General features: G+C 37.5%; 1 protein-coding gene across 1 annotated transcript; it reads left to right on the top strand.

Annotated features, from left to right (window-relative positions):
- Positions 1-11634: 11634 nt before the first annotated feature.
- Positions 11635-67991, top strand: LOC139743483 (actin nucleation-promoting factor WAS-like). Its single transcript, XM_071653967.1, has 13 exons — positions 11635-11773; positions 33480-33611; positions 34861-34947; positions 40778-40877; positions 47892-47973; positions 51790-51794; positions 56561-56599; positions 61528-61618; positions 62721-62763; positions 63287-63443; positions 64325-64899; positions 65301-65403; positions 66444-67991. The coding sequence occupies exons 1-13, from the start codon at positions 11672-11674 to the stop codon at positions 66503-66505; spliced, it is 1578 nt and encodes a 525-aa protein (XP_071510068.1). The 5' UTR covers positions 11635-11671; the 3' UTR covers positions 66506-67991.
- Positions 67992-72089: the final 4098 nt, after the last annotated feature.

Raw genomic sequence — 72089 nt, 5'->3', positions numbered from 1 at the left:
GGGTTTCCTGCACGGCGGCGTTTACTCCTGTGACGGGGACAGCAGCGGCCCGCTGGAGTGCGAGAAGGACGCACTGGAAGATGGTTGGTGTGACAAGCTGGAGCTATGGATGCGCCTAGCCCAATGCTCCCGCCGTCGATGCGCCGAGGTGACGCAGTTCCTCCCATGGATCAACGAGAAAAGGCAGGGCCGGCGGATCGGGGGGGGGGGGGGGGGGGGTTACACCATACAAAGGAATACATAAGGCAGGGCTCGACACTAACGGTGGCCCGGTGGCCCGGGGCCACCAAAATTGAAAGTCGGGCCACCAAATTTTAAAAAAGGGCAAATTTGGTGGCCCGCCTCGGGCCACAACAATTTTTTGAAAAGTACGTCAATTAATTCGTAACTTTTTGCGCCGGAAATTAGCAGTTATATTTGTTTAAAGGATGGATGAAAAGGACTGAATGAGTGCCTGAGAGTGAGTGTTGCGAGTTTGTTGAGGTTTATTTATGAGTATAGATGTATGTCCAACTTCCAATTCTTACTATGACAAAAAAAAAAAAGTTAGTGTCGAGCCCTGCATAAGGTGTCACCTCTTTGCCCCCCCCCCCCCCCCACTTTTTTCCCCAGAAGTACTTAAGTGGCATTAGAATGAAGACCTTTTTTTTTTTTTTTTTTTTTTTTTTGCTTGTCAGCTGAAGAAATTAACCCGGAAGTGGAATGAGAAAGATGAGCGTTAGCTCATGAAACCCGGAAGTGCCCCCCCCCCCACTTTTGGAAACGTGGCGCCGGCGGTGAAAGGAGCACAAGAAACCTGCACGTGATCACAATATTGTGTGACTGATTTCGTCTTGCCACCACCAATGACCAAGCACAGTAGCCTGTTTTGTTTGTGTGTGTGTGTGTGTATGTGTGTGTGTGTTTATGTTTCTGTTCTTTCCGTTTTTGCTTGCTTTGAGAGGGTCAGTGCACTTTGACATCATCCTTTGATGCTACAATGATAGAACCCAAATCCTGATTGAAATTACAAACAGCCCCAGTCGAATCACTTTAAGATGTACTGTGTCTCTACAGGTATTTGGCATGGTAATAATAGAACTAGGTGTTTCAAAAAACTTTTCCCACTTTTGATTCTTAATAATTAAAAAACTATATATCAGATAGCATTGTCATTGATATGGGTGATAGCTGAATAGTGTACAATTTGGTTGAAGGTAGTTTGAATATGAAAGCATAAATCAGTTTCATGAAATCCATGATTAATTTTACAGTTAGGTTCCAGATTTTGCTCTATTTTCAACCCTCTGTACAAAATTTCACTTTGCACAGGGGTCTATGGGTGTGTATGGGAGTGTGTGGTTAACACCCTGACAATGGTCCTGAACAATAGCCAGGGTTTGAATGCTTCATTACTTATTCATGAGAAATTCCACTATCACAACTAGTCTTTATTCAGTCTCTGGCAGTATCTGTTTAAAGTCAAACGCCTGCCGATACTGTCGTTGAGTCGTGACAGTGCTGTCCTTACTTCTGAAAAACGAAATTACAATGAATACCTTCTGTTCTGTCGTAAACATGGTGACAGGAAACAAAGAGTATACACTTGTGTACATGGAGCGTTAAATTAATCTACTGTGAAACAAATCGACCCAATGATAAATGCTGCTGAACTCTTTACCAAAAAATGATCTCTTTTTATCGAAAAAACGAAAAATTTGTCAGACTATTTAATCAGTAGACAGTTGTATTAAAATGAGGAACTTTAGATAATTTATTCTTATTTATATCCCAAATTTAGTGATATGTGAAGCAAAATTTGAAAACGATTGCCAGCTGGAACGAAATGTGGTGTTTGCAAGCACTTTACCGTGCATGAATTCAGACTAGCAGTGCCCAGGGCAATTCACATGAATTATTCATGTGCCAGGGAGCGCGAGACTGACGCCTAGTCAACAGGTGGTTCAGGCATGTCCATTGTTCAGGGCCATCGTCAGCACACACTCACATACACATCATTGGTTCCTGTGCAAAGTTCAATTTTTGTAAAGAGGATTAAAATTTGACCAAAATCTGAAACCTTACTTCAAAATCATTCTTAGATTTAATGAAATTGATTTATGCTTTCACGTGCAAATTACCGTCAACCAAATTGTACACTATCCAGCTATTACTCATATCAACGACAGTTTTGTAGGATGAATAGTTTTTGAACTATTAATGATCAAAAGTGGAAAATGTTTTTTGAAACACCTAGTATTGTCATAACGAGGAGCTTTTTGTAGCTCAGTGGTTAGAACCACAGACCATCCATCTTACGGTCCCTGGTTCGTGCTCCTTGGCTGCAATGATTTTTACCCCCCTGGACAGGCACTTCAGCCTTATTTCATAATTATTATAGTCCTTTTGGAAGAGATGTCAAGCTGTTGGTCCCGCAGCTGCTATAGCTAACAAGCATCTATTGCTTCCTTTGTGTCCACTTAGCGAGAAATTATGATTATTAGTCGTGGTACTGTATTTTGTCACTGCATATGTGACAACCTGACCAGATTATGCATGCTTCTATCACATTTTCCCTGTTTTCTGTTACTTACAAGGGGATACTCGTAGTTATTGTCTCTTAAGGATTTGTTTAAAAAAACCCTCTCATTTACTTGTGGAGCTCTGTTACAGATGTGTGTTGTGGCTTTTGTAGAGCTTGTGCACAGTCAAAAGGACCATTTACCTCAACTTTTACTAGTAAACTTTAATCAGCAAATGACTGTTTCTACCATTTCTCCCTGCCCCCGCACCCTACCCTATAAATGGGGATAAGAAAGGAATTTCTAAGGGCTCACAGAGCACAAGTTTTGAGTACTGTATAGATGAACTAATTTTCATAACTAAATGACTGTGCTCATTGTGAAGGCTTGTAATTATGTATGGCTTTTTATCATGCTGAAGACTCAAAAAGAGATCTGTTAATTTAAAAGTAGATTTTACATCATGTCTACGTTTTGCTGTGTGACCAAAAATGTTCAAGATATATCACTTTCGATGCAAATGTATAGGTCAGTTGTATCACAAAACATCCTACCATAATAAAATTTTTGCAATAAAACCTTAAATATAAGGAGATATCACTAGTTTTCTCATTAAACTATAACTGTAGACGGTTTAGTCTGGAAACATTTTTATTATAACTATTGTTCACATTTTGTGTATTCAACAATAATGAGCATCGATTATACTGGTTCAAATTTTACATTGCTTGTTTCTATCCCTAACTCACATTTTTTGTGAACTATTTTGAAGCACTAATGCTGGGTTTTTGTTTCATCTGCAAATGGTAAATCATACCTTTAAGTTAATGGATTCACAGTCACTTGAAGAGAAAGGAAAAGTTGATGATGACGATAATGATGACGATATGTGTGCGGAAGCATCACACACACTTTCCCCTTTCTGCGAAATGGCTTTCAGAAAACATTTTCTGCTTCTATAGCATAACGTCGACAAAATCATGATCCCGGAGACTGATCATAATCCCCCACCCCTCCCAGAAAAAAAAGAAGTAAATAATTTAATGGAAAATAAGTTCCCGCAGAGCCTCTCGACAAAAAGAACTGCATGTTCCCCGGGTCTTCCACTTGAAACTTTGTTCCGCGTTTCCTCGTTGATGACGCGCTTTCCATCGACCAACAAATAAATTCAACAAAGAAAACAAATAAACATGCATTTCATCACACACTGCTGACTAATGGAATTTACTACTGTAAGAGGATCTGGAAAATATGTCGTAGATTCACTCACATATTGTTTGCATTGATGATAAATAGACAAGTTATACCAACAAACAACGAAGCAACCGCCTCAGTGTCATCGTGTCATCACAACATTGATGACCAGTGCATGAATGATTTAAGAGGTGCATCCGTGTCTTAGCACCGTTTAGCTTTTCTACTTTCTCCTTTTGTTCGATATCAGATTATCAGTTTTAAATGTTCATCGTAATCGTAATAATGATCTCATTTACAAGGTATAAAATAATTTGCCATTCATCATACTGGTATGTTAAATTTCAAATCGTAATTATTTTGGTACTGTTTAAATGGTTAAAATTGACCAACAACACAACAATCAGTTTCACAACTCTTACACATGTAGAAAATCATCATACTTTTTTTTAAAACTTGTAAATACGAAATACCAAGGGTTTGGCTCAAGAATAGCTGCATTACAACAAACTATTTATTACTGATTCAGCACGACATGCCAGTTATTGCATGGCATGCAGTGATGGCATGAGTATGTACAAATAAGCCTCGATAGCGGGCGCTTGGCGTTTTGCCAAGCGAAGGGAAGTTCAAGTATTTTTACCGCCATCATGAATAATTCCAGGAATTTTCTGCACTACAGTAAACTCGATGAAGATCCGTGAGGCAGAATCGTAAATGACGAAGAAAATATCCATAAAGTTTGCCGAAAGTAAGCCACAATCATTTCCTAGACCAAGAACTGCTGTGAATATCATTTATTTCAAGTCATCAAAATATGTGAGTTGGTCCACAACGAACATTGCTAGCACCGCAATTGCGTCAAGGAGGAAGGCGGAGTGTAATTTTGAGTATTTGATCATTTGTCATTTTATGAGAAAATAAACCCTGAGTTCCCGGTTTCTTCGAATCATGCTTCTTAGCAAAGTTCATTGGAAGAGAAGTGTGGTGTCGTTGTGATTGATTGCTGTGAAACTAATCCGTCAGGTTCGAGAATTCTTTTCACAAAACATACTCGTCTTTCTAGTTCAAGTTTGTTTGTCAGTGTTGACATTTTGATGTGCATGAGAAGGAAATTTACAAAGAGAGAGGTAAATGTTTAAAACCTCACTTGTAGAATGCAGAGAACGCTTACTCGGTATACCCATGCACGGTTTCTTTTTGGCTATTGTGTAAATTGAAGAAGGCATCTATACTTTCGCAAATCATAGAGGATATATCAACTTGCCTATTTTAATTACGTGTACAGGAGATCGTTTTAAGCTTTCCTCCCGGAATAAGAATGCAGGTCAATATCTGTAGTCACGAAGAACTTGAAAATATCACACACACACTATCGTTTTATTGTATTCAAATCTTCAATACGTCTGTAGTTTCATCATGTACAAGTATAATCTTCTAACAAGATTTTGTTGTGTATTTTTTCCCTGGTAATGCGTGTAAATGGAAATTTTGATGTTATGAAATGTCTTTTGAGAAATGAATAAATGCAATTTGAAAAAAAAAAGCGAAATGATTTAGTTTTGTTTCAGGCAAGCAGTTTATGGTTGTGAGGATTCTTTGAAACGTTTATCACAGTCTGCTGACAGTGATAAAAGCCGTATGTTCTATTGTCTTGAAAACAAAAAGAAATGACTGTATTTCATTTGTAACATGTATTCGATGCAGAAAATTCTCAATAAATTCATTTGAGTTTGAATTTGAATTCATTTGAATTTGTTATTCTTCTCCTCGGCGAATGTGTGTGTGTGTGGGGGGGGGGATCGACTTGAAAACGAAGGAAATCACAGTCTCCCAGTGACAAAGAAATAAATAAACACAGAACAATACAATAACAAGAACAAACAAAGCAAAAATAAAAGAGAAAATAAAAAACACACACACATTCCATTGCACCCAACAGCACATACCATAAAAACAAATATCAATACTAGTGGGTAATTCAAAAAGAAAAAATGGTGTATGAGAGAATCACACACTGCATACCCTCTTGGTGATTATTCCAAGCTAACACCAAACCATAACACGTGATGGGGTGGGGACGGGGATATTTTCTGACTTATGCTTAACAGTACAAATAAAAATCAGAGTAGATCATATTTCCATAATATGTGACATTGTATTTCGACATCGTATCTCGATTATGGTAAACCACTTTTCCGTAAACCGCTCGGCTCACTCAACTGCTGCTCAACAACGACGTACTTCGCAGAGCCTTCTCCGGTACTTCGTTTAGCAGTACCCCATCTACGACAAGTCTCTACAACGAACTACTGTACAGAAATATTCGGGTCGACTGAGAGACCCCCCAAAAAGAAAAAAAGAACAATAGTAATAATGAATAGATAAATAGATAAATAAAAAAAAACACAAAATAAACATTAAGAATGTTTAGTTTGGCAAAATTTACATTGCGAAGTATTGGATCCGTTGATTTCATGCAAAGATATATTGAAATGGCATGTGATTGATGATTATGATTACTATAAGTGTTAATTTAGCTCGGAAACTATTTAAGATAAACTCAGCTCTCCTTAGTTTTCCACATTGTTTACTTTCCTACATGTCTCTGATTAATTCCCTTCCATATAACTTCATTTCTTTCCTCTTCTATGTTCTTACCTTATAGCCTTACAGTACCCCCTCTACTCTCCACTCACCTCCACACCTCACAATCCTTTATGTTTTGTTTTTATTCATATTCAAATTCACCTCATGATTACTTTACCTTTACTTTCCATTGGTTCCTTCTTGTGACTTAAGGTCAAATTCTTTTCCTTAAGGTGTCTTGATTGTTTTTTAGTATCTTGTGATGATCACCCTTATGTGGAAGAACCCAATGGGTAGAATAAAAAAAATCAGTCTACCACAGGAACTGACCAAGAACAGAAATGATTCTTCGGTCTCTGCTTGCCCCTACAGGTAACCTGGATGTTATAGGTTCGGAGAAAACGTTGCCTGGTTTTATAAGTGGAGTTAATGAACCTGAACTTTTGACCACCAAGATGAGCTTTATCGTTGTAATTCTATGTCTTTCAATTGTTTTCGACTGTGATATTCTTATTATACTATGAGTATCTGCCAGATGCTCATAGTAGTTCAAGTATCAAAATCAGACTAGACTCAACGGCGAACTAATCAAAACATTATTTGTGAGTCTGTTTAATGGTTTTTAATGATTGTTTTCTGTACCATAAAGCGTTTAAGGATCATGCGAAGAGACAATCTTTGTTCAGCTGGCCCTTATAATAATATGTGCAGCGAGGAAATTTAAGTTCGCGAACCATGATGGTTTTCATGCTACTGTTAAGGAAATTATGTTTACACGCATATCATACTCCGTTTGAGACCAACCTGGACAGTATTACATAGGATTCCACGACATTTGCCCTTGCGACAATTGCTCCCATGGAATAGGGGCCTATCTGCACGCTAAGCCAAACATAAATTCTACCCACAAACATAACCCTAACCTCATCCTTGTCCTCACACTAAACTAAACTTAAAACCCTATCACAACTCTAACCCTAAAAACGCTAAGTCCTGGGAGAAAATAAAACCGGAGCAATAAATTGTTGCAGGAGCACCATAAAAGTACATAACTGTACTCAGACATACGGTAACCAGTCTTGGTAATAATCAAGGGCGCCCTCTGCTGTCTCATTATGACCACAGTGCGCCCACTTTTCCTGAACCAGCAGGTTGACGAAGTTTGGTCTTGTGTGAATCGAACGGATACAAACGTTAATCTTCGCATATCCAATGCCAAGGGTTTGGCTAAAGAGGTCCCATGCCATATTTTTTACGGTTGAAATATATGCACGCCATAAGCCAAAATTAAATTCTACCCACAAACATGCTCTAATACTGCATTGAACTTGAATAAAGTCATGATTTAAAAAAAATAGCCCTTCTCCCAATCCTCACATCAAACTAGACCTATCCCGATTAATATCACAACCCTAACCCTCAGTCCTTGGAGAAAATAAGACCGGAGCAATACTAGTATTGCCGCAGGAACTATTGCTATACAGAGGCCTTCACCACGGGGCTCATCACGACAGTGTCAGATTGGCCAGAGTATGTCTCGATAGCGGGCGCTTGGCGTTTTCTCAAGCGAAGGGAAGTTCAAGTATTTTTAACGCTGTTGTGAACAATGCCAGGAATTTTCTGCGCAAGCAGTAAACTCGATGGAGATCCGTGAGGCAGGATAGTAAATGACGTACAAAACATCAATAAACTTTGTCGTAACTACACACGACAATCAATCCGCAAACCAGAACTTTTGTGAGTTTGAGTTTTATTTCAAGTCGTCAAAGTCTGTGAGTTGGTTCACAAAATGAGCGTTGCATGCATCACAATGTGCGTCAGGAGGTTAGTGTGTATAAAGGCCTGATATTCGGGGTATCATTTGTCATTTTATGAGAAAATAAACCCCTAGAGTTCCCATAAAATTTCTTTGAATCATGCTTCTTAGCAAAGATCTTGAGATGAGAATATGGTATATTAATAATCTTCCTATACAACATAAAAAATGCGAGATTTCTGTTTGGCTATAAGTAATGTCTTTTATAATAGTATCAGGTTGAAGCGTTTACTTTCGTTTATCACATACAGCAGAGAACATCATCAACTTCAATTTTGTATGCAAAAACTAAGTAAGACAGAGCAGAGTGTGGTGATGCAACGATGGATGAACATGCCGTTGCAATGTCGACCCATATTTTCTGAATTTTGTATAGTGCTGATATTACTTTTACAGTATTATTTCTTTATACTACGAAATGTAATGATAAGAATAAAAATACACCTGTAATGACGATAATGATTTATAGCATACCGTATACATTTAAAGACATTCTCATGAACATTTATGTTTGGGGGCAAATCCTCACCCCTTGAAATCTGACCTCTTATTAAGCTCGTAGCCTAGGTGTCTGACCTTATAATGGCTTCATGTCATTCTATTTCATATACTGTAGTAGGTTTCCTGCAAATTAAAATCGTAACATACATCTACACATCAGGTCCTATAGGAACAAAAATTCTAAAAACCCGTATAGAGAACGAAATGTTTGACCAAGGTAGAAGAGTACAATAAAATTGCACTAGAGTACTCCAAAATTATATCTGAAAATTTTAAATGATAATGTGTGGGATGACCTACAGAAAATTAATTTCTTGTGGGAGTATATAGGTCCTCAGAAAAGAAGTCGGTACACACTCAAACACGTACACACATACACCACCTATATGCGTGCATGAAAAGCAAACAACAGAGAGAAATGAAAGGGAGATTTGATTTGATTTGATTTGATTTGATTTGATTTATTGGTTTCTGTATCATCATTGCACATGCACATTCATGTACAAGCATAAATATAAGTTGTTCACAGAATATTTTTCCTTCATTGCCTTTGCACAGCAATGTACAGCAAAATGTACGACAAACATACAACAATGAATAATGCAGCGGGGCTACAGCATAAGCGTGGCTTATAATGATTTGCGTGCAGCCCCCGTACATACATAACATTATAATATACATCGGAAGGAGAATAGGAGGGAGGGATGACTTTTACATAGAGATAGGATAGTTGAGAAAGGAGAGAGGAGAAAGAAAAGAGAACAAGTTAGACTTCAACTCAAGACGGCTATCAACTCTCCTTGGAAATATTTTTTTCCGTGATTATCATGATTATTGAAAAATTTGTTCGCATTTAAATCGCGTGTTGTTCGTGATAACTGGCCGTATATAAGTTTAGCAATGGTATACAGGGCCTACGACATATTCACATCTTTTAACAGGAACATTCCTTTCAGTTCTGCTGATATCAAGCAGACCTGCTTTTCTAAGGAAGTCCTGTATACACGTACACAAACTTTCAGTTTAAAACAAATTATACAAAACAAACAATCAAACAAACAGAAATAAAAAAACCAACAGTATATACAATATTTACAAATCATACTTTTAACTACATAATTGCAAAACTGATAAAACTGGATGAGTTCATGGATGGGTACAAAATGTGTATCAGTATATCTTTTTACACAAGTCAACTCAATACAGAGTGAGATAAACCAAAAACATTATTTTCTAATCGTGCTTGGCAAACTTAGATCATAAGGTATATAATATGCAGTATATTACATGGTCGACAGTGTTTCTTGAAAAGGGGCAATGAACGTATAGCGTCTGGACGGGAAGGGGTAGATTATTTACATTCGCAATTGATACGTCGTGAGAACTATACGTATTATAGTATACGCACAAAACTGCGCAACAATGGTTTCTCCATTGTCGGAAAACATTCGAAGAAAAACTTTTCCGAATGTTCGACTTCGCCATATTTTCGACACTCGCGTCCTTCGCAAATTGTTCGCGTGCTCAGCAAAATCATCCCTTTATATTTCACGTGGACTATAATATGCAAGGGATTTCCGTTTCTTACAGACGAACATGGTTTGCCCTTTATATAAGTTTACAACATGCACTCTTCGTTCGTGAAGACCCGTTCTGGATTCCTTTGACCTGGCCCTGTACACTAATAGTACATAGCGTTACAGTTCGTTTTGCCGAAGGTTCACTTATTCTAATCCAAAGATGAAATTAGATTCAATTAGTTTCGGAGGCTCGTTGATCCGAAAATGAAATGAGGCCCCCCACTTTTTTTGCACCATACAAAGGAATACATAAGGTGTCACCACTTTGGGCCCCACTTTTTTTTTAAACCTCTAAAGTGCCTAAGTTGCACTAGAAAGAAACAGAAACCTTGAAGTGTGAGCGAGGTAAGACCTTTGTTTTTGCGCTGAAGACCCTTTTTCAGCTGGTGAAACCCGGAAGTAGCACCAGAAGTCTGAAGTGCCCCCCCCCCCCCCCCCCACTTTTGAAAACGTGGCGCCGGCCATGACTATAGTTACTGTGATATAAAGGAATCCATAGCAATGTATATAAACACGACAGGAATGACCAAATCTCCCAAGAGTAGGTTTACAGTCTCACACACTGTCACATTAATCATTTTTGCTAACTTTGTTTGTCTATTTTCCACATCAGGGGCATTGCATTGTTTTATTCAATCATAGCTTTTATCATCGAAGCGCTGATCTATTGTTTGAAACGGACAAGTTCACTCGAATTATGTGTGGATTGGGTGAATGCAGAAATATATTAGTGGAACACATGTATCGAAAGTTTGAGGAAAATCGGACAATCAGTTCAAAAGTAATAATTTTTTACAGTTTCTATGCAGCCATTGCTGGATGAGCATTTAGTTTGTGATGTCAACGATATTGAGAAAATATAAAAAGAATTCCACAGAATATATATATATATTTAATGACAAGTGCATATTCCCTCAATTTGTTACCGAGATATATGTAAAAGGTATGATATTGTTCCCTCTGTTTTCTAGAAGATTTAAGTCAAGCTCTCATTTTGTTGAAAATATGAAAACACAACTGAATGTTGAATTTTGTTTATATTTTATCTTTTATGTATTGTTGTCCATGCATGACATCATCGCAAACTGTAGTAGTCTTCTCATTCAGCGGTGACTGCATATCAATTAATTTGTGCTATGCATGAGAACAGGAGAAAAGAAAGAAAAAACAGAACAGAAGAAACTAGCAAGCCTCAGCGGTATATAATTATAGCCTCTCGACGTGTATTGATGGGATAAAACCTTAGAGATATAAACACGATGGTCCAACATTTCGCGGTGCATGTGCATACAGTAATGAAGAGCGTAATGATAATCTGCTACGTTGAATACAGTAGATACGTGTACAATTCTAGCACTGTTACGTCAAATTGGCAATGCTATCTACCCCGAATCCCAAAATGCAAACACGTATTGTACGTACACACGACACACACAAACCACACTCGACTCATATTCTATTTCTCGCATTGACGGTTTATCTCGACAACCATGGCGAGTACGAAAAGACCCCCTCCGAAAAATGTTGCATCAAAACTTCTTTCACCCAAAGAAAACGACACGGTGTTTTCTATGGTTGGACACAGGAGTATTGTAAGTATTGCTCTTAGTAGTAAAATGATGCATTTCTGGTTGTATAAATGCCCATGTTTTATGTGATGATGCGCGGGTACTTGTGTCCCGATCGTGATTGTAGCTTCCGGGTTGTGTATGGGACTGTGATGTGAAGACAATGTTTTACCCATATACCACAACACACGCCTAGCCGTAGTAGGCATTGCATCGGCTGTGGTACAACCTCGATCGAAATATATACATTGGCCATCATAACCGCATCAGACCGAAGCTTTTACTATTTTAGTATTAGCAGTCATGACCCTGGTGAAATGTGTGTGGCTGCTACTCCTGAGTTCTGACCTAGGCCCCTACAATGCTACATAATTTTACAAATAACTTCGAAATGCAGGAACGGGTCATCAAATGAAATGGTCTAATTTGTGATTGTATTTATTGTAGTAGGCAAGCAGACATTCTCTGGAAAGCAGTAATATTCATTAGAAAGAATCATTATAATATATACCCATACATAGCATAGAAACATAGGCCGAAACATAGCATAGTAGAAGTCTAACGTTAGCCTTAAAGGTAGGGGATACCTTTTACAGACCTCCCAAAATGCAGCAAAACATCAAATATGAACCTCGGGGGACTTGTTTAGGCCGCTGCTGAGAAATTTGGAAGTCAACAGTTATCTACAATTTGAATAATGCACAAAACTTAACTACTCAGTAGTTCTGTGTGTCAGCCACACTTAAGCCTGTTTTGTTGCAGTCTTCTGTATTTTTTATCTATGAACACAAATCTAAAAGTATAAGAGCTGATGTAATAACATATAGAGTGTGTGGCAAGAATGTGTATAGAAATGTTTGTAAGTTTTGATGAACTTTCTTCACAAAAATATACATGATGGACACACATGCAGTGCATGGGTCTGCAAAGGTAGCCTAGTAATGTCCTGGAATTTACGGTGAGCCCCGAAAAAAATTCAATTCAAAATCTAACGCAACGGTCAAAAAAGTGTACTAAATGTTACCTTCCACTTTCAATACTTTATGGAAGTTTCTAAAATGATACTCTCTTCAACATACCACTGTATTTATACAACTCTTCATTTAAGGCATGCAAATGGGATTCCCTACCTTTAAAGTTTGTGTGTTTCTTTTGCAACCATGAAAATTAGATTGCTTTCATAAGCTGGTACTAAATAAGCTAAGTCAGTAAGTGGTAACATTAGACTTAGAGTATAATCGTAGAAGTGAAATAAAATTAATTAGCTCCTCAACTTTTCTCAGAGTGATAAAAGTACACACTTCTTTATGTTTATGTCTGATGTTGAAAGGGGAAACAATGCTATACAGCGTCCGCACCAAGGTTCGACCTCCCATGCCAAGGTTCATGCGCAAAAGCACATAGAGTCTAGGTTTTTACTAACTGCGACAGCCGCCACCTGCGTGTGGCGGCTGCGCCGTGCTCCCATGAAAGATCTTCATGTTGAACAAACGGGTGCCTTTGCGGCGCTATATTTCCTTAATTTTTCAACAGAAACTACTAGGAATACTTACATATGTCGATGAAACCTAAATGACTATCATCGGCGACTGTTTGATGCATTTCATTGCTTGTGATGCACAAAATGATGTCTTACAAGCAGCTCACCGATGTTCACAGAATTCACAATCACTTGCACAAGCGCACAGAATACTTGAACTAACATAAGCGAAACTGCGGGGAAGCCGCCAGGACCGCGCCTGGCGGCGCGGTCTCCGGGGCTAGGTTTTTACAAGTATACCATGTAGCTGGTGGTCAGATATTGGACGGCATTGTGGTTGAACATCTCGATCTCCAGTGAATTTGTTCAGACCGAGAAAAAGGTCGAACTGTTATTCTTATCTCAATACAAAAGGGTAGTGTATTTTTGAGTGACAATTGGTTGATTTTTCATTTCTTTTATAAAAAAACTGATGTTATTGTTAATTGGACTGGTCTGCTGTAGATTTCATTCATGATTTTTGGAGACATTCTTAAATCAGGCAAAATTTTGTGAAGTTTGCAAGAGGGATATAGGACCTTTAAAACCCAGGACACATAAATTTAAGTCAGTTATGCTGCATTTCCACCATGTTCCCGGTGGCCATGGCTGGCACGTCTCAGGCCACTGTGGACAAAACGGAATGGACATGAGACAATGCAGGGGCACGGCATGGGCAAATGTGACAGGCTATGATTGCTGTGGATGCTGTGTGTGATTTTTAAACTAAAAAAACTGCCACGGCTGTCCTCTGGGCAAATGAGACACCTTGTAGGCGGTGGTAAAATGGGGTGAACGCCACAAATGTGACAGCACGTAATGGGCTGTAACAAAACTTGGAGGCGGTCCGTACTAGGGCACGACGGAAAATATTGTGCAGTCTAGCCTGACCAGGTGCCGTAAGAATAGCGTTTCAGCGGAGCGAGGACTGGAACGAACAACACTAGAATACAAAGGGGAAAAAACAGAATATCTCATCTATCCACAGTAGTGCTCTACGTTTCGGGCAAATGGGGCTGCCGTGGCATCCAGGAAAATAGTGAAAATGTTGCAGTACTTGTTTAAATATGACAATTGCATCAAGCTGTCAAGGATGAAGAAATTGTAGATGATACAGTAATGTTCAGTATGCAACCGCTGGGATGTGAATCACTAAAAGCATCAGAAACCCGGAAAACTGTAATGAAGGTATCTTTGATGCACATTTAAAGAGAAAAACAAATCTTTAATGATGCTTTCTGGGCCAAATATTAAATGTAAATGAATGGTTTGGAGTGAGAAACTTCAGATTATATGAAGTATAAAAAAGTTACAATGAAGTTTTTGATTGGTCCGTTGTGTTTAAATGTGTTATCCTGTGGGCACTTGGAAGTGCTTGTCGAAATATTAGAGCAAAGTTTTCTGAAAATTGTGTTAATTTGGTAATTTATTTATTTATTTATTTATTTATTTTTTTGCCAGTGCTGTCATAGGCCTTTATACTAAGACAAATGCATATCAATGGAAAGCTAGGAGTCTAGAGGAATAAAAAATGCCCACACTTGGAAATCGATGTTCAATGACCTACAGTGTATTTGTATTCTGTCAGGTGTTGGTAGTAATGGCTCATGTACAATACAACCATGTACATTGTATCTATATACATACACACACATGCAAACACCAAAAATATGTCCGTGCAAAATGCTGATGATATAAAGTGATTCAATGATCTGTAAAACAGTTTGAAATTTGATGTCCACTAGTTTAGAATTCTGCAGTGCAGTACAGTATAGTGATTAGTGGAGTGAATGCGATTTCGGCAAGTCTTCTCAAGATGGTCGTGCTTTGAAGAGAACTTGTTAGTTAAGTTTCTTTTAACAGCGTAAGACATTTAGGAGTTCTACTACTTAATGCTGCTGGACCAAAGTACCACAATATCCCCACACCATGTATACATTGCTGTTGCTCATGGGGCTGTGGAACAGCCTACTTCACAGAGAACAATAGACAAAACTGAACGTGCCAAAGTTATGATACAAGACAACGCTTTTATTTTCTTTCAGTTTGCTAGTTTGCTTTATTATTTGCTTTGTCTGTAGTCACTTTGATTTCAGTAAAGAAGAAAAAAAGTTTCGAGTCTTTTTGCATTGTTTTTGTTAAATAATGTTATACATGGTTTTGTTATTGTAGTTGTCCTTGTGTCATGGAAGAGACCTTGCTATTATGCAAGACTTTACTTGCAATTCCTCCTCTCAGGATTGACCTAGACCCTGCACAAGACCATTATAACAAGACCCAAGACCACAGTGAAGACGCTTTCTTTTAACCCAGGAGATTTCAGAATTTGTATAATCTTGTAGTACTTTAGTCATTTTTTACAATCACCACAAATGATAATTTTCATGTTTGTATCAGAATAAGCAGGAACTAAAAAGTAATATTCAGTGACAATAATAACAGAATTTCAGGAATTATCTACTGTCATCAACAAATTATTTTGTATGGTATTTTACTTTAATGCTGAGTAGGACATTACAAAAGTGTATATGTCACATTTTATAGTTCTTGAGATATTCATGTTTCATTGTACATACATCTGTGGAATTTTTCAGAATGTGTACAACATGTCAAACAAACGAATTATTTTTTTTTTCTGAAAATGAAATGTACACGTACATGTGCATTGTATTTGTATATCTGTGATAACAGATTCATTCCAAAATCATTTTACACCTTTCTCTAACTTGAATCACATTTGATTTTAAGTCATGGACAGATAAATAAAATTGTGACTCATAACCTCCTGTATTGGGTGGTACCTGCCTGATGAATTTGGCTCTCAGTGCATTCATGTGGATCTCTCAGGGATCTTTTTCAATAATGCATTTTGCTCGAGTTTCAATTTGAAAACATCACCCCTTTTCCTCTGACCCAGTTTACCGTTAAAATGGATCATGGCATCATTTCTATGAAGTAGGTTAATTCCTTTTCTGAGAGTTTATTGTTTCAGGGCTAAATTCACTTGCATTAGATGAAGCAAGCTGCAAAAAACAGGTCATCTGAAAGACATTGCAATTAAAAAGAAAAAAAATGCACAATGTCATTCTTATATATTGCAGGTATTTTTGTCCAAGTCAGTGTACATGCATTGCAACAGTTGTCTCTAACATGTTGCCAACTCTAGAGATGTAGCTCAGCCATGAGAGAGGCAAGCAGTGTCTCCTCACAATATGCAGCTGGCCAAAAACAGTTTCTAATTTTAGACATGTGAAGGAAATACCAAATGGACATGTGGATGTGTAATACAATATATGTCTGTCATACTCTTTTATGGACTGCTTAATTTGATCGCTGCCCTCTGATTTGGTTTTGATTAATTAATCTAACTTAAATAGATTGATTTAATTAAACAACAAAGTCTTGAAGTGTGTTATATGATGCATTCTCAAACATTGATATCATATCATTCATGTAGTAATACACACTTTGTTCAGAGAAGACATTATATCATGGACTGTTAAACGAATACGGTTTAATAGTGATATTTCATTTGGTGTCCATGTACAATTGTATGATAATAATCGGATAGAAATGACAGTGGAAGTGGTTCTTTCTGATTCGTTCAATTATCTTAAATATGTGGTAGTAACTATACGAAAGGTGAGTGATGAGAAACACCTACGTGTATCGATACATGTAAGGCCAAGTAAAAAAAGAAACCAGTTTCTCGTCCTCGCGCGCATCGATTTTGGCCGCCGCGTCGATTTTTTTACTATTTACTATTTTCAAAATGGCGCTGAAAATACCAAGAAATTCATAATTCTCGTCCCAGCCCGCTCCCCGCCCGCATCGATTTTCAGTTGCCGCATCGACTTTTTTGTTATTTACTATTTTTTCGGCCGCCGAAAAAAAAAAAATCGACAATTCACCTACCAATCGTGATGTCTTATTTAAGCGTCCTCTACTTAGCTGTAGTACAGCTGTAGCTTCTGTAGTGCGTATGTAATAACGCATGCATTTCACACTGCGAGCTCGGCAAGAAGGAATGACCCACAAAGCAGTTGAACTGTAGTTGGATGGGCGGGCCTGGGCTGTGATGTATAGCGCACTCGGTAGGTCGTGATGTAGACAGGACGTTGAGCACCTTCTGTACATTTCTCTCGTGCTGTTGCCCGCTTCATGTGCTGCTAGATTGATTGCGCAATGTAACCACAAACCCCGTTATAACGAGGTCCGTGAGACCGGCGATACTACCTCGTTATAACCGGTACCTCGTTATAACCATACTCATCAAAAACAAAGAAAAACATAAGCATGACGTCATATACCCATCAATGAAACTTAGACATATCCTTTGCGTTGTTATTACACAATTATTAAGCGTTATTATTGAGAGAATAAAGGGAGATTTGTGAATTAGACGAAGAAATAGAGGCTGAAATGATAAGTTAATTCTTTATTGTAATTCTTGTTTGTGAAGCTTTTTCTAAACACCAGCGCAAATATGGGGGCAAATATATAGAGTAACATACAGGCCTTGTTTACCGTAGGCCTAACTTGCTAGGTATTTTTACGCTGTTGGTGCCCAGCGGGAACTTGAAATGCGATGATTTCATGAATCATTTCGGCTGTAATCGTGTACACATGTACAATGTATGATCGTTGCGCCCAAATGGATTAAAAATGCGTTCTTTATTTTCTTTCGAAAATCTCTTCGCGTTTTGTACGACCGTTCTTGAAAAATATATCTAAATGAAAAAAAAAAATATCTAAAAAAATATCTATATGTGACAGTATTGAATGTGGGAGGTTGTCATCCTGTTTACGCAAATCTGTACCAGATCTATTCAAACTAATAAATGCGTTTGTTTCTTTTTCTGATTTAGGTTAACATGCGTCATTCAACTTTTTTACGCTACTGTCACCTGGCGAGATCGCGATGATTTCAGAGTAGTTGTTTACCGCTAACTTGCGAGGTATTTTACGCTGTTGGTGCCCAGCGGGAATTCGTTAATTTCATGAATCATTTGGCTGTAATTTTATACAATGCATGATGGTTGCGCTCGAAGGGATTAAAGATGCGTTCTTTATTTTCTTCCGAAAATCTCTTCGCGTTTTGTACATCCGTTCTTGAACTGTTGAGTGCGTTTGTTTCTATTTCCGAGCATCGATTAAGTAGGTTAACATGCGTTATTCATCAATTTTTACGCTACTGTCACCCGGTGAGATCGCGATGATTTCATTAATTATTTCGGCTTTAATCATACACACTCATATTCAAATTATCATTCGTTAAATGATAATGAACAAATCCAGATCTATTCAAACTAATACATGCGTTTGTTTCTTTTTCCGAGCTCCGATTAAGTAGGATAACATGCGTTATTCAACTATTTTTACTCTACTGTCACCTGGCAGGATCGCGATGATTTCACTAATTATTTCTGCTTTGATCATACACACTCATATTTAAATTGTCATTTGTTAAATGATAATGAAAAAAATCCAGATCTATTCAAACTAATAAATGCGTTTGCTTCTTTTTCTGAACACCGATTAAGTATAGGTTAACATGCGTTACTCAACTATTTTAACGCTACTCAATAATTGTCACCCGGCGGGATCAGGGCGATGATTTTATTATTTCGGCTTTAATCATCCAAACTCATATTTGCTCAAAACCAGCAAAAGAACTGGAAGTTGGAACTAAAATCGGAAAGGATATAATGATGAGGTGCACACACATTCCAATTGTCCATTTTTGGTTATGATTTTATTGTCGCTACATGAAAAGTTTTTGAATGCGTTATCTATTTTTTTCTCGTTGCGCTGTGGTCTGACCTCATAGCACGCACGCGTTTCTCGCGAAAAAGAAAATCGAATGATTATGTTTTAATTTAGTAAGAACATCGGAAGGTGTTCCTATGTCTTATCGCGTGATTAAGAAGAAAACATGGAAGGAACGGTTCTCTGCAAAACGGGAAAAGACGTGGATAGCGAGATTTCGGTTTCCAATGTTTCATTTGTCGCGTGTTTGAAAGCGGCAATTTGGTCAAGAAATGGAACCTCGTTATATCCGATCAAATTGCTTATGTTTTTCTTTATCATGATTTACCGAAATTGTCCTCGTTATAACCGGAATCTCGTTATAACTGAACGCGTTACAACCGATTCGTTCTGCCATTACACGCAAAGGAAAACGGGACCGACGCGATCACCTCGTTATAAGCGGTTCCTCGTTATAACCGAACTCATTATAACGGGATTTCACTGTAGTAGAGGAGACCAGCCAGCCAGCATAGCATCGTTCTGGAGCTGGAAAAAAAAAATCGTGGAGTGATGGAGAGAACCGATCTCAAGCGCACGAGTGCACAGCGAACGGCTTTAGTATTCAACTGGTTCGTATTCTGTCTTTCAGTAAAAAGGAAATCAGGTGGTTGTTTCACAGGGTTGACAATTGGCAGTACTGTCTGCGGCATTTTAAGTCCTTGAGCGAATAAGTTTTCATATGAGAAAAGATCTAACTCAGTAAGTTTGTGTTGTGTTGAAAGGCAAAAATAATGCTGTGCATTTCCAGAGATATTATGGTTGGATTCGTAGGTTCAACAAGTGATGCATAAATGTGTATATTTTATGTTAAAAAAACGTGTTTCTTTTCCATACCCTTGATATGACTGAATGAATACAGTCACGGTGTAGTTAAATTGGTATACTTGTCATGCATAAACAGCAATATACGCAGATTTGGTATTAAATTGTGCATCACTCAAATGATAAGTGGTTTATATCACTGCTGCTTCTTGGTAGCACTGTAATGATGGCCATGGAAGAAATGAAGGGAGAATGTGACTTACCTTCACAGGTACATGTTTTACAACATATGTAGTTTTGGTATACAATCATTCATCATCCAAATGATGAGTGATTATCAAATGACTTTTTAGAACATGAAGAAACATCTTTAAATGTTTAATGCTATAATGCCATATCAGTCAGTATCATTTTGACATCCATCTGCAATTATTGAACAAGCCAGTTTCCAGTTGAATGTGCTACAATAATTGTACTGTGAAGAAATGTAGATACATACCAGCTGTGTGGACACAAAAAGTCACAAACACAAATGATAAACGAGACATGAAAACTCGTCACATTGAGGACGAGTTAGGTGATACGCTTGTGGTCATCAGATGACGGTCATCTGTGATCGACAAGAAAAGAATGTGATATAGGCACCTTGAAGTTATATTGAGCGTGCATGCGAAACCGTTTCTGTAACCACTCGGCCGCGGGTCATCCACGGAAATGGTAAGAAAAAAACAACAACAATGTATAGATATAACAGGGGGAAAGTCAATGCCCACTCAACTAACGTGGCCATGTGAACATCTATTGCATTGCTAGACGGAAAAGCGGCCTTGTAACGACTGAGGTCGCTATGCCATTTCTGGCAACTTGGGAAAAATACGTCCCGCAGACATAAAACCTATAATCGGCTGGTTTTGATACCTTGCCTTTGATCACAATTTTCAGTGTAATGACGTCATCAAATTACAAAACAATGACATCGTCTTGAAAGACAATTGTTCAAAGTACAACACCTCAGTCGTCGTCATTACATACTATGATCGGTTTGACAAAGTCAACCTGCAAAATTTTGCTGCAGTCGAAGCAATGTGGTCTCCAACACACACAAAAGAGGGATATGGCGTGTGTGTGTGTCTGTGTGTGTGTGTAGGTGCGTTTATATACGAACGTGATTTCTACATGGACGAATATGTAATACAAAATTGAAGAAAAAAAAAGTAAAATAGCTAAGTATTTTGTTTCGTGATTTTGTGGGGTTCGAACCCGCAACCTCAAGTCTCTGAGACGTCGCCTTTATCCACTCGGCCATACGTCTCGACGAGAAAATATGGGGAACGTAAACTTATGTATGTGAAAGATACATGAGGAATCGTTTTGTCCACATTCCATTTTCATTTTCAGGTTTAAGCTGCAAAATTGTCAAACTGATGAGGAGATTTCAAAGAATAAAATGCATGATTACTGCAGCTTATTGTCTCAGCTACAACATACTAAAGTTTCAGAGGAAATGAAGCAAAATCAGCTGAGATAAAGGTGCTTAAACGTTGTTAAGTCAATGCATGGTTTAAAAAAAAATCACCTCCCATAGACAATACACGTAAACTTGTCCGATTTTGAGTCTTTACCTTTAATAACAATTTGAAGTATGATGGTGTAAGTCTTCTCGAACCAAGAGTGTGGAACGGAAGCTTCTACGTGAAAGATGAATCATGACGATCACTCGTGACCGACACATCTTCAAAGGGATCAGTTATTAGAAGTGGAGGCCCTCGTGCCTAGATTATTGTCTCAGCAATTCCAAAGCAATGATACCCTTACATTTAGGTATACCATAATTTCCCTCTGAAATAATTGGTATTATTCATGTACAATTGCTTGCCTTGTCCATAAACTTTGCTTTACAAACTTTCAGTGAAAGGTGTCATAACATAATTCTGTAACTCCATTAGCAGTGATTGACTACATAAAATAATAAAGATATATCAAATTGAACGCTTAGCGCGTATAACTAAGGGGGATTTTAGCCTGATGCTGTGTTATTCACTGCTCAGATACCAACAACACTCATTACCTACGTCTACGTATAGAGAAACAGCCATGACTAAAATAAGGTTTTCCTTTTCTTTGGCAGATAGACACACAACCCCTTTGAACACACTATAACTGACATGGAGGGACATGGAAAAGTTCATTACTACTACTAAACAGTGATGCTTTCTCCTCATGTGGCACAAGATACCTCTATAGCAACATAAAACCTGTCTACAATTCCGTTATTGGGTCAAACAATAACAACCTGGAATTTCAAAGAGACGAGCGAGACGCCATACACCTGGCCTAGAATTAATTTATTCAGTTGCCATTCCTGCTCCAGTTGAGTTATGTAAATTATTTTCCGACCTGTCTTGTGCAGTGTAACAGGAACAAACGTTGAGAAAAGGAAAGAGAAAACGAAAGGTGGCAAGCGGGGCACTGTATACCAAGGGCACTTTACAACATTACGTATGATAAATGAAGCAAATCCAACCTCCAGCCTCCGACAAAAAAAGGGAACCTGAGTGACTGTGTGTCGTGGGGTAATGACATCGGAATGAAGCTGAACTGCCACAAGAAAAACAAAGAAAGAGAGAGAGAAAAAAAAATAATAGCGTCCTGCGGGTCCCGAACATCTCGTCCTAAGGTAGCGCATAATGACCATGCAGCGCGCTAAGCGACTATAAAGCCACACGGCTGTCCCGAAGATTAGATATGAAATTCATATCTTTATATCATTTACAACATGAAAAAGTTCATTACTACTACTAAACAGTGATGCCTTCTATTCATGTTGCACAAGATACCTCTATAGCAACATAAAACCTGTCTACAACTCCGTTATTGGGTCAAACAATAACAACCTGGAATTTCAAAGAGATGAGCGAGACGCCATACACCTGGACTAGAGTTAATCAATTCAGCTCCCATTCCTGCCAGTTATTTAAACGTACATGTTCCTACCACCTATCCTGTTACAGTGTAACAATAACCAATGAAGAGAAAAGGAAAGAGCAAACGAAAGGTGGTAAGCGGGACACTGTAACAGGGGGCAATTTACAACATTAAGTGTGACAAAATTATTGAAGCAAACCCAATCTCCAAACTCCAATACAAAACAAGGGAAATAGAGCAGCCGTGTTCACGGGTTACGCACACTTGATAAAATAATACGATAAATGATATCGGAGTAAAGCTGAACTGCCGAAAAAAAGAGAAAAAAAGAAAGAACGGATGAAAGTCCTGCGGGAGTCGAACCTCTCGCCTTCCGGTATGGCGTTATGAACAACCAGCGCGCTAACCGATTATGCCACATGGCTGTCCTGAAGATCGAGTGCAAAACTTAAATCTAAATACCATCGTGAGTGTGTTGCCTTGTGATGGCGCTATTCAACTTCCCACAAGTGGCAGCGTGGATTCGATCAATATATAGTTGCAAAGAAAAATTGGGAATCGTTCCGTACAGATTGTATTCTCATTTTCAGATTTAAACTACAAAATTATCAACCTGATGAGGAGATTTGAAAACATAAAATGCATGATTACTAAAGCTTATTGTCTCAGCTACAACATATTTATGTTTCAGAGGAAATGAAACAAAATTAGATGAGGTAAAGGTGCTTAAACGTTGTCAAGTCAATGCATGGTTTGAAAAAAAAATCACCTCCCATAGACATAACACGTAAACTTGTCTGATTTTGAGTCTTTACCTTTAATCACAATTTCTAGTATGATGACGTCATCATATTTCAAAATCATTACATGGACTTGAGAGGCAAATGTTCAAAGTACAACATATCTGAATTTGGGATAATATTGAGCTTAAACAACAGAGATACGAGCAAATGAATGTCAGAAACAGTACCTCAAAAAAATTAATTCCACTTTTTTGATTTCAGATGATGATATGATGACGTCATGAGTTTTCCTGGCAATATTGGTACTTGAAACGTTATTTCCAATTCATATGCTTTTGTAATATGCAATAGCAATATAGGGTCACTGGACGATTTAAAGAGCTATGGCGACATAAACAAAAACATGTTTTTTCACTATATTTGCAGAAAAACGCGCGCGCGGAATTTCAACTTTGACGCCAGTGCATTCCTTTGTTATAGGTCAAAATCGATGGGATATCAATGGATATTGTTACTCAAAGTATCAGAAATCCAAATCAGTCAAAAAAATTGCATTTTCATGTTGGTTACGCCCTCTGCGCGCGAAATTGCGCGGACGGACGCGCACGCGAAAAAATGTTTGAAACGCTTAAAATTGTCTGAAACTTCGAGATTTCCCATTGGGAAGTCGTTTTGAGCCTTTTAAAATTTTGACGCGCGCGTACGCGCGCGTAATGAAGACCTGGATAACTAGCGTTAAAAAGTAAGATAGAGCGTGACCTGAACTTTATGTCCACCGAAAATGATACAGAAATGATATCTAGTTATGAAGTTATGATCGATCATGTGACAAGGTCCGAAAATCACAAAATGGCGCCTAGATGACGTCATAGATATGTTACTGTCATGAAAACCTTATTGTGGCTAGATATTGTTATGAAACATGTTGACTGAAAATGTCATGTCATTCCGTAATGTCATTGTTGAGATATTGACGACACAAAATGTGGCAGAAAGAAAGAAGAATAAAAAACGAGACATGAAAACTCGTCACATTGAGGACGAGTTAGGTGATACGCTTGTGGTCATCAGATGACGGTCATCTGCGATCGACAAAGAAAAGAATGTGATATAGGCACCTTGAAAATATATTGAGCGTGCATGCCAAACCGTTTCTGTAACCACTCGGCCACGGGTCATCCACGGAAATGGTAAGCCAAAAAAAAAATACACACAACAATGTATAGATATAACAGGGGGAAAGTCAATGCCCACTCAACTATTAAACGTGGCCGTGTGAACATCTATTGCATTGCTAGACGGAAAAGCGGCCTTGTAACGACTGAGGTCGCTATGCCATTTCTGGCAACTTGGGAAAAATACGTCCCGCAGACATAAAACCTATAATCGGCTGGTTTTTGATACCTTGCCTTTAATCACGCACGTGTGCAACCTTACGTCTCTGAGACGTCGCCTTTAACCTCTCAGTCATACGTCTCGACGAGAAAATATGAGGAACGTAAACTTATATGTGAAAGATGACTCAGGAATCGTTTCGTCCATCTTCCATTCTCATTTTCAGTTTTATGCTGCAAAATACTCAACCTGGTGAGAAGATAAAAAAAAAATAATAAAATGTATGATTACTGCAGCTTATTGTCTCAGCTACAACATACTTAAGTTTCAGAGGAAATCAAAATCAAGTGAGGTAAAGGTGCTCGAGCGTTATCGAGTCAATGCATGGATAAAAAACAAAAATCCCCTTTCATAGACATAACGTACAATCTTCGCTGATTTCGATATCTCGCCTTTAACCATACCTTCTAGCATGATGACGTCATCAAATTAGAAAATAACGATATGGACTTGAAAGTTGTTCAATGTATAACATATTCATCGTACGTTGTCAGTTTGCTATTGACATGACGATCGATCACATGAACATGAGGCAGCTATTAGTACCTGTATGAAATTATTATAGGCATGGTTATCAAATTCCCCTAAAATTTCCTTATAATTGCTTTATTTTTACACACAGTTAAGCTATCCCTTTAAACTCGTCACAGTTTAATTAGAATCATTAACATCATACATTAGTACCATATTCAGTTCCATAGCTGATCACGTTTGCTAATTAATTAAGATTAATTGTCTAGAATGTGTCATATGGCCAACCTGTATACACACGTACACACACACACAATGCTAAATGTATGTATCAAACCTCTGTAACACAACTTTGAACTAACTGTAGGAATTATCGCTGTACTTATCATCTATACTTTTTATCACTATCTGAAACTCCACAAAAACCACTAATTGACAAATAATCATCAATACAGAAGACTGACTTAAAGGAACAATTCAAATACCTTTTTTACAATGTATAGCTTGTTCCATGTATAAATCAGCACAAAGTAACCACGACTACATTGTGTTACTGAATTGATATGAACAAATTTCATTTTATTACAATATTTTAAATCAGTTTGAAAAGCCCAGCCTGCAAAATTTTGCAGCAGTCGAAGTAATGCAGTCTCCAACGCAAAACAAAGGGATACTATGTGAGTGTGTGCGTATAGTTGTGTTTACATGCGAACGTGATTTCTACATGGACGAAGGTGTAGTACTCCATTGAAGAAAAAACAAATTAAAAAATAATTATTTTCTTTCGTGCTCTTGTGAGGTTCGAACCCGTACGTGTGCAACCTCACGTTTCTGAGACGACGCCTCTAACCACTCGGCCATACGTCTCGACGAGAAAATTAGAGGAACGTAGATTTATGTACGTGAAAGATGAATCAGGAATCGTTTCGTCCACATTCCATTCTCATTTTCAGTTTTAAATTGCAAAATTGTCAACCTCATGAGGAGATTTCAAAGAATAAAATGCATGATTACTGCAGCTTATTGTCACACCTACAACATACTTAAGTTTCAGAGGAAATGAAACAAAATCAGCTGAGATAAAGGTGCTTAAACGTTGTTAAGTCAATGCATGGTTTAAAAAAAACTCACCTCCCATAGACAATACACGTAAACTTGTCCGATTTTGCGTCTTTACCTTTAATCACAATTTAAGGTATGATGACGTCATCAAATATCAAAAGCATGACATGGACTTAAAAGGCAAATGTTCAAAGTACAACATATCTGAATTTGGGATAATATTGAGCTTAAACAACAGAGATACGAGTAAATGAATGACAAAAACAGTACCTCAAAAAAATTAATTCCACTTTTTTGATTTCAGATGATGATATGATGACGTCATGAGTTTTCCTGGCAATATTGGTACTTGAAACGTTATTTCCAATTCATATGCTTTTGTAATATGCAATAGAAATATAGGGTCAATGGACGATTTAAAGAGCTATGCCGAAATAAACAAAGACATGTTTTTCACTATATTTGCAGAAAGACGCGCGCGCGGAATTTCAACTTTGACGCCAGTGCATTTCTTTGTTATAGGTCAACATCGATCGGAAATCAATGGATATTGTTACTCAAAGTATCAGGAATCCAAATCAGTCAAAAAAAAATGCATTTTCATGTTGCTTACGCCCTCTGCGCGCGAAATTGCGCGGACGGACGCGCACGCGAGAAAATGTTTGAAACGCTTAAAATTGTCTGAAACTTCGAGATTTCCCATTGGGAAGTCGTTTTGAGCCTTTTAAAATTTTGACGCGCGCAAACGCGCGCGTAATGAAGACCTGGGTAACTAGCGTTAAAAAGTAAGATAGAGCGTGACCTGAACTTTATGTCCACCGAAAATGATACAGAAATGATATCCAGTTATGAAGTTATGATCGATCATGTGACAAGGTCCGAAAATCACAAAATGGCGCCTAGATGACGTCATAGATATGTTACTGTCATGAAAACCTTATTGTGGCTAGATTTTGTCATGAGACATGTTGACTGAAAATGTCATGTTATTCCGTAATGTCATTGTTGAGATATTGACGACACAAAATGTGGCAGAAAGAAAGAAGAATAAAAAAAAAGAGAAATTTTGACAATCACAATAGGTGATACGCTGATAGCGTATCACCTAATAAAGCAGTGTTTTGAATATCATGGAATTCATTTCAGTCGTACATTTGTTGAAAGACATGTTTTATACCTGTTTCAATTTATAGCACAATACATCAGAATTGCAAGTACACTGGTATCAGAAATGCCATTACAACACTAAATACCAGTATTAAGATGGCCATTTTCCCTTCGACATCTGTAGTGGAAAGAAAAAGCAAATGTATTTCTGCATGCATGAAGTTTCATTTCAAGTATGGTACATATATCTATTTGTTTGAAAATGCACATAGTGCAGGCAAGACATACACTTGGGACCTGGTCTCTCATAACACAGCTACCAGAGTGATATTTCATTTCGTAAATTGGATATAGAAAATAGTAAAGCCCTCTCTCGTTACCTTTCTCAGAATTACCGGACGAGAAACACATATTACTTTCATTTTGACAATGCTCGAAAAAATAGTAAGATATCAAATAGTAAGGACCTCCCTCATCGCCTTGCTCAAAAAACCCGGACGAGAAACTGCTTTCTTTTTTTACTTGGCCTAAGTTGTACAATTGTATACCTGTAATAACAATTTCCATTTGCAAGACCCCCCTCCACATGTGTACCAAATGTCATTTGGGTATGGCAATATCACAAATTAAGAAAAAACACAGCACTTGCTATGTTTTTACAAGTGATTTTTTTTTCTTGATTTCCTTTCAGTGTTGTTTTTCTTTTGAATGTTCAGTGCCTTATTGTCCTCTCAAAAACTGTATTATATGTCTATCAATATATCACTGTATCATTGCAAAGAGTCAATACATGAATCACTTGAGTTGTCATTTTACGGTATGGTAAGCTAAAGCCCATCTCAGTTGGGTTTGATCTCTGTGTCCTTGGACTGAAAATACAATGACTCCAACCTTTTCCCCATATGTAATACACAAGGCAAAGGCCTGCTTCTTAAGCTTGATTCAAACCGCTTCTAAATTTGTGAATATGACAAGGTTGATGATTGATACAATGTGGTCAGTCTGTTTTGATGCGCTTACTGTATGTTTATTATGGGAGATACAATGTAGTGTCAGAAGGTGTTCAAGTTGTTTCATGTTTTAATGTGAATACAAGGTGGTATGAAAAAAAGAAACTTTTTTTTAATACGAAAATTTTACATTGTACTGATTTCTGTGTGTATCCTTAAATTACATTGTGGGCATGAAATTTTGATTCAGATGATGAAATATAAATTATGGCATGTCTAGAGTTGATCAAAAGGGCCCAAGCATAGGTGGGTTCCAGTAGTCATGATTTTCTCTGAAGTAGGTCTAATCATTTGCAAAACATTGTTGTAGCTATTGGATACACGCTTTCCTGTTAATACTAGGGTGGTATTCTTGCTTGATGCACATACAGTGTACTGCACTTGATGAGGTAATCCCTCTTTGCAGCTCCAAGAAGCTGCACTGAGATGAACTACAAATGTATCATGGGGAGTTAGTGATTTCATGGTGATGATCTCCTATTATCTTATTGCCCATCTGGGCAAGGTGAAGAAATGTCTTTGTAAAGCCCGAAAGGTATCCATTCATTGTGAATCCTTCCTCTTTCCTTGTTTTTTGTGATGCATTGTTTTTTTTTAAACTGTTACCTTGGTAACCTTCAGCCTGTCTTTAAAACATTGTCTGCTCAAAGTGAAATCCTGCCTAGTCTCAGCACCCATTGTAACAAGGATGCTTTGGATGTCAGTGCCCCCAATATTATGAAACAATCTTCTCTTTCAGAGTTTTGTAAACAGCTTCTCTTGAGTTTGAATAATGGAAAATGTGATCCCAAAGTAAATTTTGCATCATCGTGAATTTTGTTTTATGCATTCAGAAGGTTGTATGCAACTAGTATTCATTTTCCTCCTTTGGACCGGGGGCGTGGGGTGTTTAATTTCCACAATGATATACAGACCTGTCTGAATTTGTGTCGATATGAAGGCATTGTATGATTTTGCAGAAATGTGGGAATGTTTTCTAGCCAAGGAGGTTACAGGAAATGATTGTGCTCTGTCTGTGTCAGGTCTGTTTTGGGCTGGTCAGTGAGGTTATTGATGTTAGCATGAAATGCATTTACTTTCATACGCTGTTTCGTAGAAGATAGAGTCAATTGTTCTATAGGGATTATGACAACCAAGGGGAGAAAAATTAAAATGGTAAGAACTGACTCTGTGTGATTGAAAAAATGACTCAAAATCAGACATGCTGAATTGTTTGATTTGAAAACATTCTGATTGTTGTTATGTTGTAGTTAACAAAATTTGCTGTATTCCTCATTTTGCATACTACACTACTTGACAGAATTAAGCAGACTTCTCCAGTTACATTGCAATTGTATTCATAATTATGCGCACACTTTAGCCTGTGTGTACAATATCACAGACTAAAGACATCAATTGACGAGGTTGTGATTTATAGTTCCTTGTTCAGCCTGGATTCTCTGGGATTCCTCTCCCCGTAGTATTGAGCTGTGGCCAGTAAGTGCATTCAGTGACGTCCAGAGTCGTTGATGTCCAGAGTCGGTGATTTCCTCACCAAAGTTAGCTTCCTGCTATGGGATTAATGGGCAACTTGGACAAATGTCAGATGTTATGCACACCATACATGGGGGGGGGGGGGGGGAGGGGGTCCAGTTCCGTGGGCCTTCAAGCTTCTAACAGACTCCTACATTTGACCTGATTTCATGCCTGTTGTTAATTGATATCAATGCCCCACTCATAGAATGAATCTGGCCATTTGTTATCTTCTCTGTAAAGATAAAACTGTTACAAAATAATTCATATGTAGCAAACTGTCTGCATCGTACATTGCAAGCATGATATTTTGCATTATATTAGGACTAGTATGCTGAATTCATGTGGCTAAATTCCTGTTGATGAAATTAGAAATAATTACGTACAGTGTCTAATTTTAAAAGAAGCACACTTGTGTTTTTCCATCATGAAGATGATACAAATTGTACAATGTACACTAGGGCCTACAGACTGTACATTGCATTTGTGTTATGGGATGGAGTACAACTGGTATTTTGGCTTCGCTTGTAACTTACACATTTTTTTTTTTCTGTGAAGTCTTGACATTTTTTGAAAAAATATAATAACAGTGAAATATGGGGTGTGTATAAAGGTCAATATCAGTCCTTTGTATACTAGTCGATGACTTGATTGTAGTAGGGCCATAAATAACTTGATGAAATCATTCTCCTTGTGTCCACTGTGTTTCTTCTCTTGAGACCAGAATAGCACACATGACTAGGCAGATGCATTCCACCAAGTGTGGAATACACTCACTTCCTGGACATGATGGGGCTTTATTTCATGCCACAACTCATCGCAGTTGTGGGCAACCATCTCTAAGATGTCATAAATATGAGACTATTTACCTCTCAATAACTTGTTGAAAGGAGAATTGTTTCGACATGTATACATGGGATATGAAGGCACAGACATGACCATCTCTATCTTCAAACCATTTCTTGTTTCTTTTTCTCATTCCTTTAATATGTACTTGTGTAATTTGTTTTCTTTTAAATTTGCTGTTGTTGAGAAAAGAAACTTGACTAGTCCTTGTAATGACAAATGTATTGCTGGAGTGGTGAGCAAGCAGTTAACTCATTCAGTAGATGCAGTATTGTAGAGCACTGGAGAGATAGATCTCAGTACAATGGTTTGAGGATTAGCAGTAGTCATAGTTACTATACAATGAGGATTCAATGACACAGAAACTATTCACCTCCGTAGGCTTACAGCCAATTTATACACAGTGGGTGTGATGAAATTGACATCCTTTATACAATTATATTCATGGGTGAGTATACATGACATCAAATGCACTTCTAAGTCTTCTTTCATTTTTAGATACATGTATAAGGATAAAGATACACTGTATTAATAGTCCACTGCTCTTAATATCTGACAATGCAAACTGAATCTAGTGAACTGGAAACTCATATTATAAGAACTGATGGTTAAAAGAGATCTCCGGATGATTTTCAGATTTTTACCTGTGAACAACTATAAATTGATTATACTGATGACAGAGTTTCAGATTTTATGATAATTGGGATGAAGAATTAGAATATTTTCAAAATTTATAACAACTTGCAATGAACAAGGATGATGACATGGCTGGGTAACCATAAGAATGCATGAGTCGGGCTCAAGGAAGCAGAACAAAAGAAGAAGGCATGCATACATGTAGATTATACACAGGTGAGCTTGCAAGCAAGCAGTATTGTAATGGAATTACACTGCACTACATTTCTGAAATATGTGAGGCTCTATTTCATCATCCTTGTTCAGTGTAATTTGTTAAAGGTTTTTCAGAGTATTGTTTCTCTTCTCAAGAACCAAAATAAAGTCCACAAATCTATGCATGGAGCTGATGATTTACATGTACAGGTAGTACATGATGTGAAATTATTAAAACCGTCTGGAATTACATCCTGTTTAAATGGGTAATTGTGTACTTAGGCAGTGTGCCTACAAGTGTACATGTAGCTCTTGTTGAAGGTTTGTGCCAATTGATGGGTCAAACTACATCGTATGTTTATACACTGTGAGTTTGGCAAGAGCATGTGTAAAACAAAAAAAGAAGAAAAATTACTAAGTGTCTTTGATCCTCCATACAGTGTAATACTAGTACATGTACATGTCTTGGGATTCGTAAGACATTATTGATTACACTTAATAGAAAAAGGACAATATTGTTTTGTGTGTGTGTTTGTGAAATTTGAGAAGTGGTAGAAAGAACAGTACAGTGTATGTGACACTTGTAAAAATGAGCGTACGACATTGAATACAGTAGCAAGCATTGCCATGTATAAATTAAAAGTGCAAATTGCATTTGGAGAATGTGACATCATCCCATTGATGGAAATTAGGGTAGTTTATTGATAAAGTTTAAATAGTCAATTTTGTTTAATAGCATTGTGTCATTGCTCAGAATGGTTCATTGAAAGTTGGCATGAAGAGTTACAATTCTCTATTGAATGACGCTGGAATGAATTTTCAATTGGAGTAAACAGAACAATTACACATTCAAATTTGGCCAATGTTCATGGCTACTCCAAGGAAATAATAGTTAAAATTGACTTTGTACATCGTAGCAATGAGTGGTCACAGAGTTGTCAGTGTTTCAATTTTCAAACATCTCATTCACTGCTAAAGTCTCTTGTCTTGTGGTTTATATATTGTATGAAATATTGACATTCTCCTACTTTCTAGCCACTTGGTCATTCAACCAGAGGAAATCACTATCACATCCATCAAGAGGATAGTGATTACAAAGTGACAAGAGTGTGCACATTCGTGAAAGCTGCACGTGTGTGAACGCAGTTTTGCAAGGGTGTGGTGTTTGTGTCAATCAGTCACAGTGACAGCAGATAACTTGTATGGGGGCAAACTGGATGATGGACAGAGTTTTTAGTGTTTTCCCCCACAGTTGGCCTCACTTGGTGTGATGTACATGTATTAAAATAGTGTTGAGGTGTTTTTATTTTTTGCATTTTAATTGAGGGGTTGTGACTCACCACCTGTATTTGACACTGTCCTACATCTAGTGACTACGTATGAGACTATAAAACATTGCTACCCATACTCAGTGGAATGCACGTGGTGTTGACTGTAAAACAAGGGCCTTACACTGTGTTTTGAGTGAGTGTTTCTGTTACATCAGCAGTAGCAAAATGCTGTGTTTTAGATTCTACATTATTTTCTGTATCCACGTAAAAATTTAAAGGACCACTGTCAGCCTACAGTAGCTACACCCTGTGTATTGCAGTAGGCATTCTAAAGGAAAATTAAAGGAGTCGTAATCCTCTCGGTATCATTTGCTGATTTGCTGTAGCTCGTAGTATATTATTGCTGTATTAAACTTGATTTATTTTGATTTTGATATTATATATATTTGTGTCTAAATTCTGCAGAGCGTGGCAACAGCAGTGGCTCAAATCTACTTGGTGGAGTCCAATAATTGGTGCAAGAAGTATTGCGGTGTGGTGTGCTTTGTGAAGGACAACGAGAAGCGGTCTTACTTCATCAGGGTGTATGACCTACAGGTTAGTTAGTGTTCAGTGTTCTGCAGGGCATCCCTTAAAGTGAAATACAACTTTCTTTCCTGAAATGTAGGAGCTTCTTCAGAATATCATACCACGGTACATGTGGCAGAGACTCCAACATCAAGCATGATGTCCTTAAAGGACAAGTTCACCTTCATAGACATGTGGGTTGAGTGAATGCAGCAATATTAGTAGAACACATCAATGACAGTTTGAGGAAAATCGGACAATCCGTTCAAAAGTTATGAATTTTTGAAGTTTCTGCTCAGTCACGGCTGGATGAGAAGACTACTATAGCTTGTGATGTCATATGAGTACAACCATATACAAAGAAAGTATAAAGAAAATTCAAGATATTCTCACTTTTCTCACATAATGAAAGAACACTCGACTTCTCTCTTTCAGAAGTCAGGGGGAATAATATTACCCCAAACATAAGTCAGTAACAAGTCGAGGAAATGTGCACTTTATTCAAAAAGTCAAGTTTTGTGAAATTCTCTTTTTATTTTCCTTATATCGTTGTACGCATGTGACATCATTCACTGTAGTAGTCTTCTCCTCCAGCAGTGATTGCACAGATATTTTAAAAATTCATAACTTTTGAACGGATTGTCGGATTTTCCCCAAACTTTCACTGATGTGCTCTACTAACATTGTTGCCTTCACTGACAGTCCACATGTATATGAAGGTGAACTTGTCCTTTAAACTTGAGATTCTTCCGCCTGGACCCCCGGGCAAACTAGAGACTCTGATTTGCATGAACATGTGCACAGTAGTATGTGCATCACGAGCGCAAAGTGTGATGTTCCTTGTAGCTGGGGTCCATGGGCCCTTCATATGAATTGCTGAATGATGTATACACGCACTACAGACAATAACATTTTTATTGCATGAAATCCTTTTTATCCCTAAGCCTGTCTGCAGCCACTTAACGAAGAAGATATACAAGCTGTATATCCAGAAAGCTAAAACACACTGCTCTGTAGATGAACCGAACAGACAAGTCATATATTAGTATCATAATGCATAAATTTGAAAACCTTGTTGGAGTAGGTTTCAAGAGTGGGTTGTCATTTTTAGATGGCAAGTTTGGTTTGATTATCTTTTCTTTTTAACTATATTGAAGCAAATGCTTTTTGATGTTCCCAGAGTAAACTCTTGTTAAGACTGAGCGTGAATTGCTGTCTTTCATGTCATATGTTTCATTTCTTGCAATTCTCTTGCCCCGGAATCTCCTCCTTTTTGCAGAATGAGCGCTTGTTATGGGAGCAGGAGCTGTACAACCAGTTCAAGTATGACACACCGGAGAACTTCTTCCACATGTTTGCTTCTGATGTGAGTATCCCATCCTGTGCATCCTTGAGTTGAGTGGGAGAGTAGGACCAAAGAGAGAAGTGTTCCTTTTCTTTTCTTTTCTTTTAAGTGAAAGTTGATAACAGATCTCTAGGAAACAGGAAGAGTGTAGATGGAAGAGAAAGAGAGAGAGAGAGAAAAAAATGATTACAACTTTTATAGGCTACAGTGTATTCATCTAGATGAATTTCCATGAAATAAGAGAATTAATTTCTTATGACCACTTGTCATGATTTTTTTTTTTAATGTGTACTATCACTTTAACATTTCCTTGTATACTTTTATATGACACGACATTCACAGTTATATGGGAGCATTAAATAGAGTATGATCTTCTTCTTTCTTCATTTATTACAAAGAAATTACATTTCCTTTGAAAAGAGTACGTATCGGTGACTCCCGTCATAAAGAAAGCCTCAGAACCTTCCTTTTTTGCGTTATATTGAAATTTTGTTAATGCCTAATAATATATAAAAATCATTAGGCAGTAATTTGGGGACCTGAATTTTTATTTTGTTGTAACGATAATTTCATTATAGCCATATCTGTTATAACAGGACTGTATTGTCCGTGAATTTTGCTGATGAAATAGTGATGATAGATTTTTAAGAAGTCATAGTCGTGAGCATGTGTTAATTCTCATTAGGTCAGATGTTAACCAGATTCTCAAGCCTACCTATATGTATGTTGCTGTGAAGAAGACAAGGCTCATTGTCTCGAGGATACCAGACAGGCACATTATTAGTTTCACTTGAGGGTTTTGAAGGAAATGTCTTGCCAAGTAACTTTATCTACCTGTAAAGTCTGGGTTTACATTTATGATGCCCTGTACAGTTTTCAACATCAACAAACTGTGGTATTTTTAAAATAGTTGGCAAGTTCTCAAAATGTACCTTACCTTGTGTACATGGCAGGCCATACCTGAAGAACCATCGTCTTCAGGGCTTTCTGTGCACTGTACTCAAACATCTTTATTTTGCCTTTAACCCTTTAGCTACTGAATGCCTGTGGCTGTCCCTGTCAAAAATTATGTGTACCGGGGTATGCTTCTTTGCCAGGTTAAAATTCATATTATCCATGTAAAATCTAGCTTATTCTGCAGTTCAATCCCCACAAATGCCCAATTACTTTTCTAAACCCACACAAAATTTTGTAGAATTTTGATAACTGCTTCCATCATGTGGTAGATGTTGACATTACATGAAACAGGTCTTGGGTGCTATGGGTTAAGCATCTTGTACATTATGTAGGTTTCAGCTTCAGGGGTTCTCTTCAAAGGTTGCCATGTGTCTTCCCCTTTCTTGTCATTTAAAACACTTAATAAAGAAGGATCACGGCCATGATTTTATTCTTTAATCTCATTAGTTACTCCACTCACCCTGAATACATCATTATATTCATCCCACACTGAATTTTCCAAAGGATGTGGGCATTACGTTCTAAACGTTATAAGGATGCATATTATATTAATGATGTGCATTTAGCTGTCCAGGAACATGCACCATGGGAAATATTGCGCGCGCGCACACACACACACACACACACACACACACACACAAAGGCATATTGCTAATATTGGCTAAATATGATGACTTTGGAGAACTCTGTCACAGTGGTTTATGTGTAGTGCGTTTAGGATAATGTTATCATGTGACTTCAGCCACTTTTCTCCCTAGATGTGTAGGAGTTTTCCTCAGACCATCTTAGGAAAAGGAAATTCTTCCAATGCCAGTCATCAGGCACGCTGCCAAACCCTGAGGAATTGTTATCCTGAAGTTTGTCACACAATAACCTGATGCGTTTGGTGCCCATAGAGAAAATTCTGTGGAAACTTGGCTGGTGTTTACGTCTAGGGTTAGTACCATATAAGGGAATTTGTAGCCAAGTATTCATAGGTGAATATATTTCTTGCAGAAAAGGTTAATGGCCAAGACTTTGCACAAAGACCCCCCTGTTGCACTTTAGATAAAAGTCCTACATGTATCAATTAATGGACAAAATTATTTTGTTAAAGAAAATGACTGAGAGAATAAAAATTACAAGAGACGGAATGCCCTCTTTTATCAGAAATACATAATATATGTGCAAATTACAGCCCTTCATGAAGAACACAATTAAGTTAAAGATACAAAAATGGAAAAGACTTCTTTGACGTGATGATGCTTCAAGTTGCAGCTGCTAGTGTGTTTGAAAGGAATATATTCAGGTTTGCCCATGAAAAGCACTATTCAGGAAACAAATGTTTCCGATTGTATGTGTGTGTGTGTGTGTGTGTGTGTGAACATGTTTGAAGTCAATAATGTGTGCTCCAGTCAGTTACTGAACCAAGAAAATTTGATGCACTGCAGCTACTGTTTGTAAGTTTGTGAAGATAAAAACTGCTAAAGTCTGTGCAACCAACCACATTCACTCTGCAATTTAAAAACGTGGCAGTTTCAAACTGATAAAATCAGGACAATTCGTCACTTACACTAGCGATAAGCGAGAAATATCATTCACTAGTCATTTTTCCTCCCACATGTGGTCGTCATGTTTGCTAAATTTACACCTCTGGGTGACCGCATTTCATGGTGTCCAAGAGGCGCATACCTCAGACTTGATTTGCCTGCTCTTATCTCTGTTAACAGAGTGGTAGGCAGTTAGATATTAAAGATGGGGAGGTACACTTCAGCATAGCAGAGGTCATAAGACAGGAAATATAGGCCTCCAATAAACCAATGGGCCCTGTCTATTCGCAGTTTGTCTGTTACATATGAGTACCTTGTGTATTAATTGGGCATTGCCAGATATTTCAGAGACAACTACACAGCAAAGAGAATATAAAGGTCATTGACTTGAGATAGTGTAGAAACTTGACTCCATGTATGGGAGAAAAAATAGATACCTGTACTTGGAAATGGTTCTCGTTAGAAATGCAAAATGCTCTCTGAGCAAAAAGTTCAATAACTATATAAATTATGAATTCGCTTTTAATAATATTCCATGCAATGCCATCAAATACATTGCAGAAAAAATGTTTGAAGTGTTTAGTAACCGAGGTCATATGTGTTCGAATTATTTCCACTATAACTTGTACAATACATTGTACATTTGTAACTCCCCTTCAATGATTTGATCTACAACTCTGCAAGTGTCAATTGTCGATTAAAGTGTGGAACTAGAACTTTGAGGAAATTTATTAAAGTTCTCGTTTCTTCACTACAAATCAGTTTAATTGGACCTTTATTTGTCAGTATGTAAAGACTCAACAAAGTTGGAACAGAAATTATAAATTTACCCCCTAAAATGTATACAAATACATTTTTATATTTTAGGACGCTTGCCTATTGGTATTAGGTCATATTTTGTTGTGTATTAGGCAATGTCCTCTATTATACAGTTGGGATATTTAGAGATGCTGTTACATATAGGGCATACAAACCTTGAACTCGTGTGGCATTGTGTGCAAGATTGTAATTAAGTGCCAGCCATGCAAGAATACAATGAAAACAAATGAAGCAAAATTAATAACTAGACACACATGCTGTATCCAGATGTCAGGTTATGAATGGTGCAGTCACAGGAAGGATGGGATCTTAAGTGGAGTGTTATTGCGTTTTCAGTATTTAAAAAAACAAACAAACCTACGTATGTATTCGTGCCAAGTTTATCAAGACAGCACACTCAGTAAAATAGAGCGTTATTAATGTACAAATTGTATTTTGTATACAAGTACACTCCTTTTATAGCGAATGTAGTTACAACAAAATTCTTGTTACAATGAAGTAAAAAAATTCAGGTCTCAAAATTATTGTCTATTTGTCTTTATGTAAAATGCATGTAACTAATACTGTATTTTTCGGCTATAGGGAAATTTCAATATAAAGAATGAAAACAGCCAATTCCAAGAACTTCATTAAAAATCTAAAATTAATGGGAGTCGCCTGTGCTGAGTATAGCACTACTGGTAAGGATTTTCGAAAACCCGTCAACTCTTTTTCATTTCTTTTGTCATTATGTTTTGTAAAGCAATGTCCGGTGGCATGAACATGTACTATTACTCTTGAACAATGATAGAGTGTACATCAGTACTTTTCACACAAGGGCAGAGGTTTGTACCAGGATCCTGTTATTGCCTGGCCAGCTCTCATTAGAATAGATTACATTGTAATCAGCTACCATCAGGAATTGAAGTCATATCCATATGGTATGTTTCAATCATAGTTATCTGATGGCAAGTGGAAATGGTCAAGATATGATGGTAGAAAGACGGGAAAAAAAAAAGTTCCAACATCCGCTAGTAGCAATTGTTGATGCAATTTCCGTCTGTCAGGCTTTCTAGTATCATGCATAAAAGGAAAAGAGAGGCCAAGTCTGTGTTTATTCGATTAACAAAGTTTAAAGACTCGGTTACCAATGACTGAATAGGCTGTACTAGATAGCTTACATGCTGACATGATTACTGGTTTATCAGTCAGCAACTACGTAGATACTACGTATTATGTGATGATAAATCACTGATAAAGAGATGAAGATGTGTACAAAGGAACAAAGAAATAATAATGATGTGGAATATTGCTAAGATTATTGAAGTACGGTATTGGGATGTTGGATGTTGCATGCAGATGACAGAGGAAAAGGGTGAACAAATGTGGCTGCCTTTAATTGGCATAGAGTGCACAAAGTATCTTTGGTCTGCACTTGATATCCTGATAGACAAACGTGTTAACAGAAAAGGTTCAGTCTGGAAATTGGAGAGGACGCATTTGTGGAGTAATACAGCACAGGACATGTCGAGAGGGGCACTTTTAAAGCTAAATCAGGTTTGTAGGAGCAGGAAGCTCCCCAGCTTCGTTGGCAGCATATCCCCCATCCACATACCTCTCCATGTGCTGTCCGAGTCTCGTGTCCTCGCGAGGGGCATTCATTAATGCCGAATGACAAAGGAAGGGTTGCTCCTCTGATGATTTTTGGCTCAGCTTGGCATTTCTCTTCTCGCTCTGGGCAATTAGACAACAAAGAGGGGAAAAATGTGTAAATCATTTCTAGACTATCTGTTGAGAGAGGGGGGAGGGGGAAGCACAGTAGATTGGGGGCATAATCAGGAAATTGGCAGATTATTCCGGAATGGGGGGTTAAAGGGAAATGAGAAGGGGGAAAAGGGGGTTGTCTCTCTTTAATGAATAGCCCTGAGGTGAAATGTCAGGGCTCAGTGTCGACGACAAACATCATGTGCAACCATGGCGGTCTGAGTCACCCAAAGCCCCTTTTCTCCCTCTGTGGCGGTGGTGGAGCTGTGACAGGGCGCGCACCGAGTCCTTCTCATTTGGTGGATGAGCGGGCCGCCGGAGCGGGCAGGGACTGCGCCGTCTTGTAATAGCCACCATGTTTTCCTTTGAAATGATAGACGCCTCCAAGTGTACGTGGGAGGACCCTTTCTCATTTCGGGCGTACAACTACAAGCGAAATGACTTTGATTCGCTGCTGGTGAAGAAAACTCGTGTAAAACCAACAACATTTTCAGCCGTGCGTGCTTCTTTCATTCGTTCAAAGTACATGTATTGTCTTTTTCTGGGTATTGATCAGTGGCATGATTTCTTTGTTCTAAAACCATAGTAATTTTTGGGGGGTGAGAAAATGATACCTTATTTGGAGGATTTGAGCTTTTCGTAGGTGCATGATGGTGTATATGTATGGGTACCAGTTTTATTAGGTGCATATTTCTGTCAGGGTTTAGGTAGAATTCTTCTAAGTACATGTAACATGATTTTTAAGCATTACATTTTTCTGTTTCTTTTTCTCCACCCCAAACCCCCCCCCTTTTCTGCTCCAGAATTGTTGGGCCGGGTTGAATTTTGCCAGTGAGGTGGAGGCTAATGGATTTAAGCAGGTGATCAATGACAAGATTCAGCGTAGACAGCAAAGAAGACAGGGTGAGTACACTGAAGATGCCACTCGAATTGTATTAAAACCGAGCTTTTTACTTACTAGATGTTGAAATTCCCCGTGGGACTGATACATACTGTACACCATATATTTTGCAAGGTTTTTATTTTCACAAATTTTATGCATTGAGTGCTATTCGCGAATTTAACAACCCGTGAAAAATATTAACTCTGCAGACATTATGCAACATACATGCATACATTTTTCTGTTCATTGCTGTATTTCCTAATGGCAAATTTAAGCCCAATTTGCAGGAAATTACACTGGCTAGATATATATGGTGTATACAGTAACACACCATCTTGCCATAAGCAGTGTCGGTTAGGGTAGTGGTGCTTGTAAGGAGATTTCAGTTCCTTTCCAGGACTAGTCTAATTGATTGCTGTAATACTAATTGCAAATGCAGTTTCTTAATGGGGAAACTTTTGCATGATTTTTTTTTTTCTGCACCAAGCCAATTTCAACAATTTTACTTGTTCATGATTTTGCGGACAACAGTATGTCTATAACATGTTTTCATATCTCAAGAAAATATTAGTGTGGAATTATTTTAATGATACCTTATAGCATAAAATACATTATAAGAGATTTATTCCTCAGAAAATATCCCATAGTTACACCACTTATGGCAAGGTAAATACTTTATGGAGATGTTTTTTTTATTTCGAAGAACAGTTAATGATGTTAAGTTAGTATGCCTCAATAGTGGCGAGGCGAGTGCCAAAACATGATACTGTGTCAGAAGTGGTTGATGCTTACGCACATCAGTGGTAACTCACACAAACACAACCATATGTATGCACTCAAAGGTATACACGCAATCACACACACACTCTGTAAACACCCAGGCACACCGTATGTGTATCCTAACAAATTGATCAGACTCAATGGCCCAAATTCACAAAGGTGGTTTAAATTTAGACCATGATTTATGCAAATTTCTTCTTGTGTAAATACGATTGACAGATTGCATACGCCAACAGACTTCCAGTAGCAAGTACGTGTTGATACATGCATGCATGCATTTGTGACCCGCTACAACAAAAGGATCCTAAAGTCGCTGATGGCTGAGCTGAGAAAATTGAGTTTGAAGTCACATCATCAAAATTGGTCAAAACAATGGGATTTTTGTTTTTGGCATAATTCTGTACCCTAATGTTTTGTCTATTATCTGCCGAAATTTCGAAGCTAAATGATCAAAGGAAAGGTAAGAAATCAGCGTTTTTCTGGGCCATGATTTTCCGACTTTCAACGTAACAGAAAGGTGTCTGAAGATTTGGATTTAGTGCCGCAGCTAGGCTCCGCCCCTATCAACGAGGGAGTGATCTCATTGGTCAGTGCGTGGCATCCTGATTACTGATTGGTCATGCGTAGACCGCTGGCAATAGGCTTGAATGAACATAGCGGAGGTTGCTACGAGCCTACCTTCTATCGTCAAGCAGTGAAAACTGTCTCGCCTCCCCTTGATCATGATATTGTCAGAAGGATAACTTTGAAGGCATTTTTCTCGAAACACTGATTTTCTCAACCACTTGACATGCGTTAATAAAATCATCGATATCTCAGTAACCGAGTACTTTTATGAGTTGTGCTATATATGAAATTAAAGTAGAAGAGTATTAAAGAAATAAATTCATGCAGTTTTCAGAAAATTGTCCTCCCCCGACTTTCGGATCCTTTTGTTGCAGTGGGTCACATTTAGACGATGGTATAAAATTGAACCATCGTTTAAGTTTAAACCACCTTCATGAATTCAGGCCAATGAGGGGCGATTGCATTGTTATAGTTCAAGTGTAAGTTTGATGTGATCTCAGAGTCTATTGACAACAGTTTGGAAAACTCTAAAACCTTAGCTCTGTCAAGAAGATATTCCCCAAAGTTCATTTTCTCTTGAAGGTCTGGTCCATATTGAGCCTCTGTTTGGTGGCTAAATGAATGCTTCTGCAACTTTATGAGTGATTCAAATTGATGAAATGCTTGCATCAGTTCTTTATTGCAACTGATTGACAAATTGCCTTTTACATAGGATGTAGATATTAAAGCACTGAATTGATTTGTGTTTTTAGTAGTATCCGTGATGATGATAGCATTAAAGCATAAATGGAGTAGAGAGGGTAATGAATTGATCTCTTTTTTTTTTGGGGGGGGGGGAGGGGAGGGGGGGGGGGTCATGGGAAACTCGGTCATCTTTGATATACCTTTTTGCCAGTGAAGTTCTTCATCTGTTGCTACAATCATTCGATCATGTCATATACTGTAAATGTCTCTTCTTGTTTATGCTGAAGAAAAAAAAAAATCATCAGAGTTTATAAGAAGATGGAAGAGCTCTCTGACCAACCAGGAAATCTGGCTAAAGTTAGTTGCTTCCCCCTTGCGGCAAAGACAGACTTGTGTGTGACTAGCCCAAGACAGGAAAGGTACCGTGCTGCCCACCGACTAGAATAGAATATGCACCATGTGCGTGTTACCAACACTTGTGAGTCAAAGTCATACGCATCGGCCCCCTTCTGTACCAAACGTCGGTTAGGTGTAGGCTGAGTGGATGCCGGCGATTTCTTGCCAGTCATCAAGATGTAAAATCTCCACCGTCTTTTAATTGACAACACCAGCTACGGACTTGAGGTTTTGACAGGAGGGTGTACATATGGAGTGTCCGGGTTCCACTGTGTTCAGTAGTTGTTGTTGATTTTTTTTTCAGTGACACATAATGAGGTGAGATGACCGTGCGTTGACCCATTGGGGTGTGTAATAGTGAATGGTTTGACTTTAATATACACAAGTAGACACTTGTATGATTATGCTTTCTTTTTAGTTTGCTAGGCTGAAAAAAAAAAAGAAGAAGATATTTTTAGATGCATAGATAGTCAAAATAAGTTTCTTGCAGGATACAAGCTATTAAATACAAAGAAGTAGAATTAGGACATAATTGAGACATATGTTATACACAGATACACTTTAAGAGTAAACATTAATACATGTCTTATATATATATATTGTAATTGTGTAGTAAAAAAGGGCCGATACGAGTAATTAGTGCAAACCAACAGCATTCTTGTTCTGCACCACATGAATGGAACTTAACGTTATCACGTGTTATAGTGATTTTTTGTTTTGTTTGTTTTGTTTTGTTGGGGTTTTTTTTGGAGGGGGATGGTTAACCACATGTTGCATCAAAGGCACAAAAACTTGTAACTGCAAGTATATTCATCTTTACATATTATTCCTTTTACAACATTTAGTCTGCATTGTGAGTGTAGACAATGTATGTACCTTAGATGCAGGGAAGAACTCTACAAAGATGTACTTACATGTGACTGAGCAAGCTTGCAAATCAGTCAGTTTTTCCATAGAGAATAATCAAGCTTGTCACTATGCAGGCTCTCCAATGATATTTTCATTATTATCAAATATATTATTATTTTTTATTTTGAATTTATCAATTTATTATTATTAATATCATTTAGAATGGCATGTTATTCCAGCAGAGTAATTCAGCCTACATCCTATGTCCAAGGTCATCAGTGCGTTTGGTCATATTGATTTAAATGCTGTTGACCTACTGTTAGGAGCTCCTGTCATATATATTCTATAGCTGGTGTTAGTTTTGACTGCACTGTCCATACATCCTGTGTGTGCCAGGCCAGATGATCCAGGCTGGATGATCTGTGATCAGTCATTTAGAAGCCTTAATTGAGTATCTGCCATAAGGATTTTTTTTTTTTTTTTTTTTGGGGGGGGGGGGAAGGGAAAAGTAACGGAATGCATTTTCGACATTATTAAAAGTTGTATTAAGATCACTTCTTTTATCTTGAAATATTTATAATCTTAAAATATTTAAAGTGTGTTTAGTGCTAGCAGGAATCTTATACTGTGGTTTGTTGGTGATAAGTATTTAAAAGGACATTGCATGACATTGTGTGTGACTCAATTACAATATCGTCAGACTTTCCTCACGTGCTGTAGGATTGTGATGAAATGTACAGAAAATATCCCTGAGTACAAAAATTTGATAAATCTTGCCATCAATATCAGGAGATCTAGAATTTTTTTAAAACAAATATCACCATACTATCTAACACTGCTGTCTATGGAAGATTTGAGTATTGTTAATCTGGCCATTCACAGATTTTTCTCTTTAAAAAAATATAATATCAACCCATATTTCTTCCCAGCTTCATGCGCTTGTATTTATGCAGTATCCGAGACTCTGGTCTATAGTATGTGGGTACTGTAGGACCATGTGGCTCAAATTTTACAAACTTCAGATATACATTGTAAAACACCCTACAGTGCCTTGTACAGTACATAAACATAAACTTGTGTAATCAAAAAAAAAAAAAGAAGAAGAAAAAAAAAGAGAGTGTGATTCACAACACTGCTGTGTCAGACCTAGTTGCTCCCCCCCCCCCCATGCAGCAGAGTGTATCCAGAAATGACTCATTCCTAATAAGACTCATTTGTTTCAATATTCCCTCACCCGTACAATGTACATGTCTGAAATGTAGTACAGATATGTTTCAAAGTGTTATCCTCCATACATATAGAATTTCGTATACTTATGGACAATTTGCAAACAGTAGTCATGAGAATTTAGCCATGAAATAGTTATGTTTGTAGCAAACAATGTGTCTGATCCAAATTCATGAGTTTGCCACTTCTTACAATGTTCAATTATGTGTAGTTTGAGCAAGCTCTTTCACAGTTTCACTGTATGGTAGCATGATGTACTATAAACTATGATACCCTTGGTGTCTTTTTAATGATCAAGTGAATAGATTATAGTTTTCATATGATGGAAAAGAAAGTGATTACACAATATATTTTGCCCTTCATATTCTGAGTGGATTAGTAGACTTCATTTTTGTGAAAATGTGTTCATTTATAATTATATGATAAAATAACAATAAATACGTAAATAAATGAAACTATTATTGTTTATAATTATTGACACACATGATAATGATAATAGTAATGATAATAATAATGATAATAATCAGTAATAATTATGTTTTTAATTGAATTAGTGTTTTTAAATCCATTCATATTCCTCTTACCCTTATGATCCTGTTTTCTGCATTATTTATCATTCAGGAAAAAAACAACAACTATATAACACATATGTACACTAAACTTATCAGCTGACTGGACTCCACTGTCAGTACTATGCAAGACAGATAAAGGAAGAGCAGGTTTACTCAAATTAATCACTTGTCTCACACACACTAATGCGGGTCAGTCCCATTAGACATAAGCATTGAGCGAGGCTAATCCTCTTGTAAGAGGCAGGGCTAGTGGTTTAAGTGGCTGAAGGGAAAGTGACTTAACTTGTGTGGAGATAAGGACGCATGATATGCTCTAGTTCATAGAGTTACCACACTGCGTATCAATCATCTTTTTTATTCCAATAATTTGAGATACAAATTTATTAAAATGTATGTAGCAAATAGTACATCACTTTTTGATTTAGAAATAACACTAATACTCTCAAATACCTGATGGGCAAGGAATAATTACAGGTTTGTGTTACTGCTAGTTGCTTTCTGTAGGCAGAAAGTGTAATTGTATTAGTAGATTTGTAGTATGTTTAAACTATTCATGAAAAGTTTCCACAAGTTATCCATGGAAAGAGTTGTATTGTTTGCACATGAGTTCTGTATCGTTTTGACAATTTCTCTTTCAATTCAAAAATAGTTTTGGGGTAAGCTGATGGTCACCTCTAAGGAAGAAATGAAATGCTTTGAAGTGAAAGCCTGTCTTTCTGCCAGTATTTCCCAAATTTTCATTGCAAATGAGGATTTTTTAACACTTTGTTCTGTGTACATAACATGAAAAAAAAAACATTTAGAATAAGGCAGTAATTTGATATTCAGGGCACTTGAACTCTATATTTACACTCGACTGGTTCCTCTGTAGATTGCGTAAATAGTTATTTTAGGTCTATTTTCATTAGTTGCAATCTGGTGATGTTTGTCATTCAGATTAGCATTCATAAATAGATTTATTGTGATATATCCTGTTCTGACTGTAAAAGAGCTTGTGATGACTTGATTTCCCATGAGAATCCTTTAAGCACTCATTCACACATCTGAATACAATGTACAAGTACTTTGGAGTAGTTGGAGTGATGCTGCTTCTTGACTACTTTTAATTCTGCTATTTGCTTACTTTGTATATTGATATTTTTCATTTTAGAGCCATGATGATAATAGCAATGATGTTGCATTATGTGCCAGCTTCACTTCAGTCAAATGTTAAGTTGCAAGTGTACATGCTTTACATGGATTTCTTTGTTGATATATGAACTTAAACTAACATTACACCCAGCAGTTTTAAAGTGAGGTGTCATGCACTGAGTGGTAGACAGAATATGGTCCTTCACCGCTGGTAGAGAAAAAACGTTAATTAGGCATGTGCAAGTTACATCCTGATGTGTATCGAATGACAGTAGACGTGCTAATCTGTCTCAGGGCACACATGACGTGTGAAGTGTGATGGGTCACAAGCGAGCGGCAGGCCGTCTGGAATCAAGGCAGATGGGTCGGCTTGATATACCGCAGGATTTCCGTCTCGTTCGCTGCAAAGTTTCACCCTGGACGGGAAGTGTTTACATTGCAGAAAACACACATGCACCTGTATCAGATAATTGCTAGACTAACAAGCTACTTAACACTTAATAGCATGTACAAACATGATGAATGATGAATGTTTCAGTACAAACAGTCACCTGTCATTGGAATATTTTGTGCATCCACATTCAGTATTTAGTGACAGGCACTTTTAGATACATGTTATTGTCATTTTTCATAGTGTCTTTACAATATCAATTTCTAGATAGTGACAGCATTGTAGGTGCCAGCAGTAGCTATCAACAAGATATCATTCATTTAATGCAATGTTTGAATATTCTGTTTTTCTTCAAAATGCTCTTATTTGACACAAATCCTCACTCTTGTCAATTCTCTCCCCCCCCCCATCTTGTTTCTTTTTTTGTTCCTCTACAGAGAAGAGAAGACCAGCCCCCCAGACACCAGGTGGTCCCCCGCCCGCCCCCCACAATGTGGCCCAGCCCCCTACACATGGTGAGTACACCACCCTAGCTAAACTTTGAATTTTGCTAATTCACAGGGCACATCTTCAAGAGAAAGTGTGTTGTGTTCTTTGTTCTTTCTATTTCAACTCACTTTACAGATAACCTTTTTTTTTTGTGTACGAGTAATCTTGCCATAATTCCTTTTTTTTTTCCCTTATAGCAAAAATCTTCATATTGTACATAAATATTTTTTCCTGCATGCCAACATTTTTATGGCTCTTCTCTAAGAGAGGAAAATGCTTGATTATGTGTTTGAAAATTAAATAAGTAAATATCGGTTATAGTATCTCTTTTTGATACAGTTTTTATTATTATTATTGTGGTTTTTTTTGTTTTGTTAAAACCAAGTTGCTGTCAATGATCCCAGTGGCATCACAGTCCTGCACAAAAATGCACTTACATTCCTGAATATGTGCAGGGAAAAAGCATAATGTGAAGAAAACAGATTTTATCAGCTACTGTTGCATCACGATAAAAGGTTGTTTGGTCATATTTTTCAAAATGAGCCATGTTCTGACGTCAACATCTTGACATTTTGTATAGGTGACGTCACCCCAAGGCTCAGACAAGAGGAACATGTAGAACCACGTTGTCTAACCAACTAGAGTTATGACATTTGAAACTTGATCAGCCTACAGTGTAACCTACCTTTGCCTGAAATTTATGTTGTGCGTAAATACTGATTGCAGTTTCAAGAGCTTGTATGGTTGTTCAAACTTCTCAAGACCGACATTACAAATTTGCCATTGACATTGTGTGCACACACAGTGGGGGGTAGTAATTACAAATGTATGATTTGTTCACAACATGCCAAACTAAACTAATTGATGCAAGAACTTGTGCACCTCTCCTCATTTCTGACAATTTGTGCTCTTTTGACAACTATTTTGACAACTTCCCATCATCAAGTGAATGCTGACTCCGAAGATGGGGTAATTCGTTCTGATCCATGTCTAATGTCAGTTTATTTGTATGACAGCAAGAAAGGAAACATATTTTGCCTTGTTTTCAAATGTCAACGTTAGATGAGCAACTAATCAGTGGTACAGAGAGGGAGAGACTGGTGACAAATGGCATTTAGCGACGAAAATTTCTCTTTTCTGGGAACATCTTCAAGGGCCTCTTAAAAAATGGAAGAGTGGAACTATATTGCTGTGAAGCCTTTGTGCAGAGTTAATGGGAAATGACTAATTTTCAACTTTGTGTCACTGTATTCTCACTGGCAACAAAAAGCTTGAGCATGTCATGGAAAAAAGAAAAGTACAGAATCTTATTCTTTTCTAATTGTTGCAGATTAAGCGCTCTCTCATTTGCTTATATTATGGCTTTTATTCACATCACTGATTATTCAAATGATATTTCAGTCCTTGGTGACGTTGCAAGGGAAAACTAGCCTGTAAAGTTCAATGTCTGCATGAGTGGTAGTTATTCTAGTAGCCAAAGGTGGCATAATGAAGGGGGACTTGGTTTTGAAAAATTGAGTGAAAGAAAAATTGCATTGATAGATTTCCCAAAGTTCTACAAACTTCTCGCAAGTATAGGGTATGTGTGTTTGAATGGCAGGTTTGAAGTGTAAATATACTGATTTGAATAGCTTATATTTGGTATCATAATTCTTAGCAAACTAGGTAAATATGAGTGTAAGTCAGATAGTCTCTGAAGTGGTGTGGTAATATCTTGACAGAGTAGTTTGTGCCAACTCCACCTTGGGAGATGCTCATACCCAGCCAGAAATGAATTATGCACAGCACCCCCCAAAAAATAAATAAAATAAAACATAAAATAAAATAAAATCAATAAAAATAAAATAAAATCAATGAAATATAAAAATAGATGAAAGCGGCAGAGGGGATACGAATCTACACGGAAGTAAGATTAAACAAGCGTGCCTTCAGACAGATCTTGAGAAAGATACGACATACAAAGTACTAGTATTCCAAATGATTTGTTAGGGATGCTCATGCCAGACCACTGGCTCTGTATGCACAAAAGGAATGCTACCATGTGAGGTTTTGCTCTTTAGTGCCCCAAACAAGGAGTTAAAAGCAGACGAATAGGGTACCATGAAATTGCAGTGTATTTAAAAGTAGTACATGTCAGTTCTGGCAGGAATCCACAGAACATGTCAACGGAGGAATGTTAGAAATCCGTCTTTAACACCGTCCTGGATTACTGCATGTAGATCAACATGGATAAGATAAGGCCTACGTTTATGGCCATGCTGACGAGTTGAGTGCCTGCACCTCAACTTCCAAACAAAGACAATGCAATGGTATCTTAATTTCCATCCATCTATCCGTCTATATATCTATATCTGTCTATATCTGCCACATATCTAATCTTTCTCTCTAAACAGATATCTGTCTGTTTTGATAGATACAAAAATTATGCTAAGTAGGGCCTGGAAAATAATGGGATAAATTGTGCTTGAGCATATATTGGATGTACAGTATTTGCTAAAACTTTTGCATCAAAGGATGGTGTTCAGCAATTTCACTCTCTCTGATGGACTAATGGGCTGCTTTGGTTGTGTTTCTACCCCATCATTGTACTTTTCATTCACCCGGTGTGACTGGCATAATGATTATAAGTAGGAAATCCTCTGTCAGCCAGGAAGTGTAAAGGCATAGCGTCATGCAGTAATACTAAAAGTCATGACTGCAATGAATGTAGCTGGCAATCCATTGTCACTGCAACATCCTCCTTGATAACAGACATGCAGGTGTAAGGATGCAGTGCCATTTCCTCTTCCTTCTCTTCCTCCTCCTCCTCCTATCACTTTTCCTCTTCTTCTCCCATAGCCTCGTCTCCTTATCTTCCTCTTCCTTCTCCTCAACTTCTACTCCTTCTCTTTTTCCTGTCGCTTTCCCTTTACCTCTCTGTCTTGGCCTTTCCCCTTATCCTTCTTTTGTGTTATTTCTTCATTTTTTTAAACATCTTCTTGTCTCTTTTACCTTTCCTTCTTTTCTTTCTCTCTCTCCATTTTCGTCATATTTTCCCTCTCTTTTTCCCTTTTCCTTTCTTCCTCTTTCTTAGTCCTCCCCCTTTCTTTTTATTCCTTCTCTTCTCTCCCTCCCTCTTTTCCTTTCCCTTCTATCTTTTTGTCCTCTTCCTCCTCCTTTTCTTTTCCCTTTTCTTTCTTGTTTTCCTTCATTTCCTCTCTTCCTTGTAAATCTTTTCTTCACTCGTTCTCACCTTCTCCTCTCCCATTCTCTTCTCCAGTCAGCCCAACACAAGCAAGGCTCCCCCTATGTCCTTCCCTTCTCCTTCCCCAACAGAAACCGTGATGATACTGAGAAGCACAATGTTTAATTTCTCAAGTGCAAGCAACGGTATCCACCTCCCCTCATTTCTGTCATGGAATAATCGGATTCTTGCTGCTCAGGCAGTTGTGAATTCGATACCATCATCACTTGCTCCCACTTCCACCACCCTTTTACCCATGCAAACCTTTGTTGTTGCCTTTAATGTGGGCTGCAAATGGTTTCCTTGTACTGTAAAAGTGGATATTTTCGCGTGACTAATTTTTCGCGCTTGGCCGGGTCGGAAGAGTTTCGCGTGTTTTTAATTCCGCGGAATCAAGACATCACGCACAGGCACATATGGCAAGCAAAAATATTCGCGTGCTTTCATTTTCGCGCTAGTTTCTGGTTGCGCGAAATGCGCGAAAATTTGAACACCGCGAAAATTTCCACTTTTACAGTATATGATACACATTGACATGCCAGGGTCACCATGCTACGTTTTTTTATACAACGATCTATAATGTTTGACCCAATTTATAAACTGGACAAAAAATCTAACTTCAGTCAGGGTACATTTTATTCATATTATGACAAATTATTCCAGTATTTGTGATACTACAGTTTACTTTATTACATTGCTACATTAATCTCATTCAAAACCAAAATCAGTTTATATTGTGTAGACAGTACACAATAGTTGTACGTAGTGTTGGTATGTATTATAGTTCTGTCCTTTTATGTTATTTATTTGAACAAACGAAATGTGTAAAAAAAAAATGAGGTGAATTTCATCCAGACAATGTAGCATCTAGGATGGAGAGCATTTTTCTGTTTTGTTCTGTAAATTGCTTCCAGTATTCACATGTGCACAAGAGACTTCAGCTTTCTACAGTTCTTTTTCTTATGTATTCCATGTCTCCAAGGAAAGCAGCCAGTGTTATCATTTAAGGAAGTCGTTTGATTTTAGAGTCTCATATCTTTGAACATCATTCAACATAATGTTTCAATCTGGATAGCTTATGTGTGATTTTTTTTGTTGTTGCTCTAAGTACCTTTAAGTCAACAGTTGAATATGACATATGCTTGCATCACCCTCAAGCTATCATCACATTCGTGGTGATCTTGCTTTAATAACAGTGGTATTCCCGTAATGAAAGCTTCGCACTAACCATTCATTATTTTAATGCTGTCTAATTTTCTTCCCCTAAAAGCTGAGCTGTCAAACTGTACTAACTGATGAACTCTTTCCTCATGTCATTTCTTAGGTGAATATTTTTGTCTAATAACACAGCACCAGCTTCTCTCACTCTATTAAATCAATTAATTTTTGACTAATGCTGTTATTGCCCCTCTTTTTATTTTCACCCCACCCCCCTGTAGCCCCTCCCCCGCCCCCTTCTTCCAAGGCACCCTCCACTCCTCGTCCAGCCTCTTTCCCCGGTACCGAGGTACCGTCCCCACCCCCTCCCTCAATGACGGACTCTCAGTCCGCCTATCAACCCGTTAGTGGCTTCTTCAGCTCCAAACCTGCCAAAGGTAAAACCTGATAAGTAGGGTCATGTCTTTATGTCCAGGTCGTGGCGCATGGGCTACAAATGTTTCTTCAAAACAACATTCTTTGTGTGTCTTTGTTTTTTCCCTTTCTTTCTTCTGTACTCCCATTGATGTGCTGTCCTTTCCATGCGGTATCCAAACCCTTCTTGAGCCAACATGCTATGATACATTTCATTCCGTTATGCTGTGGAGTTACATTTGCCTGTCAAGACTGCATTTTTTTACCCCACCTTCATTGAGATATTCTTGGTATACTGTATACATACGCAGGGTCTGATTTGTGGTCAGTTTTTGAGCATTTCACTCAATTTCGTTGTTGTTGTTTTCATTTTCAGCTATGGTTTTCTTTCAGGTATCAATTTATCAAAACATTTAGCTACACCGTATTTGAGAAGATTGGCCATTCAGAATAGCTCTCATTGTCAGATGTACCTTCATGTAATCTGTGATCTGCTTGAAAACACATATAATTATGTTCATCTGTGAAATAGAGGATATACATGTACATGTGCAGCTAGACGAAACTGCCAGAATTTCATTGATTTTTTAAAGATAACACATTTCCGAAATGCCATTCATCCACTGTAGTGCATATCAAATGAGTGTTTTGACGTTGCAGCAAGAGTCACTGTTAAAGAATGAGCTAAATGGTTGTGGTTTTACATAATCCTGCAGTCCTTGCTAATATACATGTGTCAGTCTGAAAAGATTCACTACATTTACAAAGCAAACCACAACTCAATATGTAAGATCCAAGTCATTTCAAATCTAGATGTAGTCCTCATCATATAACCTACAAAAACTCCAGCAACTACCAGAAAAAAAAAGAAAATTATCCAAATTATATTCTAAAAGTGATGTTCATTACCATTTGGTCAGAACCTGCCAGATATAGCCTCCCCTCCCCCTGCCATATCATTGTAAAGAATAATTCATAAAACATGCATTTTCTCGGCCATAGATATCTTTAATAAGGTCAAGTCAAAATTATAAATTGCAACCCCAATTTTAGGCGCTTCCCTATAATCATAAACTCCAATCCCAAACCTGTAAAATTCTTGTTGTGCTCCAGGACAGTGTGCATTCATACAGGATCAAGAATTACAAGACTGATCCATGATTTGACCATTGTATACCTGTACATGTTTATACCCCCATAGCCTGGTTTTATAACAAGCTTTCTGCAAATTAATTCATACATGAAGAGTTTCATCTCTAACTCTGTGTGTGTGTTTGAAATTGAAGTTTATTTAGATTGCAGGAATGCCAGTTGACGAGCTCTAGCCTTTTTTCAGGCTCTAGCATTGTTATTTTTTTCCAGGCCTTTCACTGTACAAAAATAACTCTTGGAAGATTTTGAGAAAAAGTTGAGAAATAGGAATTTTGAAAGACAAACACACTCATTCACATTTATTTTATAAAATGAACATTGTGCTTTCTTTAGAGGTTGGCATATCATCATTTGGTGGCCAGGCTGTTTGATCAAAGACTGTAGAAATACTGTCCACCTGCAACGGGCAATGTGACATCATTTTAAACACATGTCAGTTGACCATCCATTAAAATAATAAAAAAAAAATCATTCTTACAGGCACATAGCGACAAATTTGTCAGCTGCCGGAAAATTGGATTTAGGGGCATTGCTTTGGATTTTTTATTGCAGAATTCGAAACACTGTATTGGTTATCAACATGATTTAAGAATTAGAATAATTTAAGAGATATGCAGAACATTAACAAAGAAAGATAAACCAAGTCTAACTATATAAGTACAAGGACCTCCAGAAACTGGTCTTATCGTCGATGAAAAATCAAATCTTCTTCCGTCACAAATGTTTAATGGCAGATGTTTTCTAGCATTTGACATTTCTGTTCAAAGTGTTTGTTTGTTTTTTAATTTGTTTGATCTCTTCACAGCTTGAAATGAACTTTGCAGAAAATATACAGATTATGAGTTGAAAAAGCATGTTGTCATTTTGGTTGCAGTGCTACTAGAAGCACGCATCTCTTGTCTGGAAACATCAGTTAATAGCAGAGTTTGTTGCCATCTATATTTTATTTTGACCTTCAAAAACATAGTTTGATGGATTGATAAAGAATATCATAACAAGATTCTTGCTGTTTATTTGTATATGTGTGTGTGTGGCCTGAAAATCTGAGCAGTTATGCCACTTCTTATATTTTGCAAGCTTACTGTGCATCACATTTAATTCAGATGTTGCTGACACCAGATAACCGTTATTCTATGAGCATTTAAACACCGTTCAAACTTAGTTTGCTGAGTTCACTCTGGCATATTACTGTGATTTTTGTGCACAAATCCAGATCTATGATAACTGTGTGACAATACATTTCTGCTTTTCTTCAAAGGAATAACCAATTTCTTCAGTACTTCAAGGGCCCTTTAATAGTATGATGTTTTACTGTCGAGGCCCAGCATGACAAAAAAACAAAAACAACAAAAAACAACAACAAAACACTATTAAGAATACTTCTTTATTACTTTTGCTTCAGTACATAAGACCTTCTTCATGAGGATATATCTTAAAGGCAAAACATGGTTCTCATATGCCTGCAGAAACCGTTGAATTTTACTCCAAAAATGGAGACATATAATATGCATAATGTGCGAGATAGCACTTTGATAGCATGATTTAAGTTGGGTTCAGACAAGTTTCTTGGTAGACCCCTTTGATATATTGCAAGCAAATTCAAAATGGTGGAAGATGGATTTTGAGCCCTTCTGAGAACTATGTTGTAGCTTTAACCCGTTGAGGACAGTTTGATTTTGCTACAACATGCATTTCCCATAGACACCTGCCCAAGTATACTCGGGACTCGTCCTCAACGGGTTAAGTGTGAAGTGTTGGTATATGTATTTCAGGCAAAATGAGAGCATTGTTTTCAAAGTGTCATTCCAGTGTATCAGTCTGTTGAACTTTCCTATCAAACTCAGATATCTGTCAATAATTCAATGTTTTCACAAAACACTTTCATCGTTGCACATATCGTATGAAGATGCTGGACATCAGAAAAGTAGTACTGAATCACAACTAATGAAATTATTGTGTTTTCGGAGAACAAACAGGATCAACAAAATGGAAATTGCAAATGAAATAAACTTACTTATAGCTGACATATTAAACAAGATATCTGATGGCAGTATACAGATTGCTCTATAATTAAATGCACCTGTATTAATTAAGGGTAGTACTTTCATGTGTTCATAAAAACTTACATGAGGCATTGCGAAGTATATTTTATCAAACTGTTGACAAAATATGTTATGGAGGGTAGATTCTATGTGATCATTGAGGGGGTTTGACCTACCCATGCATTGTAGCTCTATGATCTACAACAATGCACAACCTGACTTTTAAACAATGTTCAGTCCATAGAGAAAGTGGAATGTGAAAACAAGAGGCAAGAGATGTAACTTATTCTTTTTGAAGGATTCCGCCTGCCAGTTTCCCATGGCAACCATGCCCAAACTGTAGGTATTCACTTGTTTGTTTGGGGGTATAGTATCCCCCATACCTATTTCTATCCTCCAGACAAGATAACTGATTTTTATTCTCCCCATACCTTTCTCCCCCATATATTTCTCCCCATATCTTGTCGTCTCTGTCTTTCATCGCCTCATTTTTATTTTCTTTCCCTTCTTGGCCTCAGTTCACATCGATATTGATTTGTTTAACCCATTCCTTGATTGTTAATTTCATGCTTTCACTCATCCATCTTGCTCATACCAATGACTACATCATCAACATTCCAACCTGTAGTCAACGGTTACCCGGGAACTTCAACCTCAAAAAGAAGAGGTAACATTACAACATCTTATACAATCTCCATCTTTTCGTTGTTGTTGTTTTGATATAGAGTGATAGGATGATTGTTGTGGTGTCATCACTATCATTATCACTGTTGTTTTGGGGTGTGCACTGTTTTTAATTCTGCTTTAGCATGTATCTCTTTATTCAATTTCCTGTGTATTGTAGCTGTTAGCCAAACACTGGTAAAAGTTTGGCATTTTTTTTGCATTTACTCTTGACTGTTTTCGCTTTGCTTTTGTATTTGTCTTTGGTTTGCCTGTTTCATGTATTTTTCTTATTTTGGGGTTGAATTTGTGACATTTTTTTTTTTCTCGTGCTGGAGGGACTTTCAACCAGTTTTATTTCCATGATGCAATTTTAAACAGCGATCATAGATTATTATGGACACTTGAATGGCCACCACACACAATTGCATTTTGATTATTAAAAAAAAAAACAACCAATGAAAATGTTCATGTGAACCTCTACCAGCTATGCCATATGTTATATTAGAAAAATAAATTGTATTTGGCATAGCATATTTTCTCGCAACGGATGCTCCATCATTGCCAACTGGAAATCTAGTGATCTATGCACTCAGATTTATTTGCAAAAAACGAAACATGAATAAAAAATCTCTACTAAGTCAAAAATCAAAATTGTTACTGGAATTTTTGTGTTGATTTTGAAAATGTTCTGTTTCTTTGTTCTTGTGTTTGTTTGTTTTTTTGTTTTTGAAGAGTTATAATGTCGGTGAGACAAGTCATAAATCTAAATATCTTATTCAGGTAAAATCAATGAAATGAGCCTTTAAAAGACAATAAAATGAGCCTTTGAAATTGTAAAACTCCAGTTTTGATGTTATTTGGTTAGAAAGGGTGGAATTTGAAGAATAAGTTTCAAATAAACATTCCCCTTATCAAAGCCAAATTGAACATGATGTGGAAATGTATGTAATTAACTTCCAATGTCTTTAGAGCTTTAAGTTGATTAGGAGTTCACATCCATATGCAATCATGTCCTGACCCCTCACTACTCTTACTAGTAACTTACTTTAATTTCCATCTTAACGTGACTCACACATACCCTTAACCTGAATCCTTTCATTTTCCATCTTAACCTTGACTCTTTGCCATGACATAAATTTGCAAATTTCACTCCTTTAAATGGAGTTATCAAATCTACACTCAGTACTAAAAAATACTATACAGTGCAATTCTGCTTGAAGATTGATGCAAGTGATCAATGTAATGTGTGCCCATCATCTGTCATTTTTTCTTTCAGAGTACGTAGAAAGAATTTCATTCTTTATACACCTTGTATAGTAGATTGACTAGACATAGAGATTTTGGAGTGACATCACAGTAAAAATTGTGTCCCTAATAAGTGAATGCTTTGCTAGAAATTGTGTGTTGATGTGTGTTTCAAAAACCCACTTTGCATGTAAAGTTGAACATTCCTATGGAATTATTTCTGCAGTGCACATTGAGGTTTGTATGGCTTAAAGGGATACAGACCTAGGATTCTAGAGGGCGCTGTTAGATGATGTGACGACTGCTGCCATCTCCTTGCATACCAAGATCAGCTATGTAACGATAGTTAACTGTCAATCAAAGAGGGTCACAGGTGCATATTGCATGCACTCTCGATTGTACAGGTTCAATAGTTTTCATGATTTTCTATGCACAGCATATTTTGTACATGCATTTTGGACTGGACCAATCATATTGATCTTATAAATGAAAATTGAGATCTACTATAGGCTTACACTTCGACAGCAATATCAGTTGAATACTGCATACTTGTTGAACATTTTTACAGGTAAGTTTCTTTGGCGAGTAAGCACACGAACCTTGTCTTTGTAGGATCCATATGAAGAAGGCAGAACCAGCCAAGAATAACAACCAAACAAAAAGATGAGCTGCGATTGACGCTATTTCAATTGGTTTTGTGATACTCATCATTTGAATCAGCTTTATTTGGACATTCGAAACAGGGAAGATGTGCAAGCTTAGGTCAATGCAACAGCGCCCTCTTGAGTTCCGGGTTTGTTTCCCTTTAATAGTATTTACTGAGTAGCTTAGCAGAGCCATCTGCACTCCCAACAGGGTTGATTCACCAAACCTTGTAGAATGATACTGGACTTGTAGTTGTCAGAAGAAGGTTAAAATGATGCAATAAAACTTGATACCATGTGGACACTTGCAGAGGGAGAGGAAAAAAGAACAGAACTCTGTTCTGGGAATGAGACTGATGTTTCTGCTCTGGTTTGTTGTGTACAGTGTGCTTGCGACATTAGTTTTTATTCTGTGTGACTAGCATACCATGCTCATGTATGAAGCATAATCACTTCTGTGAGCTCTTCTTGGTGAAAAAGGAAGTGAATTTTTTTTTTTATATATATGCTTCATCAATAAAAATTTCAAATGAATGCAGAAGTAAATCAAGTCAAATCAAATGTAGAACAAATTTGATTGTAGAGTTTTCATGGTTCATTTTTTCCTTGTTTACAATCAAAAGTCCCTGCTAAAATCTGTGTGTAGTAAATGGTGAATAGAAAACACTGCGCACATTCAGTCTCATTCATACAAACAAAATGCAAACTTCACAGCTGTATTTACTATGAAATTAGATGTGAGAAGAACAAAAGTTTGAAGTAGTGTATATGCAGCATAGGTACTTTCAAGATTACATGGCAGCAATATTTCCTCTGGTATGCATAGATACTTTGTGTAGAAACTAAAGAGTGACTTAACAAATATATGTACATGTATAATAATATATATGTATGTTTGCACTTCGTTAATTTGCAAGGTAGATTCCATAGAATATATTTCATGTTGTTTGTCTGATCAACTTTTTTAGTCTCAAAAGCCAATTTCATTTTTGTTATTCTCAAGTAGGTTTCAAATAACGGTTTTATCCATGTGTTACAGTGATTTACAGTTACGGTTATTTTGATGTTGCGTCTGCTTTTCCTGTCACTCTGTCAACCTGATGGTGCCATTTCTACATGTATTATTCTCTGTCTATCTGTCTGTCTGTCTGTCTATGTGTGCATTTCTTCCTTCATTGTTCTTGTATAAAGCTGTAGCAAACAGGTCCATCTGTATTCGTATGTTTGTCCTCATTTCTGCCCCATCCCCCTCCCCCCCCCCCCCACATAACAGCAACAACAAAAACATAGACATGCAGATGTTTAATATGGTTTTACTATCTCTAGGAAAAGTACCAGGTAGACAGATCCCCATATATTTACATACATATACGTGGTATCTCTCATTTGTTATATCTTTAGGAATCAAGTGTCTCGTGTTTACCAACTATCATATCAAATCACACTCATACGCATTCATGGTAGATCATGCCGGAGAAGCACACAAGTTCAATGCTGCCATTGCAAAATAAATTTTATCGATCGTGAAATGCTGCCGTGAGGATCCATGCAGTTACAGCCATTGCACTTTTCAGGCGTCAAAGCTGCACTATTAAATGAATTAACCATTAGTTCAGTCGGTAAATGGATATGGATTTACCACATGGGACATTTACACTGGTAAGGAATTACAGCTGTATTTGGCATTTGCCAATTTATAACCTTGTTATCAATGTCCCTCTCCCCCCACCCCCCCCCAAAAAAGAAAAAATAGAGAAGAAAAAGGATAATTTTTTTTTTTTTTTTTAAAGGAAATAGAGGAAGGAAGATCATTTTGTTTGAATCTGATTAATTAATGGCAGCAGCAGTAACAAATCTCAGTTGGCGGAGGCTGATGCGGCATATACAATTGATATAGTAGACCCTGTTGTTTTATACTGAATTTGCAAGCTTTGATTGAAGTATGTATTTGCCTTTAGTCACTTTATGACCCTTTATTACTGGTAATAAACACCGCTTACATCACACATATATTGAAAGCCATAGTGATGTTCAGTACAGTGAGTGTAGCAAGACAAGAATTAAAGCAGTTGACTGGTTCTCTGAAGTTGGCCAAATACAGGGTATGGAGGCTCTTGAATGTATTGATTTCCAAATTTGGAAAATGCTGCCTAAAAGAGATTCAGAAAATTCTTATTTATACAAGTGATTTCCCACCTCATGACACACTGTATTTCCTCAACCCTAATAGTTTGCATAGTCACATGGCTCCATTAAAGAGTGCTCACTTGGAATTAGAGGTGGCATGTACATTTGAATTGCAGTAGTGTGTTTGTTTTGTTTGGTTTTTTTTTTAACATCAGTGTCACATTTCCCAAAAGATCCACAAACATGTCACTCTCCTCTATATGTTTTTTTTTTCTTATCATGGTATTTGTATTGTCATGTTGCATTTGTCATGTACAAGTGTGTATCTATATACGTCTGCCAACTGTCACAAATTTTGAAAGCTGTCCTGTGTAATTATTATGCGAAAGTGGCTTTAACTATCAAAGAATATGAGCCTGCAGTATGGTTTCGGTGAATTGTCATCATGCAGATGAAACAATATCTTTCAAATAATTGAAATGAGATGGTATGGAAGAATTTGTGCTCATGTTTTGTTAGTTGTTTGTTGTTTATTAGCTGGTGTCATGGGATAGTGCAATTGTGATAAAGTGAGAAGTGGCAAATTGACAGTGGAACATAAGGTTTTATTCAGCACTGATAGGTGTGAGCAATATGCACTTATTTCACCCCAAATCCATCTCTCTGATGAAAATTGATGGAATACCACTAGTCCTGTTTTTTCTGTTCATGCCAGCTTGACATATTGATGCTTGCTAATCCATGTGGGAGGGTATATCATTTCAGATATATATCAAAGATGTGCTGCTCATACATTGAGAACAATAAGCAAACTTCCACTTTCGGGAGAGAGGAACATTGCAAAATTTATTTGGATCAATGTGTCCATCAATGTACTGATGTGAACTTCCAGAGGCTTCTGTTTCTGTTGCAGCCTCCACATCCAGCAAGGAAGAAAAGAAGAAGGACAAAGGAGGGAAGAAGAAGCTGACCAAGGCGGACATCTCCTTACCGTCAGACTTCAAGTAAGTCATAGGAGTCCTGCATTTATAAACTTTCCCATGTTTGAAGTGCATTTCAATATCCATTATCAAACACAAATGCCTTTCGGATCACATTTCTGGAGTTGTTGTGTTTATCAACTCTGTCGTGAGTCAATTGGGAGGCCTTGTTACTGCACAGATCCATTGCGAAGTTTGGCATGAGGAGCGGAGATGTGTACTTCAGTTGACAGTGGCTGGTTAGAGCTATGAATGCATTTCAAAACAACTTTGCATTTATTAGCTCTACAGAAATGCATTTCTGCCGCAAATGCATTTTCTATCTAGCTTTTTTTGGCTTGTTAGAAATGCATTTCTAATCCCATAATCAAAACAGCTTTGCAGTTATCAAGCTCCCCAAAACTCCATGAAAGTTGTGCCAGAAGTGAGTTGATAAACGCACTTGGAATCATAAGCATATATGATCAGCCATAATGTGGCCCCATTCAGAGGAAGTGTTTCATTGGTGCGATTTATTCAAGACATGGCATTTTTTTTTTTTTTTTTTGGGGGGGGGGGGAGATGTATTCACCCACGATGTCCTTCTTGACCCAAGTGTAGAAATGGGTACCTGACAATGCTGGGATAATAGTAATGACAGAGCCCCATTCAAGAACAATGTTAACACTGAATAGGGTACCCTGGGTAAATGAGCCCCTATTGTATTTAAGTACCTTATGATTTTTGGATTTTAAGTCAAATGTTTCATTAACTTGTTGCCATCCAAGTTCTTCGAGTACCTCCAGAATTTACACCAACATGCCTGATCTTGATAAGCACTTGGTTAATTATTACAGTTTCCAAGAGTTCAATGTGCTATGTTGTGCTGATTTTAATCCCCAGTGCTTTTTTTTTCTCATATGCAGTACTTCAATTGTTTATTTCTCATTTTAGATTGGAAGAAAATTAAATTTGTATGCTCTACATTTCGAAACGTTATAGGTGATAAATATACCTCTAAGACAATGCATTTGTTGTATTCAGAAAAGGCACAGGATTTTAGATTTTACTGCATATCTATGTCTTGGTGTCATGGTGCAATGGTATATGTACTTTGATGTATTCTTTTTTCTTCCTTATCAAATAGGCATGTCAGCCATGTTGGTTGGGATCCCGAGAAAGGATTTAACGTAAGTATGACATCACTTTTGCTACTTAGAAGAAACAACATTGTAGAATTGATAATAGTTTGATTTTTTATGTTATTTTTATGATAACATTATGTGTGTGTGTGTGTGTGTGTGTATGTGTGTATGTGTGTTTGTGAATAAAAGAGTAGTTTAGTATTGATTCAAGATGAAGAAAAAAAAATTGATGGATGAGCAACGTGCACAGCATGAATTCAGTTTTTTCTCTTTGTATATATTTTGCTCTAATGTCATCTTTCTGTCACTGCACTAAAATATGTCCTTGTAGAGCAATGCCTTGCAGAAAGGGTACTGTGTTTCGTTAACAACATTTTAGCCAGGATTAGTAGAGAAAGGATCAGGAGAGGGAAGCTAGAATGTTCTTCAGAATTATATTTAAAGGTCAAACCAAATAGAATGAGGATTCTGATGCTTCAAAATTTCTCTGCTCAAAATGTGAAGGCAAATTATTTCATCTGACCATTCCATTCATTTCTGTGGTTTGATTGACCCCCCCCCCCCCCAGGTGGACGAGATGGACCCCCAGGTCAAGGGCTGGTTCAACACCATTGGTGTGTCTGATGACCAGCTCAAGGATCAGAACACCGCCCAGTTCATTAGGAACTTCATCGACCAGCACGGAGGTCTGGACGCCCTCAAGGAGGATGCCGAGAGGTTAACAAGTGAGTGACACTGCCCTCTCCCAGACATGCAATGGAGACCCTGAAGAGACTATTGAGAGACAAAAAAAAAAAAAATTGTTAAGATCTCTCAGCAGTCTCCAAGACCGGACAAAAATAGTGTTTATGTGAAACTTTGAAAGATCATTAAAAGACCTAGAAGGCCATTTTCTAGCATTTTTTTTTTTTTGGAGATCTCTGAGGAATCGTGACAGATTGCCAAATGTTCACAGAGAGACAAATGTTCACTGGGAGATCAATAAGACTACTGAGAGATCAATGAAACATTACCTGGCCTACTCCTCGAGATCTTTGAGAGATCAGTCAAGATCTCCGAGAGACTACAGTAGTCTTTTGAAGATCCCTCAATGATCTCTCAATAATCCCCTTCAGTGATCTTCTCCAAATATGTGACACATTTTTTTTGCTGGTTATGCAATAGATAACTTTTTTTTTCCCCCACAGTAGTTTTTTAGGGAGGCCCTGTTACAGTTCAGGGGTAAACGGCTGTAGAAAATAAACCTTCATGAGACAAAAAGGACACGCTGATTAAAAAAAAAGAAGAGAATGGCTAATGTGTTAATCCACTAAGGTTTATATTTGCTAGGCTTTGCTCTCACATAGATATATCTTTTGAATGCTTTTAAATGTGAGAGCTCCTTCTGTGACGGCTAGACTTCGCTCCCAGTTTTTTTTTTCTTTTAACAGTTTTTGATAAAACCATGATAATTACAACTTGCTATTGCACTTGTTAATTTTGAATCTGAAAATGAGTACAGAGCAAACTTCTGGGATTGGTAGAAAAGCAGTCATGGTATGGACACACAAGAACTGAATTCCATTGTGTCTTTTTTCTGTGCATCGACTTGTTTTGGCATCCACAGCCAGGGACATTGCTCCCCCTCCCCCTCCTCCATCCCGTGGAGGTGCCCCTCCTCCGCCTCCTCCTTCAAGAAGCACGGGTCCCCCTCTCCCATCTCGACCACCGGCGCCTCCACCACCAAGCGGTGGCAGCAGGGGGCCACCTCCTCCCGCTCCTCCCCAGACGCGAGGTCTGCCCCCCGCACCAGTGTCGGGCCGCGGTCTTCCTCCTCCCCCACCCCCTCAGTCTAACTACGGCCACCCCCCACCCGCCCCGCCCCCTTCCAGGCACGGTGGCTCAATGCCACCACCTCCCCCACCACCTGCAGTACCAGCGCCACCCATGAATGGGGGAGGAATGGCACCCCCTCCTCCACCGCCACCACCTCCTACGATTGCTCCAGCCATGGGAGGAGGCGGAGGCGGAGGCGGAGGCGGAGGCGGCGGTGGAGATGCTGATGAGAGAGGTGGCCTTCTAAGCCAAATTCACCAGGGTATCTCTCTCAAGAAAGTGGACCAAACTGACAATCCTCGCCCCGCACCGACTGGTCGTGGAGCCCTGCTGGACCAGATCAGACAAGGAAAGAATTTAAAGAAGGTATCAAGTACTCCCAAACTCACTTTCAGTCTTGTCAGATTCACAATGTGTAAAGAGAATGCCTTTTTTTAACATATATATATATCATGTTCAGATTGGTTCCTGATATTTCAAGATTCAACTATTATTAGAACCAATAAAGTTAAATGCTTTCTGACTCTATATCTTCCAAGAATTTTAATGTACTGTTTAATTTTCATTTTCTGTATGATGACATGCAAGTTTCTTTTTTTTTTCGATACCAGAAGAAAATGACCTCGAAAAGCTGATAATCACAATGAAAATTGGCACCTCTCGTTAGCATATGCTCTCTGTATGATACATGAGATGAATGCATATCCTGAAGTTGGTATGACATCCTGTAGTTTGTTTCTTTGTATGTTTGCCAACAACAACTGTAGGTGACACAAGCTGAGAAGGAGGAGTCTCCCGTTTCCACGCCAACCAGCGGCCTCGGCGCTGCGCTATTCCAGGCTCTGCAGAACAGGGCTACGGCAATACAGGGTGAGTTTGATGTGCTGTGCTACGTGTATATCTCTTTTGATTCCTTCTCTTAACTCCACTACTTTGGACTTTAGATTTCACATGGCGCCACATACAGAGATTCTGTACTTGGCTGTCAAGGACATGCAATAAAGTTAATCCCTTATATTCCTAAATTGTGCATTTAAGGAGGAGACAACGTAGCATTTCGCTTCTTTTCCCCCTTTTCCCCCTCCAGATTGCAAGATGTTTCAATGAAAGACTGGTGACATAATGACTAGGTCTAATAGAGATCACTAGACTGTTTTAATCATTTCAACATGAATGTAAAGTTAGCTGATGAATGATAAGCATATTGAATGCCACAGTGTAAAGTTTATGCCAATAATATTTTGTTTGCTGGACTTTTGAATTAAATTTCGAGCCATGTTTACACATGATATCAAACCGTTTGTAACATTGTCCCATGGGCAGAATATTGTGGGATGTTTTTCCATGGGGGAACATAAAAATGGCAGACTTTACTTAACAGTAGAACAGTAATTTTGATGCAATAATTTTTCATTCATATTCTTTGCAAAAATAATAAGAGAGCAACTAGTGAATTAGGAAAGGGAAAGTTGATTTAGAAAAGCAGTGGGCAATAGAATTGGCACACTGCGTTCTGCTTGCCGTTGGCTTAGATGTGATGCTGCTAAGGTGGTTTCCGGCTAGAACTCGGTTAAAGGTGTACATTCTCAAAGGATTTTCAATAACCCATATAATGTGCCTGAGACACTTGTTTGGAATAAAGAAAATGAAATTTGAAATGCCAATGGGCGATGTTACAAGTCCCAGTCTTGAAACTTATGACCTCCCGCCCCCCAAAAAAGAAAAATAGCACTATCAGATGGAACATTTTGTATGTTTCCCCCCCAGCCCACCAGTGATCATACACTCTGTACATAACTACAAAGTAGAACTTGCCTTTTTAGTCACCGAGTGTTTCATGGAATGATATATCATTTAAATTTTGGCATTTTCCCTTTCCCCTCTCCTTTTTTTTTTTCTCTCTCCCCCAGATGACGGTGATGACTCTGACAGTGAAGAATTTGACGATGATGAGTGGGATGAAGACAATTAGGTGCCAAAAGGATTGCGAATTGAATCGGATGCCACTTCATGACATATTTTGATGATGATGATGATGATGATGATGATGATGATGATGATTAAAGAAGAATTTCCAGTGCCGTTGAAAGTTAGTCTGAAAGAAAGAGTAAAATTTTCATAGCATGAACAATAAAGATTTGATCAAAATTGGATGAAAAATAAGGAAGTTTTGACATTTTAAGTTTTGCTAATTTTTCGGGTAACAATTCTCGAACGGTCAATGTGAATATGCAAATAGTGAAGTGATGATGTCATCCCTTCACAACTTGCCATAGAGGTTGTATGTAAAATTGTGAAAATATGACTTCTTTTGTTTAAACACAATTATGCTCCAGTCTCAAATGCTGATATTTCTAACTGATCATTATTTTGAAGTCATTCAATCAGGAGAAACATCATGTTTCACTCTCTGGTTACAGATACATTTTTTTTTTTTTTTGGTCTTTTTTTTTTTACACAATCAGTTGAGAATTGTGAAGTGATGACATCATCAGCTCACTAATTTGTATTTTAATATCAACTGTGCAAGAACTCTTCAGCAGAAATTAGGGAAACTTGCAAATTTCATAACTTCTGTAATTATCTTACCATCACCATCATCCAATTTTGATCGAATTTTCACTGTTATACTCAGAAAAATTTTTAGTCTTTCTTATCAGACCAACTTATAACTGGACTCGAACAACTCTTCAAAGCTTTGAGGCATCCTGTGTGAGTGAATGAAAATGCATTTTCCCCATACTGCACTCCTTCAATACAGTGTGTTCCTTTACACTGCTTAAAGCAATTTGTTTAATCAGGAAAGTGTGATGAAAAGGGCCACTTTTATTTGGAGACAGAAAACTTGGATATTTTGTCCAATCAAATGCACTCATGAAGAGATATTTCAGTTTTCTTTGTATGCACTGAACTCACCAGGATTCTGTGGGTAGGGAGGGTGTGGAACAACCAAGTAATGCATCATTATCATCATCGTCGTCATCAGTATCATCGGCTGTAATCTTAATCAGTGTGTCCGTATGAGATTGCAATGTGTAATATAGTGGGTAATATGTAAAGACTGTCGGATCAAAGAATGGTAATGAATCATTTTGCAGAAATGAACAGTGAATCTTCCAGTAATTAATGGCCTTCTTTCACCACACTTATCATGTGCCTCCACTATCATTTTTCTTTTGTTGTTGATTAAAGAAAAATCCAAAGACAATTAAAAAAAGATGTATTATCAGGTATACATGAGCGCATCAGGCGACAATGCATACATATGTAAATGATAATGTTGTGTATGTATTAATCATAGTACTCAGTCAAACTTACAGTATAATCAAGCTGTGTTCACACTTCCATGAATGCTTTGTTGTCAGCATGGTTGAATACAAGACCACTGATTTGTAAAATGCCACCATATCTATTCATTAGTTGAAGTATAAAATGGGTCTACACACTACCGTCTTACATGGGGGATAGCACTATTTCAGCAGTTTTGGTAAAGATATTGAATGCTGAGATACGAATGCAATTGGAATATAAACTGACATTGTCTTTGTTGACGTCAGTTATAGGAAGTTGTATTAATAATGATTATCCTCAATACACAAATTAAACTATTTTTGTGTACACTTGAAATACATGTAGATGCAAGCATCCTAGTGATATGCAAATTCTGGGCATTATATCTTTGCCTTCCATTCGGGTCACATTGTTGTCATTATTGATAGTGTTCTTTTTTATGATGAAAGGATTAATTCTATGTGTTTGAATTGAGAGGCAGTGAGTAAAAACAGAGTCAAAAGCTGACAGTGTCACCTGAACATCAGCTGGACATGGCTGGACAACGGTTAGACATAGCTGGACATCAGCTGTCAAAAACTCAGTGATGTGTCCCGGACAAGTCTTGCTTAATCATGGCGCAAGTACAACAAATTATGATTTAAAAAAAATCACAGTGTTATGTTAAGAGAGGGAAAAGGACGAAGATAACAAAGATGTCTGCAGTTGATGTACTCTCTCTTGCTTGCATTTTGCCTTTGGAATAGGTCTGGTTCAATTTGTAATTGACACCATTTCTCTCTGCTGTGCTTCTTCTATCACATCCAGCAACATGTATGGACACTAATAAAAAACACAAACTAAAACACTATAGAAAAGTCTTGCACATAATGGCTGGGTTGAAGTCTCTAGTGGCAACTGCTAAAGCCATCAGAACTTGGCATTCCTGGTTGAGAGGTCACACTGCCCTTTAAAAGGCAATGGAATCTCCCAAGTGGTGTCAAAGGTCAGATCTTCTTATCATTCATTTCCACAGAGGAGATGCATGATATTTACATGCACATATGTATAATATTGTCGCTGCTGCGCTGTAGTGTCTTCGGATTTTTCTCCGCTCAGGCTCCGTGCAATATGATATTGGACTTGGGTGTATTGTAGCTAGCGAGGTTGACATCTTTATGTTGGATAGCGCAAGGATACTTTACCTCATGAGCAAATATTCATCAGGGTGAGTCATGAGATGAGTATTTGTGGAGGTCTTGGAATGATTTTTCATGACAAGTCCTGTAAACAGTTTCCAGAAAGTCACTTTGCCAGTGTGTGTGTGAATGTGTGTGTGGTATGTGTGTGTGTGTCAATGCACTTAATATGTTGAGGTATACAGATGCAAAGTGACCACCACATAATTAACATACTTTTGTTGTTGTTTTGGTGTTTCTTGTTCTGTTACAAATGACGGTTAGGTTTCTTCATTTTAAAGGTGTTTATTCGTTTTCTGTGCAAGTTTTTCCATTCCATGAACCTGGCTCCTGCCTGGATATGTCATGTTGATTCTTATTTGGGGAAAAATCAAGCAAGTCTTTCCAAACTACACTCAGTACAAATACGTCAATACATATTCAATTTTCTTATATTATTAAACACTTTTACATGTCCAGGAAAGTAACTCCATGAGTCCATAATGATAACAATACGAGAAATTGGGGAAAAAAGAGAAAAACAACTGGTAGGTTTATTGGGTGCACAGATGATATTTCATAGGATAAAAAATGTCTAATTTTCATTCACATTTCACCAAAGCTGATGAGTTGAGTTGATGGACACCCAAGTAATACTCTGAGATATGGTGTCACAAATTCCCATACAAAAACAGACAAATTCGGTCTGTACTCTGAATGATGTAGAAAGATACAGATGCAGAAAGATGCAGAAAGATGCTCTGAAAGTTCCAGCTACTGGGTTTACTCTTTGGACCCCTTGCAAGATGACAGCAACTTTCTGTCAATACATTTCAAATGTTTGTCTACTCGAGGAAAATTTATTTGCTTAAAACTTGAAGACAAATCAGAGGTGATAACAGATCTAGACATTAAGTGATCTCATTTTTTTTTTAAAGAGCATACATTCCCAGCAACCCCCTTATTAAGTCAACATGGTATAGTTTATTTCCAGGCTTAGGTCAACCACTTGTAGAGTCATTTCTAGCAGCTTCTGTCATATTATGATCGAAAGCATCATGACGGTCTATGATATATATATTCATGCAAGTTTGACCATTTCTTTTTGGGTGTAAATATGTGTATAGAAGCTACTCGCACTTTAAATTGATTTATTACGATATTTTCTCTTACCATATTAGAGTATGGTTTATGTATTGGAGACTGCATAGTAGTCCGTACGAGGGAAGCCTGTAAAAGTGGTAATAAAAGAGCAATTTACTAGAAATGTTTCAGTGAGTGTCGTCTCAATTGTCATCTTGTCTGTATGTTTGATCATGTGTACTGACTTCGGTTTGTTTATTCATTTGTTTGTATTGCTGACGTTTGTCAGTGTCCATTGTGTTTGTTACTTTTGTTTTTGTGTATACATGTACCACGAGTAGACCAGGATTGACCAACCAGAATTTGATGAGATGGGGATTTGCTTGTCTCCATATATATATATCGTCGCTGGGATGACAAGACCTTGTATCTGCAATTTTGGTGAAAATGACTTTTTTGAATTAATGGTCAAATAATGAGATAAGTGATGTCCTGTCCAAATCCTAAGTGTCTTACTTCAAAAATGAAGCCACCACAGCATGTCAAAGGAAAGGCTTTCCCATTCGCTATAGGGCTCACACCTGTAAATAAAATGGACTGTCCCAGACCCCTTCACAAATTCGTACCAAAGATACCAAAATAAATGAAGAAAAAAATTAATCAAAAATCAATGCTGTAGTTTGGCAAAAAACTGAATAGCTGTAGATATTGAGTATGAATTCCTCTACAAACTGCATTTTGGTTGGAAGATGAAAGCTTTTCTGATGGAATTTGAGGGGACTATATTTCATTGGGTACATGTACGGAAAATAGGTGATTTTTTGAGTGACAAGAACTCGTAGTCTGGCTTTGCGGACCTTTGGACAGAATTTGAGCAGAAGAACCTGCCTTGCAAATTTGATGGATGACAGGGTATATCTCACTTATCCAGGTTAGTGAAGATGAAACACCTCATTTCTCCCAGCTATTTTACAAAATTTTTTGAAATTTGAATTTTAACACACGTCTCTATGGGGAATTATTTACCCGTGTGAGCCCTATAGTGCTTTGGCAGCCATGTTTTTTGGCTCTCCCGAACATTTGACATTTTGTAGATACGAGGTCTTGTCGCCCGAGCGACGATATATATATGTATATGTATATGTATATATATATATATATATATATATATATATACATACATATGTATTGCATTGGTTTTTGTTTTTTGTTTTGCTTTTTTTAATGAAAGAAGAGCATTCCTAGATATGACTATTGGATGTTGTACTGATAATTTACAGTGTTATATTTGCATTGTTTAAGATAGCCACGTTAATCATCCAAAGAGTTTACATTTAGACAAAACATCAATGATTACACAGAGAACATTAATTGAGAATGCAGCTGCACATTATATGCAATGTTAAGGGGGAATGAAACCCAAATACACACGTGGACTGAAAGAATGCGGCAATATCAGTAGACCACATCAGTGCAAGTTTGAGGAAAATCAGACAATCTGTTCAAAAGTTATGGATTTTTAAGATTTCAATGCAACCATTGCTGGATGAGAAGACTACAATAGTTCATGACATCACGTATGAAAAATGATATAAAGAACATGCTGATTTCTGAAGAAAAATACAGATTTCCTTGGCTTGTTACTGACACGTTTAGGGTAATGTTAGTTCCCCTGCTTTCTGAAAGAGGCAAGTCAAGCACCATTTCAATGCAACGTATTATAGAAAAGTGAAAATATGTTGAAATTTCTTTATATTTTTGCTGTTTCGTTTTCCACATGTGACATCACATCCAGTGATGGCAGCACCAAAATATTAAAATTCATAACTTTATAACAGACCGTCCACTAATATTGTTATATTCCCTCAATACACAAATATGTGAGTTTCATTCTCCTTAGATGAATAGACCTTTCTCACAGGCTAGGAAACAAAACAAAAAAAGTGTTGCAGTTGGAATGTTCGATGGGCAAATTGTACAGTTGTATATTCATTTAGATCTGGTGGAAAAAATGAGCAAAGAAAA

The sequence above is a fragment of the Diadema antillarum genome, unplaced genomic scaffold (genome assembly GCF_040938485.1).
Source record: "Diadema antillarum isolate AM-2024a unplaced genomic scaffold, OU_Dant_1.0 seq00001085_RagTag, whole genome shotgun sequence".
Taxonomy (NCBI): Eukaryota; Metazoa; Echinodermata; class Echinoidea; order Diadematoida; family Diadematidae; genus Diadema; species Diadema antillarum.
The sequence above is the reverse complement of the archived record's forward strand: the minus strand, read 5'-3'. Positions and strand labels throughout refer to the sequence as shown.

What these genes read in the sequence shown, in the direction of transcription:
- LOC139743483 (XM_071653967.1), top strand. Translation starts at nt 11,672, where the DNA reads ATGGCGAGTACGAAAAGACCCCCTCCGAAAAATGTTGCATCAAAACTT. An exon ending in TCCACATGTTTGCTTCTGAT is followed by an intron (nt 34,948 to 40,777) that starts GTGAGTATCCCA and finishes TTTCTGCTCCAG; the next exon opens with AATTGTTGGGCCGGGTTGAA. An exon ending in ATCCCGAGAAAGGATTTAAC is followed by an intron (nt 62,764 to 63,286) that starts GTAAGTATGACA and finishes CCCCCCCCCCAG; the next exon opens with GTGGACGAGATGGACCCCCA.